The sequence below is a fragment of the Phascolarctos cinereus genome, unplaced genomic scaffold, assembly GCF_003287225.1.
Source record: "Phascolarctos cinereus isolate Bilbo 61053 unplaced genomic scaffold, phaCin_HiC Scaffold_1;HRSCAF=81, whole genome shotgun sequence".
Classification (NCBI taxonomy): Eukaryota; Metazoa; Chordata; class Mammalia; order Diprotodontia; family Phascolarctidae; genus Phascolarctos; species Phascolarctos cinereus.
In genome coordinates, this window is record NW_027555514.1 from 186,471,125 (window position 1) to 186,541,925 (window position 70,801).

General features: G+C 39.6%; 2 protein-coding genes and 1 long non-coding RNA gene across 5 annotated transcripts in view; 2 read left to right on the forward strand and 1 right to left on the reverse strand.

The window, feature by feature from the left end:
• The window catches only part of C1S (complement C1s), a 15,383-nt gene extending 14,780 nt beyond the window's left edge, over window positions 1-603 (forward strand). For all 3 annotated transcript variants that reach the window (XM_020994286.2, XM_020994284.2, XM_020994285.2), the window contains exon 12: window positions 1-603. This exon is cut by the window's left edge and continues 626 nt beyond it. In XM_020994286.2, coding sequence (XP_020849945.1) covers window positions 1-174 — 174 coding nt within the window. In that variant the 3' untranslated portion in view covers window positions 175-603.
• Window positions 604-16,924: 16,321 nt separating this feature from the next.
• Window positions 16,925-26,052, forward strand: LOC110213849 (uncharacterized). Its single transcript, XR_002326125.2, has 3 exons — window positions 16,925-17,257; window positions 19,539-19,568; window positions 23,694-26,052. It is a non-coding gene; the product is annotated as an uncharacterized LOC110213849 (long non-coding RNA).
• Window positions 26,053-41,329: 15,277 nt separating this feature from the next.
• C1R (complement C1r) lies at window positions 41,330-54,696 on the reverse strand. The gene is given in 11 exon segments (XM_020994316.2): window positions 41,330-42,206; window positions 42,499-42,573; window positions 44,495-44,635; window positions 45,675-45,753; window positions 50,016-50,137; window positions 50,294-50,441; window positions 50,739-50,935; window positions 51,038-51,190; window positions 51,572-51,764; window positions 53,711-53,939; window positions 54,647-54,696. Coding segments are annotated over 11 exon segments (2,157 nt in total). The 3' UTR covers window positions 41,330-41,436.
• Between the last annotated feature and the right edge of the window lie 16,105 nt (window positions 54,697-70,801).

Below are 70,801 nucleotides of genomic sequence, written 5' to 3' on the forward strand. Positions count from 1 at the left end.
GGTGGGGCCTTTGCTGTACAGGTCCCTAATGAAAAGGAAACCAAATTCTTTGTGGCTGGCCTGGTGTCCTGGGGACCCAAATGTGGTACTTATGGGATCTACACTAAAGTAAAGAATTACATTTCCTGGATTGAGAAGACCATGCAGGAAAATAGGATCTCTGATCAGGATTAATCCATTTTTATATCACCCACCTGTCTTGAATGATCATAACCACTGTGACTATGGGGAGCGCAAGCTGGAGAGACTGAAATGCTTATGGTGGGGGTGCATCATGTTTTTGACTCTGAAATATCCATCAGAATGTATTCCTCCATTGTAAGGGCACCTGATTGGTGATGTTCAACTATATATTCCATTATGACCACTCTTTATCTTTGGAGACCTCTTTCTATTGGTTTGTATCATTCCTTTGATTGTCACCTAATCCTGCCACCATGCAGAATATCCTGGAAAGAACTTTCTTACTTCTAAGCCTGAGACTTGCCAGGCTGTAGATGCTGTTTACCTCCCCTGCACACCTTGTCCCTCCACAAAGTTATATTTAATGAATCATTCTTAACATCTAATAATTAGCCACAATAAAGTATGATTCCACCCCAACTCAGGTGTTCCCTCTTCTTTCACAAGGACTCAGAATTAGCGTCATAGAACCACAGTGGATGTGAAGGAGAGGGGGAGTGATTGATAGGAGGTCAGGCACACCCTTATTTACTTTTACAGGAATTAAATCAGCCACTTAATATTATCTGTGAGATCACACTTTACAGAACATTGTACTAAGTAATATCGTAGAGAAGGGGGAAGTAAAAGAATATCCCTCTTTCCAAAATTTGATTAAGAAATTAAAAGGTGATCCCAAATCAGAGTTTACTTTCTGTGTTAAAATGTGAACCTGGGGGGGCAGCTAGGTGGCACAGTGGATAGAGCCCTGGCCCTGAAATCAGGAGTACCTGAGTTCAAATCTGGCCTCAGACCAGACATTTGACACCTACTAGCTGTGTGACCTTGGGCAAGTCACTTAACCCCAATTGCCTAAAAACAAAAAAACAAAGAAACAAAATGTAAACCTAGGCTTTAAAAAATATTTTGAATGTTTTATTAGAAACCCATGGGGACATATATTCATTGACAGATGTGGTGAGATGATGATCACCTTTAAGGGACATTATATATATGATGAATGCTGGAAGTGGATGTAGGAAAAAGGATTGGATCCACATTGCATGGTGTGTGCATATGGAGGTCAGAGTACAGCTGGTCTGATGATGCCATGATGGAGCTATAAAGAAGTAGAAGGGAGGCAGCTAGGTGGCACAGTGGATAGAACACTGACCCTGGATTCAGGAGGACCTGAGTTCAAATCCAGCCTCAGACACATAACACTTACTAGCTGTGTGACCCTGGGCAAGTCACTTAACCCCATTGCCTAGCCAAAAAAAAAATGGCAGGGTTTTTTTTTTCTTTCAATAAAAAGAGGTATTTCAGAAAGAAAAAAGTATCTGGAATAGATAGTCTGCATATCTTGATTGAGAAAGAGGGAGCTGTGAGAAGTCTCTTTTCTGATTCACATTTTTGTTATGAAATTGAATAGCTTTACTTTTTTGAGTCATTTCCTTTATTTTTTTGGGGGGGCGGGGAGGGTGTCAGTTTTGTAATTTAATGCTTAAATGCAATTGTGATCTCCATGATGTGGATCCTCTTTCTAGGGATGCAGATGGCAACCCATCCTTGCTTGCTCATACTGTATGACTTTCATCCCTGTTCTCCCATAAATCCTCCACAGGAGACCCACTCAGTGAGCTGGAAACCCTGCCCTACTTCTCTGGACACTTCTTGCAGCTTATGGGCTTGTGCCCACCACTTGATTGTACCACCTGCTTTTCTGATCACTTGCCATTTTTCTTATATTCTTCTTGATTGGTACTGTATTGCCACCTACTCATGCCCACAATGCACCCTTCTATTGCCCTTTGAGTGATCCTCAACATTAATTCTTCAGACACTGGGGCATTCCATGACCTTTTAGCCATTAAGCAATGCAAACATTGATGTTAATCACCAAAGGGTTAATGAACAAAATTATCTCCATTGTTATAATCTTTCAAGGAATCTTTGACATGTGCATGGAATACCCTTTGGAGACGAGGCTTTAAGATGGCATTTTGCTCTACCAAATTAAATACCTTATTATGGTTGACATTCTTTCCACCTTTTGGTCAACTGTGTGATTATAAATATGTATTCTCCTGTAGAATCCTGTTCTGAAAAGCCTGCATGCTCTCTTCTCATACCTTGATTAAGCATACCTTTGATGCGTGTTTAGATTGTCCTTATATATTCTTTTCAGAAATGAGAAGGTAGGCATATAAGTCAGTAGTTGTGAGTATTCTTTTGCTGAATTTTTTGGGGGATAATAATGAAGTCCAAACCTTTCTTTAAAAAAGTTATATCAATTCTTTTTTTTAAAATACCTGAGACATTTCCCAATATTTCTTATCCCTTATCCCTCTTATCTCTTCCCTGTATTCTTTGTGACCTCTCTCGTCCCAAAGAAAGTTAAGCAAAACCAACTGATACAGAAACAATATCTGACAGTATATGCCACATCAGGTACCTGTAATTCCCCACCACTTTTTAATGATAATAGCTAGAATTTATGTATTGTTTTAATATTTGCCTTACATATATTATCTCATTTGATCCTCATAACACGTCTGTGAGATAAGTGCATTATTATCCCCATTTTGCAGATGAAGAAACTCAGGCTGACCAAGCTCATATGACTTTCCCAGGGTCACACAGCTAGTAAATGTCTAAGGCTAAATTTGAACTCAGGTCTTACTGATTCCAGGCCCAGTGTTCTACCTCTCACGCCACTAGCTGTGACTTTATCAAGAGGAGGGAAGTATGTTTTATTATTTATCCACAGAAACCAACATTGGTTATTGCCTTTGCAAGGCAAGGCAGGAAGCATTTATCAATCGTACTAAGCACCAGGGATACAAATGTAACAGTTTGTCTGGACATGACCACATCAATCAATCAATCTATCAATAAACATTTTTATGTATTACTATGTACCAGGCACTGTGCTGGGATACAAAAAGAGGCAAAACACAATCCCTATCTTCAAGGAGCTTACAATCTACTGGGGGAGACAGCATGCAAAAATATACATACAGAGTAAGTTATATCCAGGATAAACAGGAAATCATGAGAGAAGACACTAGAATAAAAAAGGGGTTGGAGAAGGCTTCCTGTAGAAGGTGAGATTTTAGTTGGGACTTAAAGGAAGTTAGGGAAGTCAGAGCAGAGGAGGGTGTGTGATCCAGGCATGGGAGATAGCCAGAGAAAATGCCAGGAGTCTGGAGTGCCTTTTTCTTAGAACAGCTAGGAGGCCAATGTCACTAGATTGAAGAGTAGGTGTTGGGTGTAAGAAGACTGGAAAGGTAGGAGGAGGCCAGGTTATGAGGGGTTTTGAATCAGAACAGAGCATTTTGTATTTGCTCCTGGAGGCAATAGGAAACCACTGGAGCTTGTCGAGTATGAGTGGGGAGTGAGATGATCTGACCTACATTTTAGGAAAATCATTTTAGTGGCTGAATGGAGAATGGATTGGAGTAGGGAGAGACATGAGGCAGGCAGACCCATCAATGGGCTATTGCAGTAATACAGAGGTGAGGTGATAAGGGTCTGAATTAGAGTGGTGACTGGGAAGGGGTCATATTTGAGAGATGTTCAGAGTTGAAATTGATGGACATTGGCAATAGCTTAGATATGGAGAGGAGTATATGTGAGAGATAGTGAGGAATCCAAGATGATTTCTAGGTTTAAGCCTAGGGTCCCAAAGTGGGTGATATTGTCCTCTGGGGGGTATTGGAATGATCCAAGTAGTAGCCTCAGATGCAGTTGGAACGCACTGAATAAAAATAAGGGGGCAGTGGAAGCATAAGGAAAGAAGACAAGAAAAATTTGAAAAACCATTGATACATGTTTCATCTATTGCATAACAGAGTTAAAGTCATAGTCATTTCATTATTTTCTAAATAAACACACAAAATGCAAGTTATAACCAATCAGTGGTCAAATCTGCTGACAGGTCTTAACAAGCAAGTGTTGGCAGGTGAGTGTGTTGCACTTTGTCAGGAAGCCCAGCATACGTTGGCAAGAATATGCGTGTATAATGACTCATTTACAATATGATACTATACGATTACACAATGCAATATTGCATCATCAAAATTTCAGTGCAGGAAAAAACTCACAAATTTATAATAAATTATTAAATTTAAGATGTGTCATTTCAAAAATATATGACATGTATTTTTGAAATGATGCAAATTAAAAAAAAAACATTAAAGGGTTAAAGAAAGTTGATTTCCAGGAGGGTGCTGAGTAATTTTTTTTTTTAAAGGGGGCAGTAGGCCAAATAAGTTTGGGAACCTCTGGTTTAGAGCCTGAGGGACTGGAAAGAAGATATTGCCCTCTGTAGAAATAGGGAAGGTAGGAGTGGAAGAGGGTTTAAGGAAAAAGATAGTAAGTTCTAATATAGAGGTATTCTGAGACTGCTACCACATGGGTGGGGGTAATATTTTTTGATTGGCTATGTGGCTAGAAAGGCTTTGTTTTTAAAACTGGCCAGACTGAGAGTCATTCTCTTTCAGACTTTCTTTCCTTCCTATGCCCTCCTTCCTGCTACTGTACAGATGATGAAGATCACAGTTCACCCACAATGTGGGTATCAGTAAGAGGGGAAGGACTTCTTTCCCCTGCTCTCCCTTTTACCCCTTCTCTCCAGTTTCTCTTGGCCTGGGTTTTCTGTTCCCTGTCATTCTTTTCAATTTTAGGCGCTGGCAGTGATCCCCTTCTACATACAAGAGTTTGAGCCATGGTGACCTTGGAACCAGAATTCTAGGCAAAATGTTGTAGTCAGCCAGCCTGGTAGCCAGCTAGAATCCTGGAGAAGCTAGGGTGCCCTAGACTGGAGCCTGAAGGGGATCTTGGTATTGGAACTGGGACCTTGTGCTCTATAGGATCTAAGCTAAGCTTTGAACCTCATCCTTCTCCCTTCCCCAGAGACGGGGGTGGTGCAAGGAAGGAGGAAGATTTTTTTTATATTAGGGGTTAAGTGACTTGCCCAGGGTCACACAGCTAGTGTCAAGTGTTTGGTCTGAGGCTGAATTTAAACTCAGGTCCTCCTGACTTCAGGGCTGGTGCTCTATCCACTGCGCCACCTAGCTGCTCTTTATGTGGTGGCAAAAAATTGGAAATTAAGGAGATGACCATCAATTGGGGAATGGCTAAACAAGTTGTGATATGTGATTGTGATGGAATACTACTATGGCAAAAGAAATGATGAGCAGGATGGCTTCAGAAAAATCTGTGAAGACTTATACGAACTGATGCAAAGTGAAGTGAGCAGAACCAGAAGAACAATTTGTACAATGACAACAATGTAGTAAAGATAATCAACTGTGAATGACTTAGCTATTCTAATTAATACAGTGATCCAAGACAATCCCAAAGCACTTATGATGAAAAATGCTATCCATCTCCAGAGAAAGAACTAATGGGATCTAAATGCAGTTGAAGCATAATTTTTTTACTTTCTTTAATTTTCTTGATTTTTTTTCTTTTTGTGCAATACAACTAATATGGAAATATGTTTTGCATGATTTCACATATATAATTGATATCACATTTCTTGCCTTCACAATGGTTGGGAGAGGGGTATGAAGGAAGGAGAGAATTCAGAATTAAAAAGAAAATTTTAAAATGAGTGTTAAATACAAATAAATAACAAATTAAAAAAACCCAAAATGTTCTTTCCATTTGCTGCTTCTCAATTCAAATTTTGCTCATGATTCTTTGAATTCTATGAATGGTTCATGGTACTATGCAGTCCTTATATTAGTCATTTCTTGTAGTGCAACAGAAAAGGAGTGTGGGATAGTGGAAAGTGGAAGTGGAAAGATCCATTGAGTTCTCCCTCTGACGCCTGATTGGCTGTGTGATCCTGGGCAAACCACTTCATTTATCAGTGCCCCAGGCAACTGAGAGTAAATTACAGAGTAGGTGCTGATGTGCATTGTTAGAGCTTCCTCACATCAGTACAACAGCAAATCTGGGGGGGAAATGTGTAGCAATAATCATGCAGTTTCCCACTTTATTTCTTTTAACCATATTTCTACATTTGTCTTGTCTGAGATCATAGTTGCTATTCTTCTTTTATTCTACTGTAACCTCAATTTTAACTCTGCTTGGATCTTGATGTTTTACATGTATTTCTTGTAAAAACCAAAACCAAAACCCCAAATTGTTGAGTTTTGTTTTCTCATACATTCTTCCACCCTCCTCTGTTTTATTGGCAAATTGTGTCCCTTTTAAAAACGCAGTGATGATATTTGTTTTTTCTTCCTTGAGATTCTGGTATGATATTTCTTCTCTCCCCCTCCCCCAACTTCTTCAGGAAAGAAAAAAAAGGAAAAACAATGGAAGAAGTAGCAGATATCTGTAGTTTCTCCATGGGGGCTGGGGTATTGCCCTTCTCTCATGCCATACCCAAATCTTTGGGCTTGCCAACTCTTTCTTTCTTTCTTTCTTTCTTTCTTTCTTTCTTTCTTTCTTTCTTTCTTTCTTTCTTTCTTTCTTTCTTTTTTTTGCTGGGCCATGGGGTTAAGTGACTTGCTCAGGGTCACACAGATAGTAAATGTCAAGTGTCTGAGGCTGGATTTGAACTCAGGTCCTCCTGACTCCAGGGCCAGTGCTCTATCCACTGCAACTGACTTTTTTTTTTTGCTTTTTGGTGAGGCAATAGGGGTTAAGTGACTTGCCCGGTGTCACACAGCTAGGAAATAGCAAGTGTCTGAGGTCAGATTTGAACTCAGTCCTCCTGACTCCAAGGTCAGAGCTCTATCCATTGTGCCACCTAGCTGCCCCTCTTTCTTTCTTTCTTTTTTTGTTGTTGTTTTTGCTAAGCAATGGGGTCAAGTGACTTGCCCAAAGTCACACAGCTAAGTAAGTGTTATGTGTCTGAGGCCGGATTTGAGCTCAGGTCCTCCTGAATCCAGGGCCTGTTCTCTATCCACTGCGCCACCTAGCTGCCCCCCCCTTCTTTCTTAATCATCCCTTAAGCATCTGTAGTTTGTTTTACTTAATATTTTTCCCTTGCTCACTCTATCCTCCTTTTCATAGTGTCCCAGCCTGCCTCTCCTCTCTGTTCCAACCCACTTGCCTGTTAATGTTATTATATTTCTTCCAGCATCATTTTATTTTATTTTGTAAATAGTATTTTATCTTTTTCAATTACAGAGTTTTCAACATTCTTTTTTTTTTTTTATAAAATTTTAAGTTCCAAATTTTTCTCCCTTTCTTCCTCCCCCCCACCTCCCCACCCAATCTGATATAGGCTATACATGTCTAGCATAATTTTAAAAAATCTTCCCTTGCCTTAGCTAGATAAGAATGAAGTTTACATTACTCTTACTACCCAATACCTTCATGTTTAAATAATTTTCTCCTTTGGGGGCCCAATTACAAGAATAATAAGTCCCTCCCTGCCCCCACTCTCTCCATCATATTTTTCTTTTTCCTTCTTTTTTGTTTTTGAAACATCCAAGCATTGAGTTTATTGATCTAAGTTCTCTCATTGATACCTAAAGATAGTGGGACCTTGAAGGAGTGGTAGTCCCTTCTCCCTCATTCAGGTTGTAGTTACTTGATAAAGTACTTATACTATTTTTTTTTTAAAGATGGAGAGATGTGGACCGATTGATAATACAATTAGATTTGTAACTTTTTAAATTGCTAAGCTCAATGCAACCAAGATTAGAAGGCAGGCAGAATGCTGGGAAACAATTTTTACAGCCAGTGTCTCTGATAAAGGTCTCATTTCTAAAATATATAGAGAACTCAGTCAAATTTACAAGGATACAAGTCATTCCCCAATTCAGAAATAGTCAAAGGATATGAATAGGCAGTTTTCAGATGAAAAAATTAAGGCTATCTATAGTCATTTGAAAAAATGCTCTAAATCACAATTGATTAGAGAAAGGCAAATCAAAACAACTGAGGTACCATATCACACCTATCAGATTGGCTGACATGACAAAATAGAAAATGATAAATATGGAAAAGATGTGGGAAAATTGGAACATTAATGCATTGTTGGTGGAGTTGCGAAATGATCCAACTATTCTAGAGAGCAATTTGGAACTATGCCCAAAGGGTTATAAAAATGTACATACCCTTTGACCCAGCAATACCGCTTCTAGGTTTGTATCCCAAAGAGATCATAAGAATGGGAAAAATTCCATGTACAAAAATATTTATAGCTGCTTTTTTTGTGGTGGCCAAGAACTGGAAATTGAGGGGATGCCCATCAATTGGGGCATGGCTGAACAAGTTGTGTTATGTGAACATTATGGAATATTGTTGTTCCATTAGAAATGATGAGCAGGTGGACTTCAGAAAAACCTGGAAATACTTATACGGACTGATGTTGAGTGAAGTGAGCAGAACCAGGAGAACATTGTACACAGTAACAGCAACGTTGTATGATGAGTAACTTTGATAGACTTGGCTCTTCTCAGTAATGCAAGGATCTAAGACAGCTTCAAAAGGCTCATGATGGAAAAATGCTATCCACATCCAGAAAAAGAACCATGGAGTCTGAATGCAGATGGAAGCACACTATTTGCTTTTTTTTTTTTTTTGGTTTCTTCTTTCTCATGGTTCCTCCCATGGGTTCTAATTCTTCTTTACAACATGACTAATGTGAAGATAAAATAAAATAAAATAAAATAAATTGCCAGGCTCAAAGAATAGTCATTAATGGTTCAATGTCACCTTGGAAGGGAGATCTCTAGTGGAAAGGCCCTGAGATCTGTGACTGGTCTTGTACCATTTTTATCTATGAATTGTGTCAAGCACACTAGCAACATTCCCTGGTGCACCCCGCATCAGCATAAAAAGTAATGGGAAATATTTAACAAAATAAATAAAAATACACTAAAGCATAAATAACATTACATTTTAAAACTAAGTTAATAGGCAGTCACAGGGATCCTTATATGTAGATTAGTGGCTACTGTTCCTTTTCTTAAACATCCATTTTATTTCTTTTTAAATTTATTTTATTTTTAATTTGTGGAATAAAACAAGCATTTCCATAACATAGTATAATAAAATAGGTGATTGCACATGAAACTGCACTTGTTACACACTTGTTACAACTACAACTTGTTATTCCTTCCAAATATACAACAAAATTTCATGTGAATTTCTTTTTTTTTTCTTCTTTTCTTCTTCCATCCTCCCTCCCCTAGCATGGCTACTGTTAGACACAAATAGGTACATACGTAAAATTATTCTATACATACTTCTATTTATCAGTTCTTTCTCTGGATGCAGATAGCATCTTTATATGTCCTTATAGTCAATTTGGGTATTTATAATAAACAAAATAACATATTCACTCAGTCATTCTTTTTTTGTTTTGTTTTGTTTTATTTTGCTAGGCAATGGGGTTAAGTGACTTGCCCAGGGTTCTCAGAGTCATTCTTAAAACAGTATTGAACAGAACCTAGAGAATATTGTATACAGTGGCTACTGTTTCTATTTGAATTTGACACCAATGGTGTACAGGAATGGGTGGCTTGTAGAGGACACAAAGCTTGAAGAAGGAGCTAACACAGCAGATGACAGAGTCAAAATCCAAAAATATCTTGAAAGATTAAAGTATTGGGCTAAATCTAATAACGTGAAATTCAATTAAGACTGGGTACAAACTCTTGAGATTAGAATCAACTTCACAAGTACAAGATTATTGAGACCCAGATTGCATTTTGAAAAAGATCTGTGGCGATTAGTAAACTGCAAACTCAGTATGTTTCAATCTTGCAATGAGAAAGCCATCAAATCTGATGTGACCTTCTGCTACAAAAGAGAGCCAAAGCTTCCAGGAATAAGGAATAAGGTCCCTTTATACTCAGCCTGGTCAGATCACACTTGGAATATTGTGTTCATTTCAAGGACATTGACGAGAGTTCAGAGTAGGGCATACAGGTAGGGCTTTCAATTCACGACATATGAGAATTAATTGAAAGAACTGGAGATATTTGGTTTGGAGAAGAAAAGACTGAGTGGATAAAGCATCATAGGTAGTAAATATCTGAAAGCCTGTCATATGGAAGGGGACCGTGACTTGGTCTACACGCTCTGAGAAGACAGAGCCAGAAGCAAAGAAAAGATGGAAGCTGCAAAATAGGTAACTATAGCATTGATGTCAAGAAAAGCCTCCTAACAATCAGAGCCATTGAAAGTGGAATACGGGTTGCCTTGGTGGGTGGTGTTCTCCCTCTTTGAAAGTCTTGAGTAAGAAGTTGGATGACTTCTTTTTGGGTATGCTTAGTGTAAATTCTTTTGGAGTACAGGTTGCACTAATTCACCACAGAAATACTTTCCCACTCTAAAATTTGATGATTTTGAAGTATTTGCTGGCTGAGGTAGTTTTTAGGCTATTTCAGCATCCTTGTGGCAATTGATTTTTATCAGCAAAAATCCCTTATGAAAAATAGCAATCTGCTCTTTTATTCATTTCTCATTTTTACTAATTCAATAGCTAGTTTAAATAGGTCAGATTAATTGCGTTTCAAACATTTGCATTCTATTCTTTCTTTTATGTAATATCCTCATCTCAAAGAATGGGGGCCCCCAGAATCACTATTAGAGGTTCAAGCTACTCTGAGGACCTATATCCACTCAAAACTATAACTTACAAACCCCTAGTGATGTTTTGGTTTTTTTTTTTTAAACTTTTCCTATAGTCAGGCAGAGGAGAGTTGTTTTTAGTCATGTCTGATGCTTTATGACCCCATTTGGGATTTTCTTGGCAAAGATAATGGAGTGGTTTGCCATTTCCTTCTCCATATCATCTTATAGGTGAGACAAACAGGGTTAAGTGACTCACCCAGGGTCGCAGAGCTAGTGTCTGAGGCCAGATTTGAACTCAGAAAGATGAATATGCCTGATTCCAGGTCTGGCGCTCTATTCACAGCCTTAAAAACACAACTAGTTCAAATAAAAGGAATTTAATGGGAGAGTATACTAATAACCTTTACAACAGAACATTGCCTGAGGGAACATATTACCATAGATATACACACTATCTGTATAAATGCATGTTGACTAACTAATATAGTGGAAGAACAAGCTTCATAGACATAGGGGCCCACATGTGGAGAATTTGTGCAGAAGGGAAATGTCAACCTTAAAGAGTTCCTTCTATGGGGCAGCTAGGTGGCGCAGTGGATAGAGCACCAGCCCTGGAGTCAGGAGGACCTGAGTTCAAATCCAGTCTCAGACACACAACACTTACTAGCTGTGTGACCCTGGGCAAGTCACTTAACCCCATTGCCTAACAAAAAATAGAAAATAAAAGAGTTCCTTGTAAGAAAGACAGTTAGGCTGCATGCTCATGTTTATTTCTCTCAAAGGCACCAATGCATACAAATGCATGGGATTTCATTTAGAAATGAGCCCCAAGAAAGGCCAGTTGAAGGAGATTATTTACCCATAGAGTAAACTGTGTTCCCTCCCCTGACTCAAGATGCTGGTGTCAGCCAAAATTATAGTTTCCATAGAACAAGAGAGTGCCCTGATGGGGTACGGACCCAAACCAAGACCTTTGTACCTCAACCTAAGAAGAATTTGGGTCCTGTCGACCTGAAAGTTGGTTAAAGAGGCAACAAGCTAGGTGGTAAGAAAATTCATATTGTTTGTTCCCCTAAATTAGCAACATGTACGTGGAGTGAAAGCTTTAACTCTGACTGAATCAAGTAATTTTAGGAGGACATTTAAACCTTGACTCAGGATGTCTGTGTTACTCAAAAAAATATAGCCTCCATATGTTTTTAACATATAACATGAGAAAAGAAGTTTCCGAGTTTCTTAGTTGAATAGGTTGTACACACAATAAAGACAAGAGAAGTAGCAAAGCGTCAACTGAAATTATAGTCCCAGGATGTCTGCGTTTCCCCTACATAACATGTCCAAATGATGCCAAGATAAGAAGTCTCATTATTCAAGACAGTATCTGGTCTCAGGCATCTGGTCCTTAGTGATCACAAACAGGAAGAATGCTGGTCAGCTTCATCTGGTCCTGTAGTACTGACACAGGAAGGGGGCATTCTTAGTTCACTCAGAGAGAAAAGTTAATTGATTCAGGTTTTTGGCCCTTACTAGGGCTCAATTGATCTTAAATGATTATCAGTCCTGTTTGTTTCCATTAAGGGGCTCAGATTGCTTAAGAACCTAGCCAAGGGCTCAGATTCTTAATAAGGTAGCTAATAGCTCACAAATGTTCAGATTCCTTAAAAGTCTGGCCAATATGGTGGCTCTTTAATAAATTTTGTCTTTGGCTGAAAGAAGGCTTGGGTAGAATTCATTCGGGCAGGACCGTGTTTTGGAGATCCCAGCACCCCTAAACCTCTTAAACCAACACCCCCAGAGTATCTAGTTTCTATTAGCCATAAACAAGGGGGTATTGTAAGTATAAGTGTCGTAACAGGATGAAGTCCATAAAATAAAATAGGAGAAGTATGGTTAATCAAGATAGTGTCTGGTTCAAGGTAGCTGCTCCTTATCAGTCGTAAACAAAAGAATGTTCCCAGTGTGAAAAATTATTCATAACCAATATGTTGGCGATTCAGAGGTTTACCCAGGCCCCCTTCTCCCAAAGTGGACTTTAAGTTCAGTTTTTCTTTAGAAGGACATTTCTGATAATGAGATTACATTGACTCTCTTTATCCTGGTCAAACCCCAACCCAAGCTTGCAAGTAATTTTAATCTAAAGTAAGGAAACCCCATAGTGTTCTCCTCAAGCTTAGGTGAAGACAGATTCTTCTGTCTGGATGTTGAGGCTTAGCAGTTTAGAGGTGCTGGGACCCCAGAATCATGACATGCAGATCCTGCTCGAATGAATTTGACCAAAGCCTTCTTTCAGCCAAAGACAAGGCTTATTAGAACATCCATGGGGGTGAGTGAGATTTAAAGAATCTGCCCTGTTGGCCAGATTCTTGAGGAATCTAAGCATTTTATCGCTAATGCAAGTGGGCCAGATCTTAAAATCTGAGCCCCTTAATGGAGGCAAGATGGACCTTATATACAGAAAGATTGTGGGAGGGATCCAGGACTGGCCAAATAGTCTGGGGTGACTGGAGGAGGGGTCTAACAAGGATATAGATGGGAGTGGCCAATAAACTGGGGTCAATGGAACTCCAAGGACTTGGACCAGGTGGCCCAGGGAGAATGGAGTCTAGATAGGATTAAGGATGGAAAGTGGCCAGGGGCAATTGGGAGGTAACAGAACAGAATTGAGAGATTGGGTATAGCCACAATGAAAGGCCAGTTGATAGGATTATAGCCTCAGGTGAATGCCAGAGATTTGACCAGGTGGGAAAGTCCAGAGTTTTCCTTTTTGGGGTCCAGATTCCAGAGACATGGTCTTTTCCTTTTAGGGGTTCAGATCCCATCCCCATCATAGATAGCCCAAATCCTGGGGGTGGTCTGATAGAAGAGGCATTTTCCCTGTCTGGAGGTAAAATGATGATGGATCATGTCAGCCCCTGCTGAAAAGGTATATAAACTCTACATCCCAACCCCAAAATGAGCTCAGTTCCAACACTGCAGCTCCATGCATATGCATGCCACTCACTTTGAGAGAAATAAAACATGGATTTGGACAACATAACTCTGTCTTTCTTAGACTAAACTCTGAAAGGTTGATACTAGTCAGCTTAATTTGGGATTCAGTCAGAGTGCATTTTAAAGGTTCTCAAGCGGGGTTCCACAGAAAACTAACTCACGCTTCAGACATTTCAGTGCCACCAATGAGTTCTGGTAATGTTAATGTACTTCCCTCAGTGGGCACTGTCCCTGCCTGGTGCTTCCCTGGACTCTACTGGTCTTGTGGTGATGGATGGTTCCATAGTCTCCACAGTGCTAGGATTAGGGTATGTACTAGCTTCTAGGTTCATCTTCTCAGGGTCACCCCAGCTTTTCTGTGCTAGAATAAAATTGCTAGAACCTCTCCCAGTTCAAAGCAGGTTTACAGAAACTTTAAAAATAGCCACTCCACCCAGCTAACAAGAGCAAAATAGAATTCCTCTAGACTAAGATTATTAGGTCTTTCCTTTTCAACTTGATCTGGGTGGAGAGTAAAGAATTCTGCACAGATAACTATCTAATTTAGGGTTACACAATCTGAATCCTCTTCACATCCTCTAAGGCAGGCCTGCATAACCTGAATGTTTTTAATGCCTCCCCAAACCACCCCCCATCCCCTTGAAATACCACCAACTTCTTCAGTGAACAACATAAGTCTCCAATATGAAAAATTCAGCTAGTTTTAGTTGTGTCCTGATACTGCTGTGACACCCAATGTTCCCACTGTGATCTTGTTTCCTTTGATGAGGTCATGCAGGCTCCCCATAGAACCTGACTTAGTCTGAATTAGGGTTTTTATCAACTTTCCTTGATCGTGAACTTTAGATCACCTTCATTTTAAAGCTCTCTTCTCAGTTTTTGTTTTTTGGGTCTGTCCATTACACAAACTGTGCAAACTGAAATGCAACAGAAATAGGATTCCTCAGACTGCGGAGTTTTCTGAGCTTCCTGCGGAAGGAGGTCTCATAACAAGAACGATAAACCTCTCCCATATTAGAGAAATCTTTCTGGTTCTGGTTCGTAAAGGGCTTCCTTCCTTTAATGTCTCCATTGGCTATAGGATACGATGTGTCAGCTGATGTAACAGTCTCAATTTTTTCCGCATGTTGTGCATGTCTGCTCTAAGGCTTAGCGTTACAAATGAATCTGATTTAGCACAAAAAATAAGCTAAAGAGGCTAAGTCAGTGTTATTCACCCACCTAGCCTGCATTCTGGTCTTAATTATGATTATCTATCAGCTGCAAAGCTTTGGTGTTTGGTGCTGAATTCTGAGTTTTGGAAAGCTTTTTTATCTTCCCATATCCAGTTTGGTATTGCTTGCAATTCTGCTTTGTGTACAGACAACTGATTTGGAAATAACTCCTACAACAGTAATCAGATGTTTTTTGTTGTTAAATTTATTTCAGTTTTTTTTTATAATGTTACTTGATGCTCACCTACCATACACAGAACCTCCCAACTTTTCTTGAAGAAACTATTCGTGATCTATAGGATTAAGGCTTCTGTATAGTCTAGACATCTTTGCTTTTTTCAATGAGTTACTTTGAACCATGTTTCAAATCTATTTTTCACCATCCTCCCCAATACCTGCCTTTCCACTGAAGTCACCAAGTATTAAAGTGTATGTTTTTTCCCCTTTTTTAAAATTCAATTTTATTTCATTTTCACTTCCAAATTTTCTTCTTTCCTTATCTTCCACCCTTATCATTGAGAAATAAAGAAAAGCAAAACTGGTTACAAATATATATAGTAAAGCAAAGCAAGTTCCCATTTTAGTCAAATCAAATCAAAGAAGAAGAAGAAGAGAAAAAAATATGTTTCAATCTGTACTCTAAGTTAATTACTTAATTACTTCTCTATCCAGAGGTGGATGGCATTGTGTGGGATGCCACTCAAATTAAAAATAAAGCAAAACACAGAGGTGTCCAAGGAGAAACAGAAAGTTAATTTGTTATAGCTATAATTATTATTATTATTTCAAATCTCAAGATTTGGGTGGCCTCACCCCAATGGCTCTGATGACAGGAGACAACCCTCAGAGGTAGAAGTTAGTTTATATAACCTTGAAGGTTCAATTCCCCCTCCCTCACAACTGTCCGTTAACTCGGCTAAAAATGTGCCGTTAGGAAAATAATTTACAGTTGTTTTGGAAGGTCTCAGGGATTGAACAGATAATGCTGGGAACAGAGAGACATCTGAATAAGACCCTGTGAAAGGGAGATAAGGGGACTTGAACATTTAAGGGTTCAAAAGGCACATCTGGATAAGATCAGAAGGCAGGCCAGGGCTTAACAACTAGACAAATTTTAACTGCTAATATTTGGCACTAAAAAGAGAAGATCTTACAGTAATCTATTCTTAACCCTATCCTACCTTCTGAACTCACTGTCTTAATTACACTGAGAAGTCTTCACTGGGACATCCCATTCAGCATGATTCATCAGGAGTCCTTTGGAGTTGTAATTGGTTCCATTGTGTTGATCAGAGTGAGTAAGTCAAAGTAAATTATCTTCACAGGATCGTTGTTACAATACAAATTGTTTTCCTTGTTATGCTCACTGCACTTTGGATCAGTTCATACAAATCTTCCCAGGTTTTTCTGAAACATTCTCCTTTATAGTTTCTTACAGTACAATAGCATTTCATCATCTTTATATACCATAGCTTGTTCATCCATTTACCGTTACCCTTACCCCCCAGTTTCCAATTCTTTGCCACCACGAAAAAAGCTTCTATAAATATTTTTTGTACATATGGTTCTTTTTCCTCTTTCTTTGGTCTCTTTGAGGTGTAGACTTAGTAGTTAGGTGGCACAGTATATAGAGGGCTGGGCTTGGAATCAGGAAGATCTGAGTTAAAATCTAGTCTTAGATGGTTAATTAGTTGTTTGACCTTGATCAAGTCACTCAACTGCTATTTGTCTCAGTTTCCTCAACTATAAAATGGGTATAATAGTAGCACCTACCTCAAAGGGTTGTTGTGAGAAACAAATGAGATAATATTTGTAAAGTGCTTAGTGCAGTGGTTACCATGTAGTAGGTACTATATAAACACTAGCTATTATTATTATTAGTATTATTAGAGGTATCTCCGGGTCACAGAGTAGGTACCGTTTACTAACTTTGGGACATGGTTCCAAATTGTGTTAGAAGGGCATGTTGATGTGCTTTAATTTGGAGGGTCTACTTGAGTTCTTCATAGCATTTCTCTGTTTCTTCATCTTCTACAACAGATGCTGGTACATAAAGTGTCATTATTTTCATGGTGATCTTCTTGCAAATGTTTCTAATGATGACCGCATGTCTCTTGGACCAATTCCATCAAATGTTTATTTACCCCTCCAAGTTGAATCTGTGACCCATCCTTCCATGTAGCTGCAAGCTCCTTTTGTCTTATGATTCCAGTTATAGCAAGAATGCTGATATGGATATGATGCAACTCCTCTGAGTTGAGTCCTCCTGGCTCCAGGGCCAGTGCTCGGTCCACTGAGCAGTATGTCCACTTGGCTACTAGACAAGGATCTGAGATGTAAGTTCTAACAGCAACATCGATGTTTGTAAATTGCCTTAGAAATGTATAATTCTTAGCACCCTCAGTCTTCTTTTCTGCCACCCTCCATTGCCTAAATGGAAGGAAGTTGGCCAGAATACAGGGTTATTTTGTATTTCCCTCAAGTTTCCTGGATTGTCATGGTCAAAGAATTTGTTACCAAGGAGCTAGCCTGTTGGTGATAGACCTCTCTGTACTCAGTCAGGCTGGTTCTTTACAAAGTAGATGTAGAGTATTGCTTGGATTGTGTTAAAGCCTGATAGTGTCCTCTAGAGCTTATACTTTATTGGCACACCCTTTGACGGCTAGTGCTACCACTATGCCAAGGTGAAGTATCAAAGTAGGACTCTGTGGAGGGTCAAAAAATAACCTGCTAAAAATTCAGTTTTATTTACATCCTTTCTAATTATTTTTTGATCACTTTAAAATACAGGTTTCACATTCACAGTTTCTGTTATTCATGGATTGGCCCTCGATAATTAGATGGGAATTTTTGGAGATTTGCAGCATACTGCAGTAAATCACAGATGACTTGCATATGTAAAGAAAATTTTTAAAAATTTAGTAAGTCATAAGTGCATAAATTATATACATTATTAATCTATTTTATCATTTACTACTATAAGTATACACACACAAATTTATCATAAACAGTTAAATTTTGTTAAAAGTTTCAGTGTACTACTGCAAACTCTTTGGGAATGCCTCCTCTTTGTCTCTCTACCTTCCAGACTCAGTCATGTGATTTTCTCCCTCAATGAACTTTATATCTTGTGCTTTTTTTTTTTTGGCTAGGCAATGGGGTTAAGTGACTTTCCCAGGGTCACACAGCTAGTAAGTGTCAAGTGTCTGAAGCTGGACTTGAACTCAGGTCCTCCTGACTCCAGAGTCAGTGTTGTATCTACTGAGCCGCCTAGCTGCCCCTATTTTGTGCTTTTCTTAAGAAGGAAATCCTCCATGAAACAGTTGCTGTAGCTGCAAAGACTCTGCATAGTGTGTGAGATACTAATCTCTCTCACATAGAGATCTTGCATAGAAAATGCTACATTTTATATGGGTGAAGTGTGTTGTTTTACTTGTTTTCTGTGTTAAATAATTACAATCATAATTATTAAAAATAAAAGTTTGGGGTGGGACCTAGGGTTATTAGTGGTTTTTCACATTTGTGGGGAGCTCTTGCATTCCTAACCCTGTGACTATCAAGGGATGACTGTATATACATACATGTTAATGTAATTATTATCAGTGAATGAATGTGTGCTATTTTGAGTTCCGGTATTTTCAATGAGCATTATTTCATTTATATGTTTCCATATGTGCTACCCCCTCCCCCCAGACCCAATCCCTCCACTTTGACTCATACTTGCTAGTTGGGTTCCCAGAGTGGCAGCTGTTACTTCGAGTTCTAGGGTAGCCCTGTGGTTGGTTATCTTTCCTTACACTCTCTCACAAGTTCTTGCCGGTGTTCTTTCCTGGTGACAATCAACCTATAGACTTATTAACTAATAGAAGAGGCTTCTACTCAAATTACATGGCAAATGCTAGCCCTTACCATGTCCTCTCCAAGCCTGGAACACACTCTCCCACAAATATACATAACATCTCTTGGGAGGGAAGATGGGCACAAACTTATAGTGGTAGTTAGAGAAGACATACGGATGGTCAAGGCAACTCAGAACTCCTAAACTGTTTTTGTTGTTGAGTCATTTCAGTTATGTCTGGTTCTTTGTGACCCCATTTGAAGTTTTCTTGGCAAAGTTACTGAGGGGTTTACCATTTGCTCCTCCAGCTCATCTTACAGATGAGGAAACTGAGGCAAAAAGAATTAAGTGACTAGCCCAGGGTCACACAGTAAATATCTGAGGCCGGATTTAAACTTACGAAGAGGAGTCTTCCTGACTCTCGATCCAGCACTCTATCTTAAACTATAGGTCCTCAATCTCTTTTATGTTTTCTGTCTCCCTAGAGTCCTCATGAAATTCACTTTAGGGGTTGGTATGGGTAATAGATGAGTTGCACCTCTGCTCAACCAGGCTATCTCTTCACAAGATGTGGCATCTCTGTTGGATTGACCCTACCTGATGTTGGGTTCCACTACTAGGTTGCTAGGCTGGCTCTTCACGGGGCAAGGCGTTGCTGTTGTATTGGTGGATCTTCTATACCTCCTGGATTCACTCTTTTGGCAGCTGCTGCCTTCAGATTACTGTGTTGTTGGGTTTTTTTCCAACTAAGAATTTATAATGCCTTTTTTTCTTTTCAGGTGGAGTGCTACTTTTCAAAGAAAAAAAAGGTAGGTTGCAATTGTACAAGTGATTATTTTTCTGATATGTGTTCCCTTATAAGATAGTTCCATTGAGGTAATTTTCACAAATTTTGCATCCCTGGAGTGTTGAGATACTGATACTTGCTAAACTGACACTGCTGCTAATGTGAAAAATACAGAGTTTACGTCAAGAGATTCCTAGTGCTTGAGAAATGTTTATATACGTATATGTGTGTATATACATATGCATATACGTATATGTGTATGTGTGTGTTTTTTTTTAAACAGACCTAGACTATTTGTGTTATTGTGAGAGCAATATGCCCTGCAATTTCACAGGGCAAAGCACCTCTGTGCCTAGAAATCTAATATATAAACAAATATAATAATTTGTTATTTTTATGAGCTTTCATTCATCTCATTGGATGAGTTTGCAATCCCATCCCTGTTGCGATAGGGATTCACTGAGGGAAATGTGGGGTGCCTTTTGACACTTAAACTCAGAGGAAATTTGTCTAGTTCTCTATGCTGCAAGGACCCCTAGAAATGTTGGTGTGCCCTGTGAAGAATCTTCTTGCTCTTCTTCCTTCCTTTTTGAAGAGGACCAATGACATCAGGAGGGTGAGGTCTTGATTTGAGCATGAATTGGATATGAGTGAGGCAGAGCTGTTCAAAGTCTTCAGCCTCATTCTCTCCTCCGGAGTCAACAAAGTCCGATGGCAAGACAAAGGTCAAGATCACTGAAGATGGCCCAGGTTGCATTGGGAGACCTTGGCCTTTCTAAATTAAAGTCTTGGGGCAGCTAGGTGGGGCAGTGGATAGAGCACTGGCCTTGGATTCAGGAGGACCTGAGTTCAAATTAGACCTCAGACACATAACATTAGCTATGTGACCCTGGGCAAGTCACTTAAGCCCATTGCTTAGCCAAAAAAAAAAAAGAATTAAAATTTTTCCTGGGTCTGAGTTTGTCTGAGGCCAAGCCCATTCAACCATTAAAGGCTGAGTAAGAGTTGAGATGAAACATGGCTCAATTTACCATCACAAAGATATCATTGGGGCGGGAAAGACCCTCAGAGTTTCTGGACAAAACAGAAAACAATTGCTATTTATACTTTTTAAAAAAAAATTATTTCATTTTCAATTCACAGAATAAAACAAACATTTCCATAACACAATATAATAAAAAAAGATTGCACATGAAACTGCAAATCTATCATGTACAATTTACTATTCCCTCCAAATTTACAACAATTATCATGTAAATTTTTTTTCTCCCCTTCTCCCCTCAACGGCTACCATTAGACACAAATAGGCATATACACACATATACACATGTAAAATTATTCTATACATACTTCTATTTATTAGATCTTTCTCTGGAAGCAGGTAGCATCTCTCTTTCTATGTCCTTTATTTTTAATTTGTGTATTTATAATAGTCAAAATGACAGTCTCTTAACGTGATTGTTAAAACAATATTGCTAAACAGTGAGTCACAGAGACTTGAAATAGGGCACTTGATGTCCATTCAATGAAAGCCAGGGTAATTTGGGTTTTAAGGTGGAGTTAAATAGCTCCTTTTAAAACACAATGTGACTGGGACTGGTGCAGTGGATAGAGTACCAGCCTTGAAGTCAGGAGTACCTGAGTTCAAATCCATCCTCAGACCAAACACTTGACACTTACCAGCTGTGTGACCTGGGCAAGTCACTTAACCCCAATTGCCTAACAAAACACAATGTGCTTTTGAAAGCCTGTCTTTTCAGAGCTCTATTTCAAGAAATCAAAAATGAAAAGCACTCAGGGTGGAAAGTAAATTACCCCAGCTTTTTCAAAAAAAAAAAAAGGAAAGTAATAATAAATAAATGAAGGAGAAGAAATATCAGCAGTCCTCAACTTCTGCTTGAATTGGCCAATTGGGTCCCAGAGGGCAGTGACTGCTACTCTCAGAAAACATGGTAAAGACAGTTAATAGGAAACATTCTCCTAAGAACCTAGCTAACTCCTTCCCACAAATACAGCTTCCATGTGTGTGGGACAGTGACCCCAACCCAAATTAAACTCAGAGACTTCTCAAGGTGGAAAGCAAAGGTTACCTTTATTACAGTCTTGCGAGATGGCTGTCTGCTCCTTTGATACACATGGAAGAGAGAGAGAGAGAGAGAGAGAGAGAGAGAGAGAGAGAGACTGAGTAACAGGGGCCCGCCTTATGAAAGCAAATCTCTGCCCACCAAGCAAACAAGTTTCCACCCACCACTATCCCTTACCCCCTAACCTGGGGGTGGGCTTACATTCTAAGCTTGAAAGTTTCTTCCTATCCTCTTAACTGGGAGGTGATGCTTACATTCCAGGCACGAAATTCAAAGACAAGGAAAGAGGCGGGAAGCCAAGGGCAAATGGCTCAGGTTGGGGTGGGGCAGGGCTTCTTCTTTCTGTTAAGTGCTTAAAAACAGGGTCTCAGTGGGGGAGGATTTTGAAAGTAATAATCAAAAATTATTTGACCCTTTGAGGAGCCTTCACTTCTGAGAGTTCATTTCTCACACTACCTTCTGAACTCATTACCTTAATTACACTGAGAAGTCTTCACTGGGACATCCCATTCACATGGGAGAAGTAGGCTTAAACTTAGACCACCATCTAGACCAGTGAGGCACAAGTTTAAGAAATACGTGAGATGGAGTTGAACTCACAGTACCTGCTTGGGAAGTCCTTCTCTCTGTGCAGAGATGTCACACAGAATCCTTGTTGTGCTTCCTCCTTTGCTCGCAAAGAGGACCACTGACATCATGAGGGTGATGACTTGAGCATGAATTGGATATGAGTGGGGCTGAGCTGTGCAAAGTCACTAGCCTAACTCTCTTCTCCAGAGACCCCTGTGAAAAAAGATTTTGTCCAGATTCCAGGCAGATGACTCTATGAATAGAGGAAATTTTTCACCATGATTTAGCTATTCTCATCAGTACAAAGATCCAAGACGATTCCCAAGGACTTATGATGAAAAATGCTGCCTCCAGGGAAAGAACTGAAGGAATCTGAATGCACATCAAGCGTACCTTTTTTTTTAACTTTCTTTTTCTTTTCCTTTTTTAATCTGGGTTTTTTTTTTCACAACATGACTAATATGAAAACATGTTTTGCATGACTGCACATGTATAACCTATATCAAGTTACTTGCTTTCTCAATGAAGGGAGAAGGAAAGGAGGGAAAAAAAGAATTTGGAACTCAAATTAAAAAAAAATGAATGTTTAAACATTGTTTTTACATGTAATTGGAAAAAACGAAATATTTAAAAAAAAGTTTTTACCCAGGATAGTTTCCCCACCTACAAGTGAAGAAGTGATTCCCAGTCAATCCTAGTTTCTAAATCTCTGTGGGGAAAACTCCATGTAATCTGGAATGCTTTGTATGGATCAGGCTTCCATCTGAAACAAGAGCCTTTCTTTTCTTCATGTTTATGAACTGAGGAAGTCCAACTGAGCACCAAGTAAGGGCACCTATAAAGTACTAAGGAAGCAGTAATATTTGGAAAATGTGAAATGGTTGTTGCTTGTTGAATCTGCAAAACTTTCCATTGGGAGATAATGGTGAATTTTTGCTTATACATGTGGGACTATATGAGATCATGACACATTAATGGTTTTGAGACTCCTATATATTGCACTGGTCACCCAGAGACCACAAGGAACTTTTTTTGGACTGGAGATTTGAATAGTATGCTTAAAATGCCTCTTTGCCTATTTGCTAGGGCTGGCAAAATTTTCCAACAGTGGGGCGAGTGTGATGAGAGTTTTGTGCATGCCTAGATGACCAAGATAGGCATTACACATATGGAGATTGCTGGGGGAACTGCTTCTGAGAGACTGAAAAACTGTCCTATTCAGGAACATTTTCTGTTGGCTTATCACTTTGCTAGGAGTATCCTTTTTCTTTTGGTGCCAAAACCAGAACTTTCTGCATCTTCAAAACTTCCTGAAAGCATTGTAGGGATGTTTCCTGCATTTGTATTGGGTGACTTTTTTCACTTATAGCCAATTATGCCATGCAACAAGTGAGGAGAACTGAGGACCACCACCTTCCCTTCCCCCTATTCTCCTTAGGCCATGTGGTCCCCAAAATAAGCTTTGGCCTTTCATTTGTGCCTTTTCATTGTAGGTTCAAGAAGTGAGCCACGGGGGATCTGGGCATCTAGGAATCCAGGCTGGATGTTGCCAGAAACTCACACTGCCAGCTTTGGACTTGAACTTGAAGGGACTAGTGCTATGTAGGAACTGGGCTAAACTGAGAGTATAATCCCCCTTCTCTTCCCAGAGACTGAGGTGGTGTAGGGGGAGATCATGCCCCTGAGGTATTGAGGGGAAATGTTTGTACGTTTGTTCTTGCTATATCTTTGAAGCAAATACCCCTTCATAAAATATCTGGTGCTAAGTGATTAAATGGAACTGGGGTACTAGGGACTGAGCCCCTAAACTAGGTGGAATACAATTGATGGGGGGACAAAAACCAGAGAAGAGTGTTCCAAATCCCTTCAAGGCAGGATTTCTTAATTTTTTTCCACTGTAAGTGTTTCAGTAGCATTGTTGGTGTTATGGGGTCTGAGGGCATATGCAGTGCAAAGTGCGCATGCTTTGTGTTCAGAACCAAGGCTGCAGTGAAGTTGCCTGATGCATCTGGGCAAGTGGTAACAGAAACACCTTGGATTCATTACATGTTTGATTTTTAATTACTTATTTGTCATTGTGTATTCAAGAACCTCTTACTACTGCCAAATTTTTCTGTACCCCATATGGGGTCGTGACCCACAGTTTAAGAAGCGCTGCTTCAGGAAACTGGAGAATCCTATAGGTGTAAAATATAGCAGGCTTCATTCTTAGACAATGGGGCCAGTGCAACTCATGTTACACTTTGATCAAAGTTCTGAGGTTCTTGAGGCAACTAGGTGGCACAGTAGATAGAGCACCAGCCCTGGAGTCAGGAGAACCTGAGTTTAAAACCAGCCTCAGACATATAACACTTACTAGCTGTGTGACTCTGGGCAAGTCACTTGCCCATTGCCCCCCCCCCCCAAAACCCCAAACAAACAAAAAACAAAAACAAAAACAAAAAAAGTTCTGAGGTTCTTGAAAGATGTTTCCCCTTATATTATTTTTGTCATTGTTCTGGTTTTGTTCATTTTGCTCTACATCAATTCACATAATGTCTTCCTATGTTTCTCTGACTCACTCATACTTGTATTTTCTTATGGTGCAACAATATTTCCTTATATTCATAAGCCACAACTTGTCTAGCCATTCTCCAGTTGAGGAGGAAGTAATTTCTACCTTTAAAATTTAATTTTATTTTTCAATTATCATGAATTTATTTTTTTTCTTTCCCATCTTTTCTCTACCCCCATCTTTTCTTCACCTACCCTTCAGGTGAAAAACAAAGAAATAAACAAATAAAACTATTGTAATGAATAAATATAGTCAGGGGAAACAAATTCCCATATTAGCCATGGCCAAAAATGTGTGTCTCATTTTGCATATTAGTTTATTACCTGTCAGTCTGGAAGTGGGCAAGATTCTTCCTCTTTGGAATCATGATTGATCAGTAATTATATTAATCAGAATTCTTAAATCTTTCACTATTGTTAGCTTTACAATGTTGATGTTATAATGTGAATTGTTTGCCTGATTGTGCTCATTGTATTTTGTTTCAGTTCATTTATGTCTTTATGGTTTCTTTGAAATTGTCTTCTAAAATTTCTTATAGTACACTAATAATTCCTTTACATGCACATATCATATTTGTTCAGCCATTCCCCAAATGGTGGGCACCTCCCTGAATTTCCAATTCTTTGCTGCCACAAAAAGTAGTGCTATAAATATTTTTGTAGATAAAGGACTGTTTCTTCTTTTTTTGATCACCTTGGAGTGCATGCTTAGTAGTGGTATTGCTGGGTCAAAAGGTATGCACATTTTATTAACTTTATATGGACATAATTCCAAATTGCTTTCCAAAATGACTGCATCATTTCACAGCTCTACCAACAATACATCATTGTGCCTAATTCCCCATAACCCCTCCAACATTTGTTGTTTTTCCTTTTTTGTCAACTTTGCTAAATCTGGTGTGATATAGAACTTTAGAGCTGCTTTAATTTTGCATTTCATATGGCTATAGATAGGCTAAATTTCTTCCCTTGAAAACTGACTGTTTATGTCCTTTTAAGTTATCAATTAGATAATGGCTCTTATTTTTGTACAGTTATCCCTTCCACAGGGAGGAGGTTGGGGGAGTAGTGTGTTGTTCCCCCCCCCAACCTGGAAAATCCACCTACATTTTTTTGGACCTCCTTTCATACCAGAGAAGTCTGAATTATTATACCATTAAAAGATACTATGCAATACTATACACATTTTATACATTTCTAAGTTTCTGAACTTTTTCCTCTGTCATCTGCTGATCTTTTTGTGTCATGTCTGCAAAACTCCCCCAAATTCCTATTTAATTTCATATGCCGACCTGTGATATATCGAAACCATAGTGGGGAAAGTCACGATGTGGAAGGGATAACTGTAGATTTGATTTAGTTCTTTATATGTCTTAGAAATAAGACCTTTATCAAAGAAACCTGCTGCAAAGGTTTCCCCCCCTACTTAGCTGTTTCTCTTCTAATCTTAGCTACATTGGATTTTCTTTACAAACCCTTTTACAATTTTTATATTTCCCTTATTCTCTTGTATTTTTTCCTCTCTTTCTTCCCTGCTCTCTCTTTACAAAGAAAAGAGGCAAGGAAAAGAAGTGTACTCAGGATCAATGCTCTATATTTGATGCAAATAACTTCTACTCCCTCACTCTTCTCTTTCATCACCCAGATCCAATCACAAGGTCTTACCTTTTCTTTAAAACCTCTCTTCAATTTCTTTTTGTTGAGTTTAAGGCTTCTTTTGTTTATAACTAATCCTTCCTAGATCTGCTTTCCCTCTTATTGACCCTTTTCCTTTCTCCCTGTTTCCTTATTGAATCGAATTATTTCTACACCAAACTCCATATGAAGTGTCTGTGTTTTTATCTCCTTTGATCAGTTCAGATGAAAGTGAGGTTCAAGTGGCACCTGACCTTCCCACCCCTTCCTTGTACTTTTTCCTTGTTCCCCCCATTATGTGAGATATATCCCCCATTATTCTCTTTTCTTTACCTATTATATCCTTTCTTCTCCTCTCTTTCCTTTCTTCTTTAAAAAAAAAATCAAAACATAACAAAAATCACTCCCAGCCCCTCCACCTTGGTAGTCTCCCTTCATGATCCCTGATGACCTTACAGTTCTTAAGGGAGGTTTGTATGATCCCCCAACCCCTTAGAATACAAACCCTTCATCCTTTTAAAGTCTTTGCTGACTGCTTGCTTATATTTACCTTTTCTCCCCCATGTTTTTCTTTACTCCTGTGTTTGTATTTCAAAGTTTCTATTCAGCTCTGGGCTTTTCTATTTCATTAAAGGTCAAATTTTTTTTTTTCCTCTGGAGGATTATATTCAATTTTTTCTGAGTAAGTTATTCTTGATTGTAAGCCTATTGCTTTCACCTTTTGGAATATCTTATTCTATGCTCTCCACTTCTTTATAGTGAGATAAACTGATATTACACTATTATATTAATAACTAATTATTAATTTGTGATCCACCCTTTTACTTTTATTTCTGTTAAGACCCAACTCCTGGAAAGGTCAGTCAGCCTCTGAAGGCCATGCCTGAGTGGTGAAATTACTCCTATCCCCCAAGGCACATGCTCTGTTAACTGGGTTGGACCCCATCCAACTGGGAAACCTCATTTCTGTTTAGAGTATAAACAGAGTCTAGTCTGGACAAGCTTTTGTTTAGATGAAGAACCCCCTGTCCTAGTTCCCCTCCATTAGAGTTTAGGGCAACCCAACTTATGAAGGAGACAACTAGCCAGAGAGGTCAGGACGGAAATAGCTTCTCCTAGCCAGAAGCCTTGAAGCTGCTAAGTCTCATGATCAATCTGAGTCCTCAGCAGAAGGAGCTGAAGACTTTTAATTTACCTCCTCATTACATGTCCACCATTCATGGTTGAGCTTCACTTTTCAGGGGAGTTCCCTTTCAGAAGGCATTTACAGTGATTCGGAATCTCCCTTTGGGTCTTTTGCTTACCTAGAGAAATCACTGATCATCAATTTGTTGATTGCCAGCTAGTCCAATTAATAGGTTATTAATTACCCAGAAACTCCATCTCTTGGGGTTTTCTTTCATCATATAGTGGTAGCTGCCAAATCTTATATGATCCTAACTGTGATTCCTCAGCACCTGAACTTTTTCTGCCTTGCTATTTGCAACTATTTTATTATTATTATTTAATCCAGAAGTGTTAGATTTTGGCTATAATGTTCCTGGGAGTTTTCATTTTGATGTTTTGTTCAGTAGGCAACTGGTAAATTCTCTCTATTTCTCTATTTAGATCTGGATAATTTTCTTTCGTGATTGCTTGAAATAAGATATCTAGTATCTTTTTTTCGTAATGACTTTTAGGTAGTCCAATGATTCTTATGTGTCCTTGATATGTTTTCCAGATCAGTTTTCTTCATATGAGATTCTTTAAATTTTCTTCTGTCAATCTTTTGACTTTGCTTTAATGCTTCTTTTTGTATTGGTCCATTCTAATTTTCAGGAGTCTGTTACTTGGGTAGGGTTTTGTACCTCTTGGCTAAACTATGAATTCTTTTTCCAATTCTTTTTTCCATAGCTCTTATTTCTTTCCCAATTCTTTCTTCTGTTGCTCTCATTTTGTTTATAATACCAGTTTTAACTCTTAAAAAACTCTTAGCGGCAGTTAGGTGGTGCAGTGAATAGAGCACCAGCCCTGAAGTCAGGAAGACCTGAGTTCAAATCCAGCCTCAGACCAAACACTTGACACTTACTAGCTGTGTGACCCTGGGCAAGTCACTTAATTCCAATTGCCTAAAAAAAAAAAGCAAAAAAAAAAAACCTCCTGCCATTTCTAATTGATCTGGGAGGTATGGGTAGGTCAAACCATTTTCTCTTAGAGGCTTTGCTTGTAGGCATTTTGTAGTTATTCTTCTCTTCTGCATTCATGTCTTGGGCATTCCTGGCATCATATTATCTTTTTGTTTGTTTGTTTTGTTTACTTTTAGTGATTTATTCTAAATAATCTGGTATTGCTGACCTAGCTGAGAACTCTAAGGGCTAAGTCTGTGATTCTGGCCCTTTAGGAGGCCCCTAATTTGGTGTCTTAGATGGGCATTCAGTCTATGATCTGTTCTGGATGACCTCATGTTCAACACTCTGGGCACTATTGGACTGGAGGGTGGGTGAGGAATACTAGATTAGCTCTGGGTACCCCACATTACTGGCCTAGCTCAGAGTTCTAGGCACTGAGTTCCTGGGACTCAGGCTCTTCTGGAAGACCTTGTGCTGTTAGCATGGACCCAGGACTAGGTCTATGGTTTTTCGTGATTTTCTTTCATCACTCTCATTTCTCTTCCCAGTTTTTCCTCTACTTCTCTTACTTACTTCTCAAAATCCCTTTTGAGGTCTTCCAAGGCCTGGGACTGATTCATATTTTTCTTAGAGGCTTTGGATGTAGGAGCTCTGACTTTGTTGTCTTCTTCTGGTTGTATGTTTTGATTTTCTTTGTCACCAAAGTAAGATAATATAGTCTGACACTTTTTGCGCTGCTTGCTCATGATCCCGGCTAATTACTTGAGTTTTAAACTCTTTGTTAAGGTAAGAGTCTGCTTCCAATGTGGAGAATGTACTGTCCCAAGCTTCGGGGATTTATATAGCTGTTTTCAGAGATACTTGTAGGTACCTGTAAATTTTCAGTTCTTGCAAGGTGGTATGATAAGGGGCGAGGTGTTTACTCCTTTCCTGGCCTGTGCTGTGGTCTATTAGTGACCACAAGCACTCCTTTCTATCCTGGAACTGTGAGGAAGGTTTCCTGTCTACAGCCACTACAAGCTCCACTGTGCCAGCGCTCCTCCTCACCCCAGGACTCCCGTCCAGAACTGTGACCCAGATCCAAGCATGGGTAAAGCAAGAGATTCCTGCCTCAGCACCAGCAAAGAGATCCTTGCAATCCCCCTCTGATCAGCCACTTCATTCCCCCTCAGTCTGTGGGCAGGAAGCTCGGGAAGCAGCTGTCCACCCCAGGGCCACGTTCTCAGGGAACTGGAGCCAAGATCCCACCTTCCACTCTCAGCACCGCAGAAACAGACTTTTCCCACTGACCTTCTAAGTTGTCTTTGGCATTCCTGGATTGAGGAGTCTGGAAACCGCCACAGCTGCCCACGATTCAGTCCTCTGAGGCCTGCTCCAGGTTCATTGCGGCCTGCACGCCCATGCCATGCTGCGCTCCGCTCCCAGCCCGGCACGATATACTTTTCTGATCAATCATCCAGGTTGTCTTGGGCTGAAAATTTGTTTCACTTTGTCCTTTTGTGAGTTCTGCTGCCTTAGAATTTGTTTAGAGCCATTTTTTATAGGTATTTGGAGGGGTTTGGGGGAGAACTCAAGCAAGTTGCTGCTTTCATTCTGCCATCTTGGCTCTGCCCCCAGGACTAGGTCTATGGTAAGTGCTGATCAAGGCCAGCTAGAAGGTGCCAAAGCTCACAGAACCCTGGACCTGGAGTCCCCAAGACGAGTTCGAATACAGCTTCAGACACGTACTAGCTATGTGACCTTGGGCAAGTCACTTAATCCTGTCTGCCTCAGTTTCCTTATCTGTAAAATGAGCTAGAGAAGGACATGTAAACCACTCTAGTATCCTTGCCGAGAAAACCCCAAATGGGGTCATGAAGAGTCAACATGACTGAAACAGCTGAACAACAACAATAAAAGCTCTGGGCATCCCTGCACTGAGGGCCTAACTCAGAGTTCTGGGAACTAAGTTCATGATCCCAGCCCATCCCTACTGCACAGTTCCTCTGGCATAAGTTCCTTGCCTATGGTTTGAATTTGTGATCTTGGGCAAGAAGGATGACCCATTATGGTTTCTCCTTTGATTTCCCAATCATGACTCAGTCTTGTATTCTTTTGGAGCAGTTGTGGGAGTTGGGGCGCACTGTATTGCTTCCTCCTACTCTTGCTTTCTTGGTCTGTTGACATTGCAGTGATTTCTCAATCTCTGGAATAGATTCAGAGAAGTTTGGCTTTGATAGTTCTCTTGTGTTTGAAGAATGGAAAGACTAGTTGTGGGAAAAACGTGGTGGGAGATCAAAAAGTTTTCTTACTGCAAGATTAGGACTTGAGGAGCGGTTCTTAGAATCTACCTCACTAACTCCTAACATTTTTAAGAAAGTGATGGAAAATTCCCCTATCTGTGAAAGATCTCAGAAATCATCTGAAAGAACTGCAGGTCAATAGAATAATCAAAGCATCCAGCAGTCTTTCCATGTGAACCTATAGTAGTATTCATTTAAATCCGATTCATGAGCAAATCAAGACATCACCTTCATGATGTCATTGATCTTCTTGAGAATGAAGGATCAATACCACCACCACTAACCACCACCACCACCATCCACAGCAACTACCACCACCTACAGTAGTGGTATGAAAGAAACCTGGGAAGATCTGAATAGGTATCAATTGAATAAGGACTTTGAACAAGAGAATTAAAATGAACCAGTACCCTATGCCAAGAGTTCAAGATGCTCTGGGCTGCTTGCTAGGTAGACATTAGTTCTGAGTTTTGAATTTATGTCATGGATACTACCAGACTGCAGTGCCTTCCCTCAGTCTATTATTTCCTATTTATCTTACATCTAACTTGCTTTGTATATATCTGTTTACATGTTGTCTCTTCCATTAGATTGTAGTCTTCTTGAGTGCAGGGACTATCTTTTTCCTCTTTTGTAGCCCTAGTGCTTAGCACAGTGACTGGCACATAGTAGGTGCTTAGTAAATGTTGATTTATTGAGATTCTACAAGCAGAAAAAAGACCAAAAAAAAGATAGCATTCATCTACTCAGCTGAGTTTTTTGAATTTAAAATTTCTTTTTTTAATACTTTGGGTATATGCCCCAAGATTAATCTTGGGCATTTCCTATCTCTTTCCTTTCCCTTAAAAAAGAATTCTGAATATGAACACTAAGGAGGAAAAAAAAGATTCCTATGCATGCAGCAGCACATAAAAATTCTATATAAAACTGTGAATCTCCCCTTTTATGCCATTTGCTTTTTTTTTTTTAAAGGATATCACATATTCTACAGGTCACTTTCAAAACTACTGCTTGTCTATGTGTCCTTTTGAATTTCCTTATATTCTTTTCTGCACATTAAAAAATGTTATCATGACCCTCTTTTTTTGGAGCATCATCACTATTGCTACCCATCCTCAAAATTCTCCTCCTCCAATAAAAGTTGAAAGAAAGAAAAAAAAAGCTTTTGTAACAAATAAGCATAATTAGCCAAAATAAATCCAAAGAGTGATCATGTCAAAAAAATCTACGTCTCTGCATCTTGTGTCCGTCACCTTTGTGACAGGAGGTAGGTAAAATGTTTCTCCATAGGCCCTTGGGAGATATGATAGGTAATTCTTTCAAAATTATTTTTCTTTACAATGTTTCTGTCCTTTTATAAATTGGTCTGGTTCTGCTCATTTCATTCTTCATCAGTTTATACTAGCCAGGGTTCTCTGAAATAATTTCTTTTATCATTTCTTATGATGCAGTAATATTCCATTTCATTCTTTCATATACCACAATTTGTTAAGCCATTCTTCAGCGGTCTAAGAGGCCATCTAAGGCACCCACTTAGATTCTAGTTCTTCCCCACCCCACACCATTTAATGCCCTCTTCAGGATCAGGAAGTTTGTTTTGCTAGGGACTATTCCTGATTCTATTCTTCCTCCTGCTCAACCCTTCATATTCTTTGCTTATTTCCATGTTGAATTTGATGTATTTGTTGTTGTTGTTGTTTGCTAAGCAATGGGGTTAAGTGACTTGCCCAGGGTCACACAGCTATGATGTATTTTTTATACCAAATGATGTGTGTGTTTAACTCTTCTTTGTCCATTTAAGAGAAGAGAGGTTTATCTGATGCTCACTCCCTTCCCCTTTCCTCCATGTTTGTATACGCTTCTCATATACTCCATAATCAAGAGAAGTAGCAAGTTCCACTCTCTTTCTCCTCTCTACACCAGCATCCTTGTTCTTTTTGCCTGTTTGAACTCTCAAAAAACAGCTAATCCCCAGGACCTCTATTTTTCTTAATGAACTCCCTCAATATCGTTGGAAGACAATAAGGTTCTGGAGAGATACTAGTTTCTTCTCCCCCATGACAATACTAGCACTATATCATCATACAGATACTTCCATTTGCTCATATAAGTTTATCTTTCTAGTGTCATCATTTAAGATCAACTGAGCCCCAATCAGGGCCAAATACCTGAATTAATCTTTTCTGAGTGAACCAAAAATGCCTTTTCCTGTATCAGCAACTATAGGACCAGATGAAACTGACTAGCATTCTTCCTGTCTGTGATCACTGAGGGCAGGATAACTGGGACCAGACACTGTCTTGAGTAGTGGGACTTTTCTTATCTTTGTATCCTATGGACATATGTTATGTAGGGGAAACACAGATATCCTGGATCTATAATTTCAACTGACACTTTGACATTCCCCTATTTTATTGTATTTACAACCTATTCAACTAAGAAACTTCCTTTCCCATGCTATATGTTAAAAAACATATGGAGACTGTATTTTCTTTTTTTTTTAGTAACACAGACATCCTGAGTCTGATCACTCTAAACTGTATAAAAACTTTTCCCATTCTACTTAATTTCTGAGTCAGAATCATGTTCTGGCTCCCATGTATATATGATTTGCTAGCTTAAGAGGAATAAACAATATGAATTTATTTATCACCTAGCTTGTTGTCTCTATAACCAAACTTTCAGGTCGACACCAGTTTTCTCTTGACTTTCGTGTTTACATTTCAGAGTTCTTACTCAGCTCTGGTCTTTTTATTAGAAAATCTTGAAAATTCTCTATTCCAGGAAAGGTCCATCCCCTTCCCCCCCACCCCATCTCCTCCACCCCCATTAGCTTTTCATGGTAGATTTTCTTGGTTGTAAACCAGTTGTTGTTGTTCATTCTTTGTTTCAAAGAGGACCAATGACATCATGGGGTGATGTCCTGACTTGCTCATGAATCAGGTGGAAGTAAGGTAGAGTTTCCAAAAGTCATCAGCCTCACTTTCTCTTCCACAGTCACTGAAGTCCAGTGGCAGGACAAAAATCATGGTAATTGGTGATGATCTGGGATGCAGTGAATGTCTTAAGTATCTATGATCTGTAAACCAGCTGCATCAAACTCAAATACAAAGACATCCCTGCAGGCTTATATTGACTTAGAAAACCACAAATTAACATTATCCATGTTGTACTGTATTTGCATTTTTTAAAAATTAAAATTATATTTTAATCTGGTTTTAAGCACTTGGGAGTTTTTCTGCCAGCCAGCTTGTAAGCCTATTTCTTTTGCCTTCTAGAATATTGTATTCTAAGATTTTATCTTGTTTATGAAAATTCCTGCCACCAAAGTCCTTGGCAATGTCAGATAGTTCAACATCAGAAACCAATGTGATTTTGTTAGTGGAAATGACATTAAAGATGTTGCATAACCGTCTGTTTTGCCACTACTCTAAGGACCAGGGGTCTTTTCTATGTAATTTGTAGCTGAAACCTTCCATAAATGTTTTCTCCTGCATTGGAATGTGAGCGCCTTGAAATCAAGAAATAGCTTTTCTCATTGCTTTTGTCGTTCAGTCATTTCAGTGTGTTTGACTCTCTGTGACCTCCTTTGGGGTTTTCTTGGCAAAGTGTGATTGAATGAAACTCACATATCTTAGTTATGGAAGTCCCAAGCTCACAGTTATACTCAAGCCCCCATTCTAGTAACTGTTCCACTGTCAGCTGTTAGTAATTAATGCCAAAGTTCTGTTTAACCCATTAAGTAGTTTAACCAATTGATTTAGTTTTTAAAAAGGAATGTTTGTGAAGATATGGTAAGAACAGAATTTCACCCAAAACCTGGGGATCCACTCCCCAGCACCATCTCTGATACTGTGGAGAGTAAACTGAAACTTAAGGCAGTCTGTGTATAATGTTTGTCCCACCAAGTTCACTTCCAAATATGGTTAATGGATAGATGAGGCTGCTTCTCAGCTACTGCTGGGCTGAGCCAAAGAATTGTGGTCATCCATGGGTTTATATGTCTTTATTCTAGAATAGCTGCTCAGAATAAAAGAGACAGAGCAAAGTAGAGTCAAGTCTAGATCACCAGGGCCTTTTGAATGCACCTGTTTTCTTACAGCCAATCAAAATACTTCCACTTTATCTCATGATTAGCAGACCACAAGCAAATTGTCCACACGTGCTCTAAAGTCCATGTGAGGATTGCATTGGCTGGACATTCTGTACTCTCATATAATAGCTGGGCTCATTGCCCAGACTCCACTGCATAGAGATCTCCAAAAAAAAGGTGTAAGTAACTGTAACAACTACAAGCAGACATTCAAATGGATTTTCCACAAGGACCACATAAATATGTAAAGAAATGAAGCAAAGAGAAAAAAGGAAACAAAAATTCTGAAAGAAAGAATTGGAAAGAGTGTAAATATCTTAGAACCAAATATGGTAAACTTTACTCAATAAGTGGACTCCCGGAAAACTAGAAAAGACAGAATGGAAGTAAATAACTCCATGAAATAGCAAGCAATATTAAGAAAAAAAAATCAAAAGATTGAAAAAATTGAAGAAAATATCAGATATATTATATTAAAACTAACATGGAAAACAGTTCAGGGAGAGATAATTTAAGAATCACTGGACTGCCTAAAAACCATGCTAAAAAGGAAAAAAACTGGATACTACATATTTCGAGAAATCGCAAATGGAAAATTGCCCAGTTCTATTAGAACCAGAGGGCAAAGTAAAGTTAGAAAGAATCCACCAGTCACTTCTTGAAAGGAACCTCAAAAGGAAAAGTCCCAGGAATGTCATAGCCAAAACACTTAATAGCTGTGTGACCTTAGGCAAATCACGTGACCATTGTCTGCTTTATAGTTTCCTTATCTGTAAAATGGGGATAATAACTACATCTATCTCTCAAGGTTGTTTTGAGAATAAAATGAGATATTTGTAAAATGCTTTGTGAACCTTAAAACACTATATAAATACTAGCTATTATTATTGTTATTATTCATGTGAGGAAAACTTTCAAGCTTGGACATGGTAAAAAGAAACCATGGCTCAATTAGCAGCTTTCAGAAATATAGAAATTTTAATGAGCATGTACAAAGAATATACTTTCATTTGCAGGATGGAGTAGTACCATAGTTGGCAGAGTATTTGGTCCCTTTTACTTCCTTTCCCATCCTCCATCTCTTCTCATATTCTCTGAGGGGTGATGAGAAGGAAATGGATTGTTAAATGGGAAATACGTGGCTTTTTTTTTCTTGTAAAAATTTATTTAGAAAAAAATCAATAATGATATCAGAAACTTCTTAAAAGTTGCTTTGAATTCTATCTTGCACATTGTTTTAAATTTATAGATATAAATAAATTTAAATTTATGTTCTCTGCCAACATCACTCCACACCTTCCCTAACCTTCTGCTGCCTTCTAGTATAATGTACACAGCTTCTAATGACAAAGCTTTAGTTAAGGAAAAGTAGCCAAAAGGGGCGTTGGCAACCCAGGCATGTCATGGTAATGGACTAACAGTTTGCATCCCATTAGCTCGTGGTGATCTCTGACCAAGACTCCACTGTAAATATTGTCGGTGAGTATCAGTGGCAGACTTTGAACCTATTATACAACACTGACTCTTTATTTCATTAATATATCACTATTTGTTTACCAGTTCTTCTATTGTTGGACATTTAGGTTGTTTTCAGTTTGAGAACAATTACAAATAATGCTGCTGTGTCCATACAGATGGAAAACAAGCTGGGCCCAGAGTTGGAAAAGGAGAGTGGGCTGAATTGTCTTTGGGAAATTGGAGAAGGGAAGGGAATAAACATTTTCATATAACACTTACTATATGCCAGGCACTGTGCTAAGCACTTTTTACCCAATTAATCCTCAATAATAACCCCGTGAGTTAGGTGCTATCATCCCCATTTTACAGTTGAGGAAACTGAGACAAACACAGCTTAAGTGACTTGTCCAGAGTCACAAAGCTAGTGAGAATCTTAGACTGGAGTTTAACTCATGACTTCCTGACTCCAGGCCTAGCACTCTATCCACTACTCCATCAGCTGTTTCTTGCAGCAAAAAATGCCAAGTGTTTTTTGTTTTGTTTTTGTTAGGCAATGGGGTTAAGTGATTTGCCCAGGGTCACACAGCTAGTAAGTGTTATGTGTCTGAGGCCGGATTTGAACTCAGGTCCTCCTGAATCCAGGGCCAGTGCTCTATCCACTGAACCACCTAGCTGCCCCTAAATGCCAAGTGTTTTTAATGACTCCAGGCTTCCCATAATAACAAAGGTCCATCTTTTCAACACAGTCATTATGCAGGTGTTGCAGTATGTCAGTGATGTTGCAATCTGGGGTGCTAGGAACTCCAAAATGCAAGGGTACAAGGGGTCTGCCTAGAAAGAATTCCACCACTCAAACTTTCTTTCAATCAAAGTAACAAGGTTTATTTGTGACAATAGAAGTGGGGTTAGATTCCAAGTGAATCTGAGCTGTTGTAACACCAATAGGAGCAGAGTTCCTAGTGAATCTGCAATTTAATGAGAGTTAAGATTGATACTTATGTACAAGAAAAGACAATGAGAAGATCTGGATGGGATTAAAAAGTAGTAAATAGCCTGGGGTGGCCCAGGGGCAATAGAGAAAGGGTCTAGATGGGATTAAGGAGTATCAAATAAGCTAATTCGTAATCAAGTAATTAGTAATAAGCTAATAAGTAATCAGAGTGGGCTAGGGTGGGCTAGATGCCTTGGGCAAAGGCACTAGTGATTTTGGCTACAGAAATGTATGGGAAAATTCTGGGTCCAGGTCCCATTACCCCATCAAGTGAGACCTGGAACACAACTGACTCTGAATAACTAAAGAGGAGCATAGACAGAGGGTCCAAATGGTCCAGATGGTAGGAGTGACCAGGCTGCAACATATAACTAAGAAGGAACTCAAAGGAACAAAAGAAATGGAAATCATCGAAGACTTTATAACAGAAAGGGAAAATGGGAATGACAGTCATGGAATCAGGAAGACCTGAGTTCAAATTTGGCCTCAGACACTTATCTATGTGACCCTGGGCAAGTTACTTAATCTCTGTTTGCCTCATTTTCCTCATCTGTAAAATGGGGATAATAATGGCACTTACCTCCTAAGATTGTTGTGAGGATCAAATGAGATAATATTTTTAAAATGCTTAACATAGCGTCTGGAACATAGTAAGTACTATATAAATGTCAGCTATTCTTCTTATTGTTATTCTTGTGGAGACGGTGAAGTATGACAGGTACATGGCCAGAGAACATTACTAGTCCTCATGTTGTTGGAAGAAGTCAAGGAAGGCCCCCTGAGCATTGGGTGGGGAGCTTGTGGTAAACTTTTGGGAGGACAGGGACAAGTCTCACAGTATGGGCAAACATAGATGGATTGCAATCTGCATTACCGGGAAGAAGTCCAAAATTGGAAAGATCATAGAACCATTTGAGTATTTGAGTAGAGCTGCCATGAATATCTTTGAAAAAATAGATGTTTTTGACTTTAATAGCACTTTATTGGTAAAGCTTTGGAGTTTGATGATAACATATCTGGAGGAGATGAATCTGACATTTTTGGCTGGATAATCCTGTAAACTCTTATGTCTCTGCAATATATCCTTTGGTCTTACTACTTCTAAGAAGGAGAACTGCTACTAGTAGTGACCAACAGGAGTGCTTACTAATTACTACTTTTGGGATTATTCCTTGAGTGGCTTACTAAAAAAAAAATTGTGATTAGTCTTTCTTTGAATTTATCAGATAATCTGATAACTCTTAAATTATGTCTCTGACCTCTGCAATATGCTTCTTTGCTTGTGAAATTTTTTAAGACTGCCTAGTCTAGCTGTCTTTTGATCTTTTTTTGGTAGATGTTCTTCTGCTTCTGATAATTGTCATTCCAGCCCAAGAATTTTGTTTCCCATTGATTCAATGCATTTATTTAAAAACTTCCACCATTTTCTTCACATTGTTGCTCTTTGTTTATCTTGTTTATCGGTTTATCTTGTTTCAGTTTTAGTAATGATCTGTCCCTCATTTCTTTTCTTAATGCCAGATTGCCTCTCATTTTCTTTATTGTGTATTAAACAAAATTATTATTATCCAAGATGGTATATCTTGTTCTATTTCCAGGTGGAACTGGTATTGAAATTAATTGGTTGCTGTTTTTTCTTTCTGGTGGCTTCTCTTTGGGATATTTTAATTCATAGTATTTATTTAGCTAGATGGTGTAGTGGATAGAATGCTAGGCCTGGAGTCAATAAGACCCAAGTTCAAATCTAGCTTCAGACTCTTACTAGCTTTGTGACCCTGGACAGGTCACTTAATCTTTCATTTGCAAAAGAGGTATTGACTTGCATTGGTAGAGGGAGTCTCCTCACCAGGGTGAACCCCTATAGCAATGAAATCACAGGTCCAGTACTTATCCCCATCTTTATCCATAGTATGTTAAAAAAAAGTTTGTCTGGAAATGATTGTTGATAAATCAAAATAAATTAATAAAAAATTTTTTTTTAAAAAAAAGTTTGTTTTACATTATTCATTAAGCTATTATTTAGCATTTGGATTTGTGCTAGATTTGGTTCCAGAGGCCCTTAATTTTTTTTGTTGTTGTTGTCATTTTTTGTTTGGGCAATGAGGGTTAAGCGACTTGCCTGGGGTCACACAGCTAGTGTTATGTGTCTGAGGCTGGATTTGAACTCAGGTCCTCCTGAATCCAAGGCCGGTGCTCTATCCACTGCACCACCCAGCTGCCCCAAGAGGCCCTTAATTTGAATCCTCATTCTGCTATATACTACCTATGTGACACTGGGCAAATCACTTAACCTTTCTGGCTCAAGTTTCCTCCTCTGCAAAAAAAATGTTGTTTTCATTGAGTCATGTCCAACTCTCCATGACCCTATTTGGGTTTTCTTGGCAAAGATGCTGGTTTGCCATTTCCTTCTCTAGCTCATTTTACAGATGAGGATACTGAGGCAAATAAGGTTGAACAACTTGCCCAGAGTCACGCAGCTAGTAAATGTCTGAGGCCAAAGTTGAATTCAGGCCTTCCCTACTCCGGGTCTAGTGCTCTATCCACTGCATCACTTAGCTGCCCAAAATAAGGGTAAATAGTAGTATAGACTAGACTGTAAAATAGAAAAGATAGTAATAAGAGTTATTAGTATAAACACTTTAAAGTTTACAAAGCCATCTAAATAAACCATCTCATTTGCTCCTCACAAAGAACCCATGAGATAGGTACTCCTAGGATTATCACCCCCATTTTATAGAGAAAGAAACTGAGTCTCAGAGAAGTGATTTACCCACAGTCATAGGTCTCTCTTGATTCTAAGTCCAGTGCTTATTCTACTCTACCTTTTACTATGCTTCCTCCCCCTTAGATTACCTCTAAAATTTCTCCTAGCTCTAAATCTTTGATCCTTTGACCTTATATTTTGTGTCAAGCTATTGTTTGTCATGAATTATATTTAACTTATGGATATGGTTAGTAGGAATCAGTTGGGAGCTTGGTTAAGTCAGTAGAATATAGCTGCTCTTCTAGAAGAGACCAGTGTCAATCAAAGGTCAAGAGCTCAAATCATGGTATCCTATAGGAAGACTTTGGTGGCTAACAGTGTTCAGATTGACTTTGTTTATCTCCTAGGCAAATGTCCCTTGAAGAAAATTTTAGGATGGTCTGCATTTTCAAGAAAAGGGACAAAAGTGAAATGCAATTATGATAACCTGATGGTTGTGGGCTGGGGAAGGGGTTGGGGAGCAGGAAAGAAATGTTGTGAGTTACATAAAGGTGGTGAGTATTTGGAAGGCCTGTGTCATTGTGTGAAGGATTAGAGGATTAGAAAAGGTATGGCCAAACTTCTGTTCAGGGATCTGGGTTGAGTAGTGCCATGCAGCTTGCTTAGCTCAACTTTGCTAAGTGGAGGTAGGCAATAAAAGTAATTGAAACGCACAATTAACAATCTCAGTCCCTTTGTTAACCTGTAACTCCAACCCTTTGTGGGACATGATGGAAAGAGGACATATCTAGAATATGGGATTGAGTGCCAATAGTTTACAATACCCAAATACCTTATACATTACAGGAAAAGAAATGGACATCATATTCCCAAAGGGCAATGACTATTACTTTACAGTGTCTGAGACCACTTATTCCTTGTCACAATTTTTCCTGGGGTCAGCCCTAACTCAAAGCTTTCTGCACTTATCTAAATTCAGTTGTAGAATAGCGGGGGAGCCTTGACATCACTATTTTCATTTCCATATCTTTGTCAAACTAACTATTCAGTGTCCCAACTCAGGGCAAGGCTTAGGCTTCCAATATGCCCAAGATGACCTTAAACTTTTTCTCTCCACCACTGTGGACTTAACTATGGGAATGAAGGTTTTATTATTGGGATGATGAAAGGTGGAACAGAGAAGGGAAAAATGGAAGCCACAGCACCTCGTTTCAGGACACTTTGAACATCTCATCTGTCTGAGATGTTGAAAAGTGGGAGGCAGATAGAGAAATGGTGGAGAAAAGAACTAATTTCACGAACTGATTTTCTGCATCAGTGACTTTTAATGTGGATGCCACTGGGTAAGTAATCACAGCCTGTCAGAGTGAAGCTTTCTCCCTTTTGATTGGGGCTTGGATATTCCTCTGGTCTCAGCTCTCTGTTTCTATTATTCCCTTAATCCAATCCACATACTGTAGCACTTTGGTGTAGAAACCATATCCATTGCCACAGCCAATGCCCCAGGACACAATACCTGTGGCTACCCAACGATCTCCAGTTACATCCTTCACAGCAAAGACTCCTCCACTGTCTCCTTGACAAGCATCTTTCTTTGAGGTCTTGTCCCCAGCACAAAACATATTGTCAGAAAACACCTGTTTACTCATTTTTGAATTGAGCCATTTCTGACAGTTCTGTCTTGAGACCATGGGCAAACTCACAAACTTCAGATTGTCATGTATTTTTTGGTCCTCTGTCCCAAAGCCACTGACATAGCCCATCAATCTGTTTTCATAGAAGGATTCATTATCTGGCAGACAGATGGGAAGGATGTCGGGACTTAGAGGGACACTGTTCTCCAACTCTAGAAGAGCGATGTCATTGTCAAAGTTGTTCAAATCGTTTTGGTCATAGCCTGGGTGGACAATGACCCTGCGGATGGGGTGGACCCCCATTTTCATGATTTCTTCCACATTTGTATGGCCTAAGAATACATCTATAGATGTATTGTGCAATGAAGCGCTATCCTTAGGGTAGATAGTGTGGGCAGCTGTAAGGATCCATTTATCACCTAGTAGTGCCCCACCTCCACGCCCATGGATGTTGGTGAAGGCCTGCCAAGGAAAGTTGCCCCACTTCGCACTTTGCCCTGCAGTGATGCGCTGATTTTCAGTTACAGGATTAACTGGCTTCCCACACACTGGAAAGAGAGGGAGAAGAAAGAAGGCCAAGTCATCTCATGTTCATCATACCTGCTCTTCCTTATTCCACCCTACCTTCATCCTATCACTGTGAGCCTTTTGACCTTTTTCCTGTTTTTTCTTCTGACTCCTCCTCCCCCTCTGGCTCCTAGAATGTCTTCTTCCATTAATACTTTGGTTCCTCTATGCCATTTTACTCCCACATCAGGGCTTTATGGAAAGGGATAAGCTAGGTATCCTTGTGAATTGCTCATACTGTGGTAAACCTAATCCCAAAGGGTCTTTGCTCACCAGGTAAACACTGAGGAATCTTCTTGTTTCCATGTTTGTCTTTCCAGATGCCTTGGGCTGAGCACGTATATGTCACTAAAGAGAAGAAAGAAGGTATGACTAAGTTGATGGGGCCAAAATTTGGTGAATGAACTTCAAGACAAAAGAATAGATTAGGAACTGAAGTCAAAGAGTCAATAAAGACAATAGCAAGAATAACCAAGATAAAGAGAAAGAGGATTGACCCAAAGTCCCTATGCCAATTAGCCTTCAGAACCAAGGAGTAAATTGTCCGGTCATTTCAGTCGTGTCCCACCCTTTGTGACCTCATTTGGGGTTTTCTTGGCAAAGATACTGGTGTGGTTTGCCATTTCCTTCTCCAGATCATTTTATGGATGAGGAAACTGAGGCAAACAGGATTAAGTGACTTGCCCAGGGTCGTACAGCTAGTAAGCATCTGAAGTCAAATTTGAACTCATGAACATGAGTCTTCCTGATTTCAAGCCCAGTGCTCAATCCAATGTGCTACCTAGCTGCCCTTAAGAAATAAATACAAATATACTTAATTTACTTATCAACTCAACAAACATAATATATATCTTGACAGCTCTCAAAGACAGAAGCCATTAGTTGAATTAACCAATCATTAGTTTGAGAACAGAAATGTCAGTACAGATATTATTTTGCTTTTTGATTGTTGAGGGATGGCTTACTCCTAGACTTCAGAAATTTATCTGCCTGTCTGTCTATCTATCTATCTATGTGTCAGTCTATCTGTCTATTTTTATATATGTATGTGTATACTCACACATGTAAAGCTGTGGTAATTTGTACTTACCGGCATTTTCTTTGTAATTGTTATTTCTTTCCATGTGTCTCTCTCTCCTATCTTCCCTATTAAAATGTAAGCTACTCTTCTCTTTCTCTTGCATCTTTTTCTGGAGAGACAGTGTAGGGAAGTCAACAGAGCAGTGGACTTTGAATCAGAAGATGTGCTTTTGGGTTCTAGTACTTAATAGTTGTGTACTGACAGATTGTTTCACTTCTCTTGGTCTCAGATTCCTCATCTTTAAAATGGGATGACACTTTTTGCCCAAAGTACCCTACAGGCTGTTGTGAGGAAAACATTTTGCAAAATGTAAGGTGCTATATGAATGTGAAAATTATTACATAGTACATAATGGTTGTTAATTAATGATGAAATATATGAAAGCTGAAACAAGAGCAAATGGACTGAATAATGTTCATTCATTTAATATTCGACATTTATTAAGTGTCTGCTATGTGCCAGGCTCTTTGCTAGACATAGAGCAGTAAGTGAGAATCCAGTCTGACTTAAGAAAGAACTTCCTGATTGTTGAGGTACAGCAACCAAATGCTTGAACAGACAGTAGAGAGAGGCTGGGTTATGCTCTTCCTTGGAAATCCTTCATGGTTGGGTAGAAGACCATTTATTCTGAAAGGCTTACTTTCTGTCAGGCAAAGGGCTAGGCCCATATAGATGACCATTAGTCATAACCATGGCCATCTTTGGAAGGAAGGCATGTAGGCACCAAGAGTGTATCATATTGTGAACCCTACACAGAACATATTTATACAAGTGAAACTGGTAAAAATAACAACCGAGAGCAACTCTTAAGAGGAAAAGGACAGTTTGAATGGTGTCTGTGGAAGAGGGTGGTTGTGGATGGGATGTTATATCTTTAGCATTAGCTAGGAGAACCACCTCTTTCTTCTCTCTGGAGACTTACCTGAATCAGTGCCCTGTAGTAGCCAGGAATGAGCCCTCCCAAATCCAATAGTACTGATATTGCCTCATATGTTTTTGATTATGGAATATTTTTGGTTATGACCTTATTTTTCTCTGACCTGTTATTGGAGAAGGTTTACCTTTGTTGAACAGAAAGACCTGAATAACAAAGTGAAGAGATGCTTTTTGTTCTGGGATGGTAGAAGAGAGAAGGAACAACCTCCCTTGCCCCGGCTTTCCACTGGTCCTTACCTGATGAGGACTTACCATTTTTCTCTTTATTTGGCATCTTGTAAAATGGTTCCTGGCAAGTGTAAAGGATTTCAGCCTTGTAAGTATTTTCTCCCTCCTTAGTAAGGTATATGAAGTCCCCTTTGGGTAGGTGGTGGGGAGCTCCACAGTTCACAACTACAGGAAACAGAGAGGAGTAGGAGGCCATAGAGTAGCTGGGTATTCATATAACCTTTTGCAATCTGACCCCAAACTTCCTTACCAAACATATATTCCCTTTCATGCACTCTGCAGTCCATCCAAACTGCCTTGCTTGTTCCTTATGCTTAACACTTCATCTTCCATCCCTACACCTTCACATGGGCTGCTCCTAATGCTCAGGATGCATTCCTTCCTCATCTCTACCTTTTAGAATTAAGCTCAATTGAAATACTTTGTATATGAAAGGAAGGTCCTTTCCTGATCTTCCCCAGCTGCCATTTCCACTCCTCCCTATTATTTTCTAATTTCTGTATAAATTTTTATTTATTTTATATGATTTATTATCAAATAACATAAACATTATTTATTTTATATTATTTATCATTTATTATATAAATATGTTATTTATTTTTTATGTGCCACACATTTTATATGCATATATGTGCACACATATGCAGCATATGTGCTATACCTATACATACATATACATTTACACAATATAATACATACAAATACACACAAATGAATGATTTCTCTCAACAGAATGTTGAGGGCAGGTACTATTTCATTTTTTTTTCCTTATATCTTATTGCTTAGTACAGTGCCTGGGACCATTTAAGCCCTAAATGAAGAATTGATTGGATGAAGTCTCATCATGGGAGGAAAGAGCTTTCTGCTCGATGAATAAATTGTTGAATGAGGGTTTTGGGAGAAAACAGTCTGGAGGGATGTCCTAAGGGTGAGTCACTTTTGTGGCAAGAAGAATGAAAAAAAATTCCTGGAGGGGCCAACCAAGCTTTTCACTACTGGTGAGCAATGGTTTAGAAACCATATAGGCTTCCCCACTTCAGATTATAACTCATGATGGACTGATGGAAGGGCCAAGGGGAGAGATCTCATGGCAAGTGGCTTAGCCTGACACCCTCTTATCTTCAGCTTTTGAGCTGTATTACCCCTTTCTCTGGGAGGAAAGCAAGTCTCATTGGGGACAGTGTCCTGGCCATTTGTAACTTACTCTTGCAGTAGGGCATAGCTCGGTGCCACGTGCCATCATGCTGGCAGAAAGAGGTGAAGGACTGCAGTATCTCATTCCCCTGGTTTTTGGAGGAAAGAGAAGAGCATTCAATGATAGCAAAAGTGGCTGTTGGGAGAAATCAGTGATGTGATTATATTTCCTGTTACTGTTGCTGCTGCTCTTCTGCCCTAACATTGTCAGACCTTCTCAACCCTAGCAACTTGCTGCTTCTTCACCTCTTTTTTCTTGAAGATGTCTCTGGTCCCATTTACAGAGACACAAAATGAGGAAGAAATTTTGCCCCTGGTCATAAAGCAACCTGCTTCCAACCTATGCTTTTAGCCTTATCTCACACTCTTTCTCTTCCTGGCACCCCCACCCCCCTCTTTTGCTCTGTCCTTTCTTCTCCTTGGTGTCTTTGCTTATACAATCCTCACACCTGGAATAGACAGCCCTCCCCTCATCCCCACTTTTGCCACCTTTATTTTCTTCTTCAAAGCCCAACTCAGACGCCATCTTCTCTTAGAAGATTTCTAACCCCTTTCCCCCTGAATTTCTCATAAATAACCACTTAGCTGAGACTGGAGTGAAGGAAGAGAGAGATAGTAGAGGAAGATGGGGATGGGGGTCATCTATGTAACCTATGTGAGGAAGACTTTGCCTGACCCTTTATCACATTCCCCCTTTTATCACACTTATTTGTATATCTGTTTAAACCCCAGTTATTAGACAGAAATGTCTTTGAAGCCCCAGTGCTTATCAAGCACACATCAAGTATTTGAGAGATATTTGTTGAATTGAATTGAATTTGAAATGTTGCTGCTTGAATCCATGATGCCTGCCCCACTAGGGCCCTTCTTGTCCCACAAAGTGTTGACAAAATCTACCCCCTGTCCAAAAGACAGTTGGTGATGTGGCACTGGAACCCAGGAGGCAGCCTAGAGTTGTACAGATCTGGGAAGTATCTGCATCATTGAACGGTGACCAAGGGAGTATAGATAGTATATGACCACTGGGGCATACCAATAGTGAGTGAGCATGACCTAGATGAAGATCTAGCAAAGCAAAGACTGAGAAGCTGTGGTTTGAAAGGTAGGAGGAGAATGAGGAGAGAACAGCATCATGAAAACCCAGAGGAGAATGAGTGTCCAGGAGTCGGTGAATAAGAGTGTTAAATCTTGCAGAGAGGATGAGGATTTAGAAAAGGCCCTTAGATTTAGACATTAGGAAGTCCTTGGTAACTTTGGAGAGTTTCAGTTGAATGATGAAACCAGAAAACAGATTAAAGAGTGCTTAGAAGTGGGGCAGTTAGCTGGTTTAATGAATAGGAAACCAGCTTTGGAGTCAGGAGGACCCAACTTCAAATCCGACCTTGGACACTTAGTAGCTGTGTGACCCTGGGCAAGTGGCTTAACCCCCATTGCCTCCAGGAAGAAAAAAAAAAGAGTGTTTAGGACAGGGAGAAAGGACAGGAAGTATATGCACCAAGTGTAGATGATTTTTTTTTTTAAGAAAGGAAAGAAGAGATGTAATATGATAGCTAGCGGGGGTTGTCAGAGTGAATGAGGGTTTCTTATGGATTTGGGAGATATGGGTGTGGTGTGTTTTTAGGCAGCAGGGAAGGTTGTATGCAAAAGAGAGAGAATGGGGTTGATAGTAAGTAGTTGCAGAATATCTAAGGGAGGAGATTAAGGGTTTATTTGGAGGGCCTTGGCAGGGAGAATAACCACTTCTCTGAGACTGGAGCTAAGGAAAGGATAAATAGAAAGGGAAATTTGGAGAGGTGGATAACCTGTCTTTTTTTTTTTCCCTCCTCCCCCTGGTGAGGCAATCGGGTTAAGTGACTTGACCAGGATCACACAGCTAGTGAGTATCATTGTGTCTGTGGCTGAACTTGAACTCGGGTCCTCCTGACTCTAGAGCCACTGCTCTATCGGCTGCACCACCTAGCTGCCCCTGTGGATAACCTGTCTTAAGAAGGTTAATGCACGTGAGTGAAGTCAGGCACGTCAGGGGGAAAGTATTGTAGACATCTTTTGGATGAAAATCAGTGGAGGAAATAATAGCAAGGATATTGTTTTTGGAGTATTGTGAAGACCAAGTGAGCAAGAGGAAATAAATGAGGAATTTGGGTAACAGATAGCAAGACCAGAAGAGACGTGTAATATCAGATGCAGATGCATTAATGGGGGGGTTCCCTTCTCTGCAGACAGTCTTCACAGGTGTAGATCATTCACTTTGCCCACTGAAATCTCTAATAAGGTCCAGAGAAAATGGTGTTCTTTCAGAAAAGCTGTCCTGGTCAATTTAGACAGAAATATCCTTATAATGGAGAAGAGCAACCTATCTTGCTCCCTTTATTCTAATTATGTATTCAATAAATAACTCAAACTTAGATAGAATTCCCAAAAGTCTTAGTGCAGTTTTAAGCTATTAAAACTATTCAAGCTATTAAAGCTTAAATTTATTTAATGAATTAAATTAAATTAATTTTATTTATTTAAATTAAATTAAAATTAAATAATTAATTAAATTTATTTACACTATTAAGCTTAAAATTGCTTTCATAGCTTAAAACTGCACTAAGTTTTCCAAGCACTTTCCTCACACACAACCACGTGAGGCAGTTAATACAAGCACATGTACAGTATTATTCTAATTTTATAATTAAGGAAACAGGTTAAGAGTTAGTGGCTTGCCCGGCATTGTACAGTCACTAAGTGCCTCTTTGCTGTTGTTCAGTGATTTCAGTGGCCCCCTTTGGGGTTTTCTTGGCAAAGCTACTGGAGTGATTTGCCATTTCCTTCTTCAGCTCATTTTACAGATGAGGAAACTGAGGCAAACAGGGTGAAATGACTTGCACAGGGTCATACAGCTACTAAGTGTCGAGGCCACATTTGAACTGTGTCACCTAGCTGCCCTCAGTATGTGCTAGAGCCAGGTAAATAGAATCATGACCCTTACAATGATGACGACAATAATAAGAGCTAACATTTATATATCACTTAACTATGTGCCAAGCACTATAGTAAGTGCTTTACATTTATTATCTCATTTGATGTGACAATCCTGAAAGGTAGGTGCCATAATATCTTCAATTTACAGATGACAAAACTGAGGGAGACAGAGGAGCTGGAAAAGGCCTTGAATGTCTTCTAGTTCAACCCTACCCTAAATTATGCCTTCTGTCTTCAACATCCCCCCAAAGTGATCACTGATGGATGCTAAAATGCTAGAATGTTAGAGATTTCTAACGGGAATCTCAGAAGCTCCCATAGTCTTTTCTAGCCAATTCTAATTGTTAGGAAATTTCTCTTTAAACGAAGCCCAAATCTGCCTCCCTGTAGCTTCCACCCTCTGATCCTAGCTGTGCTCTCTGGAGTGAAGTGGAACAAGTCTGCGTCTATATAATAGCCCTTCAAGTACTGGAAGACAATGACTCCTTAAGTCACGTAGCCGCTAGTGGTGCAGTGGTTAGAGTTCTAGGCCTGGAGACAGCAAACCATGAGTTCAAATCCAGCTTCACACACTTACTGTCTTTGTGACTCTGGGCAAGTCACTCTGCCTCAGTTTCCTCAACTATAAAATAGAGCTAATAACAGTACCTACTTTTGCAGGGTTATTGTGAGGAACAAATGAAATAATAATTGTAAAGCAGTTAGTATGGTGCTTGACACATAGCGAGTGCTATGTAAATGTTAGCTACTATTATTATTATAAAAATATTTATTTCCTTTCCCCTATGAGTCTTCTCTAGGCTAAAAATATTATGTTCCATGAACTGATGCTTACTGGACATAGTATCTAGTCCTCTTGCCATCTTGGTTGCCTACCTCTGTACTCACATTTGTCGTTATTTTTTTTCAAGATATGGTACCCAGAACTCGTCTGATTAGGGAAGAGTGGAGTGGGACTCTCAACTTTCTCCTTTTGGACACTATTTCTATTAATTCGCTATTTTTTTGTGTATTTTTAAAAATTAATTTGCTTAAATTATTTTAAAAAAGAAATAAAAAAATTAATGTGCTATAATGCACTGTGCATCTATTAATACCTCTTCCTGAAAGTGGCAAATCAGCATTCTGATTTGTTAATAGCCATCTTGTGAGTTTGATTAGTATTATATCAATCCGCAAAACTTGGGGTTAACTTGGGGATAACTTGATTATCCCTGGATTAGTTGACCAAATCATTCTTTTTCCGGAAGAGCAGACCCTGGAGTTGAGGTGACCCCTTTCCATCCATCTCCCCTTGAAGTAAGGCCTTACCTGAAAGGGATTTTATCCTAATTAAGTCAACCTGATGACTCATCAGGCTTTGTCCCTTGCCCTGGGCTCTCACCTCTGTGAGCCTGTAGCCAGACTTGCAGGTAGCAATGAAGTAATCACGGAACTGGTACTGTTGTTGAGGATTATTGATGATAGTGAGCTGGTCCAGGGCCTTAGGCTGGGGGCACTTGATAACTGTTGAGAAATATAGGAGATGAGTGTGAATCTTAGGGCCATCCACTTTTTACTTTTTCTCTTCTTCCTTCTAGATTCTATCTTTGCAAATGCTTGGAGAAGCCATGCTAGGGTTGGATGCCTGGGGTGGAGTGTGGTGGGTGTGGTGCTCTTTACCTTCTGTGGTATAGTGGATCTTCCAGCCACGGCTGTCTCCTGACTCATCTGTGAAGAACAGCACATCCACAGCATTGCTGCTGGTGTTGATGACACCAGGGCTCCATATTCCACAGTACTCGCCAAGTGGCTTCCCACTGGCATAGACCTGGTGGCATGTAAGAGGGGAGAAGAATAGAAGGGTCAATGTTCCAACTTATTACTGTGAATATGCATGCACTTACAATGTTGAGCCACTTGAGATTGAGTAGATATTTTTGGCTGGTGTACAGGTAGGGTCACTTATCCTTAGGATTTTTTTTTCTATTTTTGTTAGGAAAAGAGTTATTGTGATCTGACAGTCTGAGAATTTGGCTGGGGGAAGTTCTCTCATCCTGTACCCACCATGCTACAGACAGGGAACTCATGGAAAAGAAACATGGAAGAAACAGAGAAGACACCGTACCTGGAGCTGGTCATAGGGGCAATGAACTTGCTGATGGTCATCAATTTCAAAAGGCTCTAAGAACTCGAGGTTGATGGTCAGGCCCCGATCCACACGAATGCTGTAGTTGCAGCGCATGTCAGGGGGGTAGGCCTTGGGGTACTCAAGGCTGGAGATGTACCCCGATGCCTCTGTGAATAGCTCACTGCTGCACTCCGCTGCGATTACAAGGCCAGACAGAGGTCACAAAGAGGCTCTTTGCCTGCTTTGGCCCCACCATAATCTAGAAGATTACCTACTTCCTACCACCTGGTCCTTACCACGGCAAGAGTGTCCATCAGCCTGGAGCTCATAACCAGTGCGGCAGGAGCAGAAGTAACTGCCTATAGAGTTGTGGCAAAGGTGTTCACACTGAAGCCCTGACTTTGAGTTCTCCCCAATGGCGTTGTCCCGGGCAGTACATTCATCCATGTCTGGAAGGTATATCAGCAAGAAAAGGTTTGAATGCTTTGGTTGTGGGACTGAAGGAGGAATCTTTCTAAAGGAGTTCTTCATGGGAAGCCCTAAGAACAGAATCTGGGTTCCTGCTCTTGGTAATGGAGCTTTCTGATGGTAGTTTAGGCCCTTTGGGCACTACCCATTGGTGACATGCCAGGGTCTCTGCTCCTCCCTGGAGGCTGCTTTCGCAGGTGGGTTGGGGGAAGGAACCAAGGTCAGACTTAAGTATTCTGTAGTTTATGACAGGTTCCTGAACCTCTTCTCCTGCCTTAGTTTCCACTCATACCCTTTAGTCCAGGAAAATTGACCCCCTAAACATCATGGTTGGTATGAAAGTCCAGTGGTGGCATACTCACCCACAGCTTGGTAGTAGGCCAGGAAACCTTTGTAGAAAACGGTGGTCCCATTCTCCTCATTGGAGAAGTCAGTATGAAACGTTAGCCACATCCGGTTCCCCTGGGACACAAACTCCTTCTGGACAGGAGGGTTGCCTGCTCTGGATCCCAGCTGCCCACAAAATCGACCCAAGTCTTTTTTGTCAGTGGAGATCTAACAGAAGAAAAATTAAGAAGATTCCCAACCAAATGGCAAGTCAATGCGGATCATTCCCTTTCTGTCCTGCCTGAAGGGTCCATGTGATTAATTTACTGAATAGTCATTCCTGCCACCCCAATCCCTATCCCACCCCCATATTCTGGCTGCTATGAATAAATGTTAAAATGCTCTAAATCTATGATCCTAGGAACTCTAGGGACTGTGGATGACTTTAAATTCATCCTCCAGTAACTCCCATTGACTTTTCTCTTTATGCCCAAGCAGCCGTATGTTTCACTACCATGTCTTTACACAATACCAGACTATTTCAGGAGCCCTTGCTGACAGCCTCTCCCAACCCTCAACTCTTCCTCCCCCTTCTCTTCCTCCTCCCACCTTTACTGTAATGCCACCAACTCTTTCCCTTCCCTAGATCTTCTTTTCCCTCTGTTTGGTCCCTTTATTCCTCACTTCTCTACCAGACAATACACTCTTTGCATTTTCCATCTTTTAATTTCTAGAGCACTTATGGAGTTGCCACCCCAAGGCTCCCTACTGCACCTCATACAAAGTTAAATTCCGAGCTACCACCTCTGGTCACTTACCCTGGTTATGCAGAATTAGAGTCGTGTTCCTCACCTCCTCCAGTAGGCTAAGCAAACATCTGTCTCTTAAAGCCCACTCACCCAACTTTCTCACTCTCTTTTCTGAGGGTCTCTCTAAAAACTTGGGAGGGGAATGTTTTCAAGCCCTGCTTCTTATATCACCTACAACCCAGATGTCCCTTCACATTACATGAAACAAGATCAAGGAACAGAAAACAAGGAACCAAGTTAGGATGGAAAAAGAAACGTTTAGAATTGTTTTATCTTTGTGGGACCCTGTGGGATCTCCTGAACATGCGATCTCAGAACTCACAGGCTCTATCTCGTTTGTAAACATAAGGGAAAGGCACAAAGGTGAGGGAATACTTTGCTAAAAGATCATCATCCATCTGTGGTCAGGGACATTTACAGAGTGAGTCACATAGATCTCTCTATGTTCCTCTACAGGGAGGGGGCAGGCGATCAATTCATGTGGCAGGTGGGGAACACCAAGCCCAAGGTCACCTTAGCCGGCTGGTAGAGATATGGGACGAAAATGTTATTTTTAAGATCACAGAGTCAGAGATTTAGAGCAGAAAAGGACCTGGGTGGTGGTGGTGGGGGGGTCACTTAGTACCACTCTCTCACTTTATATATAAGAAAACTGAGTCCTAGAGAGGTGTATTAATTTGCCCCAGGTCACAGCTTTTATGTAACAGAGTCAAGATTTGAACCAATTTTTGACTGCGAATCTAGTACTCTTTTCTGAAGGTCATTGGTACTCTCTTGTGGGATAAGTCTTCTACAAAGCTGACCCTTGGCCTCAAACAATTCATTGATTGACTCATACCTTTTTTGGGGGGTGGAGGTGAAGATGATTAGGGTTAAGTTGCCCGGGGTCATATAGCTAGAAAGCGTCTGAGGCTGTATTTTAACTCAGGTCCTCCTGACTGCAGGGCCAATGCTCCATTCACTGCACCACCTAACTACCCCCTGACTCCCAATTAAAAAAAAATTAGTTGATGCCTTTTGTGATTACATTACAGTCATTTATACCCCCTCCTCTGGAAAAGCTTGCTCTTTGGAAAAAATATTAGATAGTGACTGCTTCTGACAGTATATATGATTTACTACTTGCCTCTCTGTCTTGGACTTTATTTATTGGAAGGCAGAGACTGAAGATTTCATACAATGACTTACTAGTCATTCCATGAGGACTCAGTAAATGTTAAGTGAATATTAAAAGGACAGACCTTTCTACCCCCTAACAGAGAGTGGAGGGTGCGGGTTGAGGGAGGATTCTGGGTCCCTGAAGTCTACATAATTCTTTTTTTGGTGTTCTCTTCCCCTTCTCCATCCCCTTTCCCAACTCAGTACCTTGACATAGTCATAGAAACAGCCTTCAGAAGGTTCCAGGTCAAACTGCCAGAAGACAAGTTTCACAGAGTAGCCCTTGGGGACCACGATCTCTCTGGTGTCATCGTAGTTGTTGGGGTATGGCTTGGGGTACATAGGGGATGTCACTTCTCCATAGAGCTCATGGGTGATGGGTATGGAGCCCCCCAACTTACAGAGTAGGAGGAATCCCAAGAGGTCCCAGAGTGACCTGTTAATGTAATAAGAAAACACAGGGCTAGAGACACGAAATTAGGTGGATGGTGGTCTGGGATCAAGTTCCCCATGGTGTTGAGTAGGGTGGAAAAGAAGAAAGATTGTGGTTTTGGTCAGTGCTTCTCTTGCTACATCCTAGACTAGGCTAATCCATCTATATCACAGTGGGATGGTATAATGGTCCTAAGGTCCTTGCCCTCCTCTTGTCTACTTTCGATTTTCCTCACTCTCACTCTTCCCCTCCTCCATCCAGAGCAGAAATTTCGTTTTCCTGGAACAGAGGTGAATCAGAAACAAAATTATATTGGGTTAGAGACTGAGGGAGGGAGTTAGGAGTGGGAGATGGGTGGGTCTAGATTTCCAGGCCAAATCCCTCAAATAGTGGCTTCTGCTGATTGTTGCAAAGGCCTCTGGGAAACAGGGTAAGATCTGTATGGATGATACCACCACTTGGGAAAATTGAGTGCCCCATCTTTCTACCACTCCACTCTCCAACCTCACTGTCATGTACCACCAGATGTGGGGCAGAAGACAAACATGCTAATTTGTCTTTGTAATCCTCAGGGACCACCAAAGTTAGGAGTTGTTTCATCTTAGGGATGAGGGCAGAGAGAAAATGAGGGTAGCAGGGAGAAAGCCCTGACTGCCTCCTCCTTGTCAAGTCACTGTACCCCTTCCCCCACCTCAATCAGTTCCACTCACATTCTCTAAGCCTGCGCAGGGGTCCGCGACTCTCCCCACAGCTGCTTCATGCACTCTGGAATGAGAGAAATCAAGGGCGGGGAGGGTGGTGGGGGGAGACATGAAGGGGAGGGAAGGAGGAGGGCATATGTGAGGAGGAGGGAGAGAGCCATTTCAGGGAAAGTCAAGGGGAATTGGCTATTTGCATAAACAAAAAGCGGAATTTTGAAGTTGTCTTTGGTTTTGCTTTTAAAATCCCTGTTGGTGGTGCCACCTGCTGTCCTGTACAGAGAAGGACATCACAATGGTCTGTGGCAGAAAGACTTTTTCACAGAATCATAGATTTAGATCTGGAAGTGGCCTTAGAGATTGTCTACTTCAACTACCTCGTATTACAAAATAGGAAACTGAGGACCATAAAAGAGTTATGTGACTTAACCAAGTTCACACAGATAGTAAGTAGGATTCAAACCTACATCAGTTGACTTTTTGTTGAAGCTTGATAGTTGGAGGGATTGGAACATTGTTTGATTCTACATTATTATCTATAAAATCTTGAAAATTATTCAAATCAATTTCATGTTTTTAAATTTCTTAAATAATATGATTATTTTTCACTAGATATCCACAGCAAAGTGAGCTCTTCATAAGGCCAAGTAAATGGTTTTAATAAATCTAGATAATTAAAAATGCTTTCTCCATTGTTTCTGTCTGATGAAAGATGTTAAGTTCATGTGTTGAATTATATTTTTTAGTAACTTATGCCTAGAAAGAGCATTAAATTTATCATTTTATTAAATAGAATATCTTTTAACTTAGTGACTTTATCTTCAACTTAAGATTCATGTGTTCTAGTACCAATTTTAGAATTTTTCAAAGCTCTTATATTAATTTGATTAATTTTCCTGCTTTCTGAATGTTAGTTGATCTTGACTGCAATGCAGCTAAAAGTAATGAAAACTCTTCAAGAATGTCACTTGTTAAAGCAAGATCTTGTAAGAAATTAATGTTAGCCAAACCAGAGTAAGAAGAATGAGAAAAATGAATATACAATAGAGGATATGTGCACCATTCAGTGATAGCAGCTCATAAACTACATGCCCTCCATCTCTGTCCCATTAATCAACCAACTGTAATCATTTCAATTTCAAGTTCTTTGATTTATTTTCTAGTTTGGTTTGATTTTTATTGAGTTGGGGATAAATGGGATAAATTTTATCCAGAAATATTTTAAAATGATTAAGTTGTTTTATTTCAGATAGTGAATCATCAAGTGGTAATTGCAATTGATGATTTAAATAGTACCAAATGACGCTTTTTTTTTTCTCTTGGAGGTGATCAGGGTTAAATGATTTGCCCAGGGTCACTCAGTGTCTGAGGTCAGATTTGAACTCAGGTCCTCCTGACTGCAGGGCTGGTGCTCTATGCACTACACTACCTAGTTGGCTTGCCAAATGAAAATTTTAGAAAAATTTCTAACAACTCCAAAGTTACTCCAGACTTTCTTCCCATCATTGTATTAGTACCATCAGAACAAAATGCGAATAAATTCACTTTCAAATATTCATTATTAAAGTCAGAATAATTTAAAATAGACAATAATATATTGAAAATATACTCTACTGTGCTTGACATCAGTTCTTTAAAATCAATAAATAACACTAGCATTGAAGGAAATGATTAAACTATGCAACCAGCTCACAAAATTCCTGGAAATTTAACCATAGACTCTTTCCCTGCTCCAGCATAGTACTGGCACTGGGTTAGGATGTGATGGGGCCAGTCAAGTCCAGCACAGGGAAAGTGAGCTGTGAGGGTCATAGAGCCTAGATCACTAGGAGAATGGAGTTTGTCTGAACTAAGGCTGTAAGTTTTCAAAAAATTAATTGGATATCATGACGGATCTGGCATTATGGAGTTTGGAACTGCCTGAAAAGTTGGTTTAAGGTCCTTTTTCCGGATACACATTAGGCCATTTGGGCCTCTGGAATAGTGATCTGAATTCTTGGAGAAGAGGGGCATATGGGAAGAAGATAAGAATCCTAATGTTCTTCTTAGGGTCCTTAGGATCCAGGATGACAATCAATTAATGATAAACATTTTAAAGCATCTATTATATGATTTGTACTGGTCTCTGATGTAGAAAAGAGGCCTTTCCTTGTCCCTTCTGTTGTTAGTGCTACCATAATCCTAGAAATGACATTATACTAGTTATACTATATCTCCTGATTTAGAGATGTCACCCTGGAAGTTATATTAACATTAATTTTGTTTGGAACTATGCCCAAAGGGCTATAAAACTGTGCATATCCGTTGATCCAGCAATACCACTACTAAAGAGATCACAAAAAGGGGAAAAGCACCTATTTGTACAAAAATATTTATAGTAGCCCTTGTGTGGTAGCAAAGAATTGGAAATTGAGGGGATGCCCATCAATTGAGGAAGGGCTGAACAAGTTGTGGTGTATTGCTGTAATGGAATAGTATTGTGCTATAAGAAATGATGAGCAGGTGGAATTCAGAAAAACCTGGAAAGATTTGTATGGACTGATGCTGAATGAAGTGAGCAGAACCAAGAAAACATCGTTCACAGTAACAGCAACATTGTGCAATGATCAACTTTGACAGACTTAGATCTTCTCAGCAATACAATAATCCGAAACAATTCCAAAAGACTCATGATGGAAAATACTATCTGCAACCAGAGAAGGAACTATGGAATCTAAATGCAGATTGAATCATACCGTTTTCTCTCTCTTTTTTTCTTTGTTGTGGTTTTCCCCTTTTGTTCTGTTTCTTCTTTCACAACATTACTAATGTGGAAATGTTTAATATGATTGTACATGTATAGCCTGTATCAGATTGCTTGCCATCTTGGGGAGGGAGAAGGGGGGCAGGGAGGGTGAGGGGAGGCAGGCAGAAAAAAACTTGGAACTCAAAATGTGGAAAACTATTTTTATATGTAATTGCAAAAAATAAAATACTATTAAGTGGGGGGGGAAAGAAAATCAAAAAACAAAACAAAATATTAATTTTGTTCTAACTCCTCACTCAGAGATGTTGCTGAATTGGAGGAAGATCACCAGCTAGGGTCTATGAAGGCAGGACAGGGAAGCCTTTGGTTCTTGAGGCTTCCTGTACCTTTGAAAGGGACTGCACACAGAAAACATGAGGATGAGACAGGAGTATTATTCCATGAGCCCCTTTTGGCCAGGACTCCCTTGCTTTCAGGAACACACAAACAGGGAACAGAATTAATGACTGGCAGCAGTGAGTGGCCTGGCAGTTACTGGCAGAGATAAGATAAGGAGCAGAGTCTGAGTGCAGGACAGACACAAGTGAGTTGAGGATCGATGGGATCAGCTGGAGCACTGGTGTCAAACTCAAATAGAAGCAGATCCTTGAGGGCTGTATATTGACTTAGAAAACCATAAATGAACATAATCTATACATCATTGTGGGGAAGCTCGGTGGTGCAATCAGGAAGATCTAAGTTTAAATCTGGCCTCAGACACTAGGTGTGTGACCCTGGGCCAGTCACGTAAGCCTATTTGCCTTAGTTTCCTTATCTGTAAAATGAGCTGGAAAAGGAAATGGCAAACCACTGCAGCATCTCTGCCAAGAAAACTCCAGATGGGGTCACGAAGAGGCAGACGTGGCTGAGCAGCAGCAACGAAATGCTCTATTATATCTTTATTCATTTTGTTAAACATTTCTCAATTACATTTTAATTTAGTTCAGACCACACTACAGGCAGCATTTGCCCAAAGTTTGACACCTCTGACCTAAAGGAGCAGAGCATATATAGACAGAGTCAAAGCATCAGGCATGTGGATGCTAAAATGCCCAGGATCCAGTCCACGGACACCTTATCTTCCCCTTTCTTTCCTAGAGTTCTGCCCAGTGAAAAACTCGATCCCCTTTGTACAACCATCGCCCAGTTGATCTGTTCAATCATTTCGCTTCTCATATGCAAGAGTAGGAGAGGAGGGAAGCTAGGGTAGGCTGAAATGGGAAACTCCATGAATTTCTATTGCTTATCTGTGTGCCTCTGCTATTTAAAACTACTATTAAAGTACACAGCCACCTGAATTCAAATCCTGCCTCAGACGCGTAACACTTACTAGCTGTGTGACTCTGGGCAAGTCACCTAACCCCAATTGCCTAGCCAAAAATAAATAAACAAAGCACACAGCCACAGGCAATGATTCTTGTCCAACCCTATCAGTGTATGATTAGAAACTGAGAGAAGAATCTGGGAAACAAGGTATTCCCCAGTTCACAGCGGGGGTGGGGTGGGATGAGGTATGACAGAAAGATTCTTCAGTGTTAATAATATTCGATGACATACCCTTGATTGCATCTTGAGTACAGAGACTTTATAAGGAAACAAGCCTGTAAGTGGAGATATGTAAGGAATTGGTGTAGTTGTTTTCCAAGTGTCCCTCTTTGCACTGCTATTTGTACCTAGCCTTGTCTGGCATTAGACAACCCTTTCTTTGTACTTCAGCCCTTAACACAGTGCCTGATACATAGTAGGTGCTTAATAAATGCTTGTTGACTTGACTTAAATTCTATACAAACTCCTTCCTTTTACTTTGCATATATGTTGTATTTATTTGTTTATATGTTGTATTCTCCAACTACAGTGTAAACAACTTTAGGGCAAAAAAAAGCAAAAAAACCTTGAGAAAGTCTTGGAGAAAATGTTTGTAATGCAGATTAAACTTAAAAGTATGTTGTACATCTATTCTCTCTCTCTCTCTCTCTCTCTCTCTCTCTCTCTCTCTTTTTTGCTTTTTGGTGAGGCAATCAGGGTTAAGTGACTTGCCCAGGGTCATATAGCTAGTGTCAAATGTCTGAGGCCGAATTTGAACTCAGGTCTTATTGACTCCAAATCTAGAGCTCTGTCCACTGCACCATCTAGCTGCCCCTCATACATTTATTCTTTTCCCATTGAGCCAGTTGTGAAACATTTCCCAGCACACTGCTGGGTCTAATGAGATGATGCCCATACACAACAGGGTATCTACACCCAACCCTTCATATGAAGCTGAAAGATTCAGAAATAAGTCAGAAATAAGATAAAGAGATACAATCTGTCTATGCTTCCTGTCTTCCTCTGACCTTCTTTGGAGTTCCGGGAGAGATGAAAGCTTTCACAGCTTGGGTGGCTGGGGACCATAGAATGGTGTAGGCACTATGATCAGCACTGTCCATAAGCTGTAGTCCCATGAGAGAGAGATGATTGAGGAATGGCAGTGTAGACATGCAAGAGTTTTGTAATTCTGGAGCAAAGATGGTGACTGGGAGGCAGAAGGAGGAAAAGTTCTGTTATGAATCCCACTGAACTGGTGAGCTCAGGAAGCAGTTTTCCCCCTCTTGTGATCCTAAGGGAAGATCCCTACCATCCTTCTTTAATTTCTCTTTTTAATCTGAGCTGGGCAGTGCATACCCTTACCCATCTTTCATAGGTGTGTGCAGTCAGGATTCCATCCTATTTATACCCAACAATCAGTGAGGAGAATAGAGAGAGGGTTAGGAGGCAAATGCCTTCCCCTATATAGGACTGTTTGGGTTAGTTTATTAGTCACTTTTTTGTATGCATAGTACATATGACATTCCTCTCTCATATGTGGGGACCCCAGAATAGCTACAGATGCAAGGTTCTCTGTGGGTTTACAAACATTCAAAATGACAAATTGTAAGCCTCTACTAGTGTCAATCAGAGGACCTACCTAGATTAAAGCAAAAACATTCAATGGAATATTGTACTAATAAGGTTTGCAATAGAACACTTCACCTTAAACTTAGGGTACATTCTCTCACAGCTATATAGATCAGTGGGGAAAATAAACATGTGTAGGGATCATGCATGAGGTCCTCACATGTGGAGACACAATTCGTACCTCTTTTGCTACAAGACTCCACTTGTTTTCTGATGATATCATTTTGCTGGTCTCACTATGGCTACTCCTTGGGTGGATTGATCCATTGAGTTCATGGGTCTGCTCTTCACTGGGCAAGGCATCTCTGATGCACCTATTCCTCATCAGACATGACATCTCTACTTTGCTCTGCTGGGTTATGCTGATGTCACTATCTCCTCTCTACTGAAACACTTCTCTGCTCCCTGCTACTATCTTCCAGGTCAATTTCTTTTTCCTTTTATATTTAATTTTAATTTTATTTTTCTCAATTACATGTATACAAAAATTTTTAACATTTGTTTTATAAAAATTTGAGTGCCAAATTTTCTCCTTCTTTCCCCATCTTTCTCGAGAAGCAAGCAATTTAATATATATTATATATGTGTAGTCATGCAAAACATTTCCATATTAGCCATATTGCAAAAGAAAACACCAAAAAAAAATCAACCAAAAATAATAAAGTTTAAAAAAAGTATGCTTTAATCAGCATTCAGCTTCCATCAGTTCTTTCTCTGGAGGTAGATAGCATTTTTCACTATAAGTGGTTTGGAATTGTTTTGGATCATTGTATTACTGAAAATAGCTAAGTCATTCACAGTTGATCATTATACAATATTGCTGTTACTGTGTATAATGTTCTCCTTGTTCTGTTCATTTCATTTTGCATCAGTTCATATAAGTTTTTCTAGCTTTTTCTGAAAGTGTCCTTCTTGTCCATTTCTTATTTCCAGGTACATTTCTGCAGGATTGGCTAAGTCATTTCAGTTTCATTCTGCTAGTGTGTGGTGATGGTAGTAGGAGTGGTAGCAGTAGTAGCAGCAGCAGTAGTAATAGCATTTATATAGTGATTTAAGGTTTGCAAAGCATTTTATTTTATTTTTTAAAATTTTGTTAAGGTAGGAGTCTGTTTCCAGTGTCCCAAGCTTCAGGGCTTTTGTGCAGGTGTTTTCAGAGATACTTCTAGGGATCTGTAAATTTTCAGTTCTTCCAAGATGCTATGATCAAGGGCGAGGTGTTTACTCCTCTCCTGCCCTGTGCTCTGGTCTATGAGTGGCTAACCACAAGCACTCTTTTCTGTCTTGGAACTATCAGGATTTGCTTTTCACAGCCACTACAAGCTCCCCCACGCCAGCGTTCCTCCTCGCCCCAGGACCGCCACCCAGAACTGTGACCCAGATCCAAGCACAGGCAAAGCAAGAAAATCCTGCACCAGCAGAGAGATCACTGCAATCCCTCTCTGATCAGCCACCCGATTCCCCCCTGTCTGTGGGCCAGAAGCTCAGGAGGCAGCCACTGCCCCAGAGGCCACGCTCTCAGGAACTGGAGCTGAGACTCCCCACTCCTGTCTCACCATTGCAGAGACAGACTTTTCCCACTGACCTTCTAGATTGTCTTTGGCTTTCATGGGTTGAGAAGTCTGGAAACTGCCACAGCTGCCCGTGATTCAGTCCTCTGAGGCCTGCTCCAGGTTTGCTTCAGCCTGCGCGCTCACACCTCACTGAGCTCCTCTCCCAGCCTGAGAGATAAACCTTTCTGATCAGCCATCCAGGTTGTCTTGGGCTGGAAATTTGTTTCACTCTGTCTTTTTGTGGGTTCAGCGGCTTTAGAATTTGTTTAGAGCCATTTTTTATAGGTATTTGGAGGGGCTTGGGGGAGAGCTCAAGCAAGTCCCTGAGTCACTGCTTTTACTCTGCCATCTTGGCTCTGCCCCCCAAAGCATTTTATAAATATTATCTCACTTGATCCTTACAACAACCCTGAGTAATAGTTATTATCTCCATTTTACAGATGAGGAAGAGGTTAAGTGACTTGCCCAGGGTCACATAGCTAGTGTCTGAAGGTTGGAATTGATTTCAGGTCTTCCTAATTCTAGGCCCAGCACTCTACTCACTTCATACCATCTAGTAGTCAGAACCTCTTCTTGATAAAGGAAGGTAAATAGCCCTTTAGTCAACAAAAGCCAAGTAGAATGTCCCCAGGCTAAGATTAAATCTTTGTGATCCCTCTAGCTGAGACAGATACCAAAGCCTCCTATTACACACAACTAATTTAAGGTTCCTACAATCTAACATTTTCCAAATGATCTTTGGTTTAACTACAAATGAATTTGAGACAGAACAAAAAGTGGGTTAAGGAAGCAAGGTCGTAGGCTTGCACAGAACACTTAGTCAGCATGTACACCCAAGGAATTTAATTTAATTTAATTTTTTAAATGCAAACATTCATTGAATGGTTTATCATGAAAAATGTTTTTTATTCAATAATCAAGCTAAGGAAATTAAGACAACTAAACTTAATGATTTTTAAATTAGCAACTAAACTTTACTTATGTAGAGTATCATTTTGGCCGCATTCTTAGGGTCAGACAGGCTATATTCTCCCTCAGGGTACCCTGAGGGACTTGTGGGCATCTTTTTTGTCTGCCATTGTATAGAGCACTCACTGGCAAGTTTTCCTCCTATTAGGGAGACAGTGTTACTAGCTCTCTGTTTCTGTTTAACCACTTAACAAGGATTGGATTTTACAAAGAGAGTTTTACTAAATTTATATAGCAAGAACAAACATATAAACATTTTCCCCAATGCCACAAGGACATATTTTCCCCTACAGCACTTTGATCTCTTAGAGAATAGACTTGAAACTTAACCCAGTTCCTATATTACATTGGTTTCACCAAGTCCACGTAAACTACCAGATTAATCCTTCCACTGGATTGGAGTCCCAAATGTCGTTTCTGAATGGCACTTCATTGTTTGTTACGGCATTAACCGCCTGCAAAACCCAGCCTGGATTAGGACTCCTGGATTCCTGAAGCTCATTCTCCTATGGTCAGAGATTCCACTAATTGTGTTTAAGAACAGAAAAGAGTGAAGGAAAAAAACAAAAACCCAGGCCTATTTCTCAGAGGTCATGGGGCCTCAGAGGAAGAGGAAGGTCCCAACACTGCCCCTCTTACCACACAGTTTCTCATTAGGTGTAAGAGAAAGGGTCACTGAGTTCTCTCAGCCACAAATGGAGCTAAAAGAGAGGTGTCTGAAGCTGACTCAGGACTTTTTGAGGATGTCAACATTTTATTTTTATTTTATTAAATTTATAAATGTATATATAAACATATATATATATATAAACATATATATATACATACATTTATAAAACATTTATAAAATCTCCATACATTCTCTACAGTCTCTCCAAGTTATTTCCCTAACATGTCATCTCCCAAAAAGACATCTCCTTAGCACCCTCCATATGGAAAGACTCCATATCAGCAAGTTGATAGGGGTCTGTGCGTGTGCACCTAAAAAATATGAACAAAAGATTAGATATAGAAGACCAAATTTTTGCTTTCATGATAACCAGGCATGTATAAAGTTTCCATGATTTTTATCTTTAATCTGATAATGAGTTAACCCAAACTGACTGACACAGAATACTACTTTTCCCCCCCTCATCTTCCTGTCCTAGAAAATAAAAAGTAGCTCGTCAGGAATTTATGGACATAAAGTTTTTAATTACTAATTAATCATTTAACTCATGAAGCTCATTCTTGTTCAATGTGCAAAATCATGAGGGAGTTGGGGTGTTATTGGGACACTGTACTTGGTTTCTTTGTTACAAGTGCTAGTTTTTATGAGGCCATTTCACAAGAATGACATAATCAGGTAAGCACTGAAGAGATCTATCAAAGGTTTGGAAAATGGAAGACCAATCCAGTTCCTTTAGCCAATCAGGACGTTCCCTGGAGGTGTTCCTAGAATGACCTTTAGGAAAAGACTCCTTATAACCCTAAAGTCTTTTGATTTTACTTTTTATTCTATCCCAGGACACTTTAAATCTGTTGGCCATGTCCAGGATCAGCAGTTTTCCCATTGCAGCCACAATTTCACAAGGCTCCCATTCAAATTGCTGGTAAATGCTGTTAATCACTGAGTCTAGGAGTGGACAAAATGAAACTATTCTCTCTTGCTCCTCTTTCTGTATCAGAATCATGCTGGGACTCAAACGTGTCACCCAGATGAGTGAATGTTTTCTTCTTCTTTTCTTTTTAAGCTGGGGGAATGGGTACATCATTCTCTACATAGATATTCACACTTTCATTGAATAATGACTTAAAAATACAGTTACCTCTTCAACATAGTGACTCTGCCCATCATGGTTTTGCTATATCATGGGTCGGCATAAGAAACTATATGGGAATTTGGGGGGGAGTTTTGTGGAAGTTGCAGAGGACATGCAAAGGCCAGCAGATGACATAGAAAAAGTTTAGAAACTCAGAAATGCATAAAATATATGTACAATACTGTATAGCATAATTTATCTTTCGATACCATAATAATTCAGACTTTTCTAGTATGAGGGGAGGGCCAAAAATTTTTACTGGGTTTTCTAAATGATGGGGTCATTGTGCTCCTAACTCCCTTGATGTGGAACAGATAAATTAATTGAATCCCAGTTAATAGGGAGGCTGGGTCTGGGGATTGCTCATCCTTGGGAGTTCTGAGCTGCAATAGCACCAGGGAGATTGAGCGTCCCCACACTAAGTTTGGCATCAGTACGGTGAGCCCTTGGGAACAAGGGGGCCAAAAGGTTGCTGAAGGAGGGGTGAACTGGTGCAGGTTAGAAATGGAGCGGGTCAAACTCCTGTCCCAATAAGTAGTGAGACAGGGACAGAGTATTTTATGTATATAGCCCCTTCACTTTATAGACCCTGTTTTGTTTTGTTTTGTTCTTTAAAGAAAGAAAGAAAAAGTAAACCTTCTGCACCACTTCTCATCACAGTCAAAGAATTATGCAAGCTTTTCACCCCTGTTTTGGCATTTAGCCAGTTGAGATCAAGCTGCAGCTTGATCAACCTAACTCTTACCACCATGTGGAGGATAGAACGAATCATGTGAAGGGCAAAGTTTAGCTTGCCTGGATTAGTTCATGGATAAGACCCCTGGCTTTTGCTTTGGTCTTGGCAAGGTGAGTTGTTTCAGTCACTTTTTGTAAAGCTTTATAAAATGCCAGAGTAGATTTGCTTTACAACTCTCTGTTCCCTTCTTGCGTTTGGCAGTGACTGCAAAGTCTTCACTGGCATCCTTTTTCTTATTACTGTATGTCAACCAAGACTCCCCTTCATGAAGACATAGAAAGTATGGATATTTAAAAATTTTTTTTATTTAATATTTTATATGCCCCCAATTACATGTAAAAATGATTTTTAACATTCATTTAAAAAATTTTGAGTTTCAAACTCTCTCCTTCCCTTCCCACACCCCTCACTGAGGAAGCAAGCAATTTGATAAAGGTTATACATATGTACTCACGTAAAACATATTTTCATAAGTATGGATTTTTTAAAAATCAGAAAGTTTTCTCTTGTTTACTTGAAGTGTCTGCATTTACTAGGATGGGGTTCAAACAATGCACATCTCAGCATGCTTGAGTATTGTCATGATTTCTCTATTTTTGATTTGAACAGCACACAGATGTGCCATCAGAACAGATGGATGTCACTAAGGATAGGTCTGTTTTAAGAATGTCATGGACATCATTCAACTGGTTGAAAAAGCATCAATTATTAGAAGTTGCTACATGGAACAGACACAAATTGTTCACCTGGACAATGTTTCTCATTGTCAAAACACTGCACTTCAATGGTGCTGCTCATGGTGTCCATAGTCAGGATTTTGAGACTATTTCTATTTAGTGAAGACATGGTATATTGTTGCACGGTGTTGTGCAAAACCAAAACTACAAAAGTTTGGATGATAATACACAGCTGGCATTTTGAGAAATTATTGTACTTGCTTTGCCATCATGAGGGTCCTATTTTTGGAGCATATTGGCCTAATTTAGAAATGAACTATGAGATTTTTCATTGTGAACCCTGAATGGTCTTCCACCTTTTAGCAAACAAAGGATAATGTGAATCAATTGCTCCATTATATTTCAGCTATGGCACCATTCCTTTTCTTGTTGGGATAGATAGCCCTACTTGTCCTCTTCCAACAATATGTCAACAAATCACTTATCATTAAAACTTGATCATGAAAAATAATTTGATACATGATATTCTGACAGCTGGTGGTTTTTAAAACATTCATTAACCCTATGCCATTTTCTGAATGCCTTAACAATAATTACTTGATCAGTGCGAGTGACTTTTGTTTTGCTGGATCATTAGAGGTGAAGAAATGACAATAAAAGCACAGTGCTGCATCTTTTGATGGGTTATACATTCTAACCACTTATACTTTATATGATAATTGGAATGGAAACTTTTTTGTCTAGTCCAATTTCACATCCAGAAAATATGCTTAATCTAGACTCTTACAGACCTCTAGATAATCACACTAATCTTCTAATCCATTCTCTCCCCCCAATATATAATAAACCAGGTCATAAGATAAAATGTTTGATAGTTTTGAATAGGTAGGTCTACATTGACCTGAGCTTAGATACAAATTTGCTTCTGTTGGGCATTAGTCAGTTTTTTTTGCATGCAACGGAAGTGGTTACCACATTATTTTCATGTAAGTTCTTAACTGAAAAATTCAAGGTATTCACACTATTATCAGTATTTTCATTATCTTACTTTATCACTGAACTGAACCCGTGTCATTAAACTAAATTCAATTATATGATTGAATTAAGTGTAAAGCCACGCATTTGCTGTGTTATTTTAGTACATCACATGCAACAAAGTTAACAAACATTGTAGACATTGATCTTGGCAAAACTGATGTAGCTGCTTTTTTAAAAATAGTAATTGGAAGGGAAGAAGAGGACCAATGGCCCATGGAGCAGTCACAATTAATAAACATTTATTGAGTCTGGCCTACTATAGGCCAGGGAATAAAGAGCCAGGGAAGTAATGAAAGGCAAAAGACAATTTCTCCCTTCAAGGAGGTCACAATCTAATGGGGGAAGGCAACACGTGAAAGAAGGTGAGGAGAGGGAGAAGAGAGGAGCGTTGGCATGAAGCCTTGATGAAGTCCAGAGGAGTGTAGCCAGGTAGGAAATGATGAGATGGCCATTTTGGACATCCTTCTTAAACGGGAAACCTGAGTAGAGCTTTCTAATGTTCACTCCCTACTCTTGCTAATCAGAGGGACGGAGAAGCCCCAGGGGTAGGAGGTACTGAGGAAGTACGAGGTTTCTTTTTTTTTTTATTTTTAAGCAATTGGGGTTAAGTGACTTGCCGGGGTCACATAGTTACTAAGTGTTAAGTGTTTAGTCTGAGGTCGGATTTGAACTCAGGTCCTCCTGACTTCAGGGCTGGTGCTCTAACCACTGCACCACCTAGCTGCTCCTTAGTATAAATTTTCAGAGATGATGTGTAACCCAGATGTGAGCTGCAAGTAAATATGGGTTTCCTACGTGTTTCTACAGTATCTATATTATGCAGTTTGGAACTTATTACATAATACTTTAAAACAAAAAAAATCAGTATGTGCAATTAAATTAAAAAGGCAAAATAATTGTCTTTTGAGACATTCAGGAATGTTTGGGTACATTCAGTTCACTGAAGGCTTGCTTATGGTCATTGTTCTCCATCCGTGTAGCCTGAATTAACGTCTCTTTTATGCATATATTTATAAGCAGCAAAGCCTGAGTATTTTGGTCCTGTATAATAGCCAGTGAAAACCTCACTCTTCTTATACATGTATAATGAATTATGTGATCACAGCATGCTAAGCCTCTGAATCTATGAGTGAATTGGAAAGTGACCTGAGACACTGGAGTCCATTACGGAGTGAGGCTAGAGATAAATAGCAAAATCCATATTTTAATATTTTGAGCGCTATTCCATTCCATTCCCCAAATTAAATTGGGATCTAGCCAACAAGGGATGGTTTAATCAAAGGGATTTAGTGACTCTTGGACAAGGACTATTGGTTTAATAAGTGTCAGAGAGTAACTGACAAGGCTTAGGCTGTTGGATAAAATAGAGTGTCACCTTGTGGGCAATTCAGATATTGAACTCAACTAATTAAGCTTCCTTGGCAGATAATTAGCATAATGACACACTGTCTTTATAATAGTTGGCTAACGTCTAGCATCTAAATAATTTATAAGATTTGCAAAGTGCTTGCATGTGTTATCCCATTCGATCCTCATAGCAACCCTGTGAGGGAGTGGCTATTATTCCCATTTTACAAATGAGGAAACTGAGTCACAGAATGTTAAGTAATGTGCTCAGGGCCAGCATCTCTGCCAAGAAAATCCCAAATGGGGTCACAAAAAGTTGGATATGACTGAGAATGACTGATCTGAACAAAACTAGTAAGTTCTTGATTCAAACTCAGATTTTCCTGACTCCAAATCCAGGACTATAGCTATATGCTGTTGCCACTGAGCTGCTTCATGTCTGTTTATGCAGGTTTAAGGAAAACAACACCCAAAGCATGCAACCAAAGAGCCCCACGTGGTACCAGTATCCCAGGCTGACTTATTGGCAAGACACATCTTTGCCCCTAAGGAGCTCATAGACTAGCAGGGGGAAAATACCAAGAAAGATAGCTTTAATATACAATATTACATAATACATGCACCAGAGAGGTACAAATCAAAGTGTACATTATGTAAAGTATAAAGATTGGCTTCAAATACAATTCTCTCTTTTGTTCTTTGTGTTTTGGAATATTTGTGTTTCTTGATGATTAAGTTTACAATAAAAAAATAAAAATTTAGAAATAAAGTTGGAGAAGAAGTCATGAAATCAGGAACAGCTATCCGAAGGAAGAGGATTTTTAAAAATTTAATTAAATTTTTAATTCAGCTTAATTTGTTAGCTTTTTCTTGGGGGTAGTAACTAAATTTATTAAAAATTTTTTTATCTTCTTTATTGATGCCTTTTGTTTCAATCCACAATCCTACCTTCCCTTCTGAATATAATCTTTCCCCCTTCCCTGCTTAGTGAACTATCCTTTGTAACAATTTTTTTTTAAAAAAGCGTGGGAGCTTTAAAGTAGTTCATTCAGTAGGATAAGATGGGCAGGGAGGACATTCTAGACACAATTAATAAGGATGGAATTTATGTTGGGAGGGAAGGTAGAGTTATCTAGCTTGCCCCCAAGTGTCTAGGGCTCTACTCTGGACCATAAAGTAGAAAAAGGTAAGGGGGCGTCTGGACATTGCTTCCAAGCTACTCTTTTCAGTTGACAATCTCTTCTCGGCTGCTCCTTCTCTCTGCTCTGACCCAAATCATTGTCCTAGGGAGCTTGTAAAGTATAATGGAGCATGGCATTTAGAGTTAGAGGATGTAGGTTAAATACCACTTACTATCTTGCGTGATGTTGTTAATTAAATTACTTCACTTTTTTAGGCCCCAGCTTTCTCATCTGCAAAATGACAGGGCTGGACTAGATGCTTTCATAGAGTCCTTCTGGCTCTAAATCTATGATTTATTTTTTTAAGTAAGTATTTAAATATTTATTTGGTCTATGGGCCATAGAGGGTTTTTTCCATGCAAAAAAAAAAAAGCAAGAAAAGTAATGAAAATGAAAAAAATATACTTCAATCCATACCCAGAGTTCATCAGTTCTCTCTTTGGAGGTAGACACATCAATACAATGATCCATGATAAATCTATGATTTAGAAAGGCAAGGAGGCATTGTGGTAGACTTATAGTTAGCAAGATCTGAGTTCAAATCTTAGGTCTGACACTTGGCTGTATGATCCTTGGCAAGTCACTTAACATCTTGAATCCTCAGTTTCCCCATTTGAGGCTAATGATATCTCTAGTACCTATGCTGGAGGATTGCTGTATAGCTCAAATGTAATATTCTATGTAAATGCTTTACAGACTTTAAAGCATGATATAAATATTGGCTTTTGAATTTGAACCCCCTGTCCAGTCCAGGCAGGGGTCTTATTCAGATTGGGGCTGCAGAACACATTTGGACATTACCAGGGATGGAAGGAGTAGAACATTAACTCATTGGCTTGTTCTGGCATCTAACCAATCATTTTAAGGTTTCTATGTTAATAAGGACTGATACCTGCCTATTCAGGATGTTAGCAGAGTACAGCGGGAAGCTATCTTGGGCCCAGTACTTGAACACATTGACCATACATGTCTCTTGAGCAGAAGCTTATAGGAGAATAGAGAATGATGCTGGTAGAGAGCACAGAAGTTTGAAGCAAATATGGCACTACTAAGGTCCACCCTGAGACTTAGAGATGGATCCAGAGAGTTTTGATCTTGCAAAGTGAAGAAAGGAAGGCTCATCTGAGGAAGAAACTCAGTGGGAGGGT